Genomic DNA, 72089 nt, shown 5'->3' with positions numbered 1-72089 from the left:
TTGCATTTTAAGTAAAACTCTGTCACTGTCATTTCACATATTTATATCACGTATACGATTGTACTTTTCACAATAGATATCATAAACACATATCACCTGGCATAGCTTCTCATCACTATATACATTTTTATAATTACATAAGCTCATAAATCACAAGGTAAACATAGATATGAGAAAATTTATACTCGGAATTTAGAGTAGGGGTTTAGGCTACCACTAAATTCCTAAATAGCACAAGACTCATGTCTATGAGCAACAATTCCAAACACTCACCAATACGCTTTCGGAAACAAGTCAAAAGCTCAACTAGCCTTTTCTAACTCATAGATGGTCCTAGCAAATTTGAAGCTTTAACACAATAAATTCACACAATAATACAATAAAAAATCAGCAAAGGACTCACCACAAGCAATCAAAAATATAAGCCTAAACTAAGTTCTCATGTAATCGAAACCTTTAACATAAAAAGCTTTAAATTGAATATCTCGATCGATATGCGATCTTTTAGCTTAAAACCGATTCATTCATCTTATAATTAACATACTAGTTCCCAACCTTTAAACTATACTAAAATACTCAATTCATGGTATAGACTTTTTCGACATGTTCGATGGCTATTTTCTGAAAACTTATGAAAACTCAAGAAATTTTTATCGAAACTTCAAAAAATGTTTAGAAACCTCTTAATCATGTCAAAAATAATTGAAAAACACTTTGAAACTACATCAGATACATTGGGCACTATCACCACACATTAGATACATGAATCTCCAACCACACCAAATGACTCATAAAGTCGAACATATCCCATAAGTAAACCATATAACTAACACTCTTCTTATTTCCCTTCACATGTCCAGTTGAATGAAGCTTAACTCACATTTCCTTACCCATCCAACATGTCTCAGGGCCTGAACACCCACAATCACTTTACATATAGGTGAGTAACCACAATCCTATTGCATGCCAACTATATCCAATGGTTTCAAGATCACAAGGCCAAAATATTCGAAACCAAACACATATCTCTTACCGATTACCCATGCACTACCACTGCATATTTGAATTTTAAGCAAAACTCTGTCACTGTCATTTCACATATTTATATCACGTATACGATTGTACTTTTCACAATAGATATCGTAACCACATATCACCTGGCATAGCATCTCATCACTATATACATTTTTATAATTTCATAAGCTCATAAATCACAAGGTAAACATAGATATGAGAAAATTTATACTCGGAATTTAGAGTAGGGGTTTAGGCTACCACTAAATTCTCAAATAACACAAGACTCATGTCTATGAGCAACAATTCCAAACACTCACCAATACGCTTTCGTAAAGAAGTCAAAAGCTCAACTAGCCTTTTCTAACTCATAGATGGTCCTAGCGAATTCGAAGCTTTAACACAATAAATTCACACAATAATACAATAAAAAATCAGCCAAGGACTCACCACAAGCAATCAAAAATATAAGCCTAAACTAAGTTCTCATGTAATCGAAACCTTTAACATAAAAAGCTTTAAATTCAAATATCTCGGTCTATATGCAGACTTTTCGCCTAAAACCAATTATGTTCATCTTATAATTCACATACGTCTAGTTCCCAACCTTTAAACTGTACTAAAATACTCAATTCATGGTATAGACTTTTTCGAAATGTTTTATGGCTATTTTCTGAAAACTCATGAAAACTCAAGAAATTTTTATCGAAACTTAAAAAAATGTTTAGAAACCTCTTAATCATGTCAAAAATAATTGAAAAACACATTGAAACTACATCAGATACAGTAGGCACTATCACCACACATCAGATACATGAATCTCCAACCACACCAAATGACTCATAAAGTCGAACATATCCCATAAGTAAACCATATAACTAACACTATTTTTATTTCCCTTCACATGTCCCGTTGAATGAAGCTTAACTCACATTTCCTTACCCATCCAACATGTCTCAGGGCCTCAACAACCACAATCATTGTACTTATAGGTGAGTAACCACAATCCTATTGCATGCCAACTATATCCAACGGTTTCAAGATCACAAAGCCAAAATATTCGAAACCAAACACATATCGCTTTCCGATTACCCATGCACTATCACTGCATATTTGTATTTTAAGCAAAACTCTGTCATTATCATTTCACATATTTATATCAAGTATACGATTGTACTTTTCACAATAGATATCTTAACCACATATCACCTGGCATAGCATCTCATCACTATATACATTTTTATAATTACATAAGCTCATAAATCACAAGCTAAATATAGATATGAGAAAATTTATACTCGGAATTTAGAGTAGGGGTTTAGGCTACCACTAAATTCTCAAATAACACAAGACTCATGTCTATGAGCAACAATTCCAAACACTCACCAATACGGTTTCGTAAAGAAGTCAAAAGCTCAACTAGCCTTTCCTAACTCATAGATGGTCCTAGCGAATTTAAAGCTTTAACACAACAAATTCACACAATAATACAATAAAAAATCAGCCAAGGACTCACCACAAGCAATCAAAAATATAAGCCTAAACTAAGTTCTCATGTAATCGAAACCTTTAACATAAAAAGCTTTAAATTCGAATATCTCGTTCTATATGCAGACTTTTCGCCTAAAACCAATTCTGTTCATCTTATAATTCACATACGACTTGTTCCAAACCTTTAAACTGTACTAAAATACTCAATTCATGGTATAGACTTTTTCGAAATGTTTTATGGCTACTTTCTGAAAACTCATGAAAACTCAAGAAAATTTAATCAAAACTTCAAAAAATGTTTAGAAACCACTTAATCATGTCAAAAATAATTGAAAAACACTTTGAAACTACATCAGATACAGTAGGCACTATCACCACACATCAGATACATGAATCTCCAACCACACCAAATGACTCATAAAGTCGAACATATCCCATAAGTAAACCATATAACTAACACTCTTCTTATTTCCTTTCACATGTCCCGTTGAATGAAGCTTAACACACATTTCCTTACCCATCCAACATGTCTCATGGCCTCAACAACAACAATCACTTTGTACATATAGGTGGGTAACCACAATCCTATTGCATGCCAACTATATCCAATGGTTTCAAGATCACAAAGCCAAAATATTAGAGACCAAACACATATCTCTTTCCGATTACCCATGCACTATCACTTCATATTTGCATTTTAAGCAAAACTCTGTCACTGTCATTTCACATATTTTTTTCATGTATACGATTGTACTTTTCACAATAGATATCATAACTACATATCACCTGGCATAGCATCTCATCACTATATACATTTTTATAATTACATAAGCTCATAAATCACAAGGTAAACATAGATATGAGAAAATTTAAACTCGGAATTTAGAGTAGGGTTTTAGGCTACCACTAAATTCACAAATAACACAAGACTCATGTCTATGAGCAACAATTCCAAACACTCACCAATACGCTTTCGTAAAGAATTCAAAAGCTCAACTAGCCTTTTCTAACTCATAGATGGTCCTAGCGAATTTGAAGCTTTAACACAATAAATTCACACAATAATACAATCAAAAATCAGCCAAGGACTCACCACAAGCAATCAAAAATATAAGCCTAAACTAAGTTCTCATGTAATCGAAACCTTTAACATAAAAAGCTTTAAATTCGAATATCTCGGTCTATATGCAGTTTTTTCGCCTAAAACCGATTCTGTTCATCTTATAATTCACATACTAGTTCCCAACCTTTAAACTATATTAAAATACTCAATTCATGGTATAGACTTTTTCGACATGTTTGATGGCTATTTTCGAAAACTTATGAAAACTCAAGTAATTTTATCGAAACTTCAAAAATGTTTAGAAACCTCTTAATCATGTCAAAAATAATTGAAAAACACTTTGAAACTACATCGATCAATGGGCACTATCACCACACATCGATACATGAATCTCCAACCACACCAAATGACTCATAAAGTCGAACATATCCCATAAGTAAACCATATAACTAACACTCTTTTTATTTCCCTTCACATGTCCCGTTGAATGAAGCTTAACTCACATTTCCTTACCCATCCAACATGTCTCAGGGCCTCAACAACCACAATCACTGTACATATAGGTGAGTAACCACAATCCTATTCCATGCCAACTATATCCAACGGTTTCAAGATCACAAAGCCAAAATATTCGAAACCAAACACATACCGCTTTCCGATTACCCATCCACTATCACTGCATATTTGTATTTTAAGCAAAACTCTGTCACTGTCATTTCACATATTTATATCATGTATACGATTGTACTTTTCACAATAGATATCATAACCACATATCACCTGGCATAGCATCTCATCACTATATACATTTTTATAATTACATAAGCTCATAAATCACAAGGTAAATATAGATATGAGAAAATTTATACTCGGAATTTAGCGTAGGGGTTTAGGCTACCACTAAATTCTCAAATAACACAAGACTCATGTCTATGAGCAACAATTCCAAACACTCACCAATACGCTTTCGTAAAGAAGTCAAAAGCTCAACTAGCCTTTCTTAACTCATAGGTGGTCCTAGCGAATTTGAAGCTTTAACACAATAAATTCACACAATAATCTAATAAAAAATCAGCCAAGGACTCACCACAAGCAATCAAAAATATAAGCCTAAACTAAGTTCTCATGTAATCGAAACCTTTAACATAAAAAGCTTTAAATTCGAATATCTCGGTCTTTATGCAGTCTTTTCGCCTAAAACCGATTCTGTTCATCTTATAATTCACATACTAGTTCCCAACCTTTAAACTATATTAAAATACTTAATTCATGGTATAGACTTTTTCGACATGTTTTATGGCTATTTTCTGAAAACTTATGAAAACTCAAGAAATTTTTATCGAAACATCAAAAAATGTTTAGAAACCTCTTAATCATGTCAAAAATAATTGAAAAACACTTTGAAACTACATCAGATAAAGTGGGCACTATCACCACACATCAGATACATGAATCTCCAACCACACCAAATGACTCATAAAGTCGAACATATCCCATAAGTAAACCATATAACTAACACTCTTTTTATTTCCCTTCACATGTCCCGTTGAATGAAGCTTAACTCACATTTCCTTACCCATCCAACATGTCTCAGGCCTCAACAACCACAATCCTTTGTACATATAGGTGAGTAACCACAATCCTATTCCATGCCAACTATATCCAACGGTTTCAAGATCACAAAGCCAAAATATTCGAAACCAAACACATACCGCTTTCCGATTACCCATCCACTATCACTGCATATTTGTATTTTAAGCAAAACTCTGTCACTGTCATTTCACATATTTATATCATGTATACGATTGTACTTTTCACAATAGATATCATAACCACATATCACCTGGCATAGCATCTCATCACTATATACATTTTTATAATTACATAAGCTCATAAATCACAAGGTAAATATAGATATGAGAAAATTTATACTCGAATTTAGAGTAGGGTTTAGGCTACCACTAAATTCTCAAATAACACAAGACTCATGTCTATGAGCAACAATTCCAAACACTCACCAATACGGTTTCGTAAAGAAGTCAAAAGCTCAACTAGCCTTTCTTAACTCATAGATGGTCCTAGCGAATTTGAAGCTTTAACACAATAAATTCACACAATAATCTAATAAAAAATCAGCCAAGGACTCACCACAAGCAATCAAAAATATAAGCCTAAACTAAGTTCTCATGTAATCGAAACCTTTAACATAAAAAGCTTTAAATTCGAATATCTCGGTCTTTATGCAGTCTTTTCGCCTAAAACCGATTCTGTTCATCTTATAATTCACATACTAGTTCCCAACCTTTAAACTATATTAAAATACTTAATTCATGGTATAGACTTTTTCGACATGTTTTATGGCTATTTTCTAAAAACTTATGAAAACTCAAGAAATTTTTATCGAAACTTCAAAAAATGTTTAGAAACCTCTTAATCATGTCAAAAATAATTGAAAAACACTTTGAAACTACATCAGATAAAGTGGGCACTATCACCACACATCAGATACATGAATCTCCAACCACACCAAATGACTCATAAAGTCAAACATATCCCATAAGTAAACCATATAACTAACACTCTTCTTATTTCCCTTCACATGTCCCGTTGAATGAAGCTTAACTCACATTTCCTTACCCTTCCAACATTTCTCAGGGCCTCAACAACCACAATCACTGTACATATAGGTGAGTAACCATAATCCTCTTGCATACCAACTATATCCAATGGTTTCAAGATCACAAGGCCAAAATATTCAAACCAAACACATATTGCTTACCGATTACCCATGCACTATCACTACATATTTGCATTTTAAGCAAAACTACATCCTTGTCATTTCACATATTTATATCATGTATACGATTGTACTTTTCCCAATAGATATCATAACCACATATCACCTAGCATAGCATCTCATCACTATATATATTTTATAATTACATAAGCTCATAAATCACAAGGTAAACATAGATATGAGAAAATTTATACTCGAATTTAGAGTAGGGTTTAGGCTACCACTAAATTCTCAAATAACACAAGACTCATGTCTATGAGCAACAATTCAAACACTCACCAATACGCTTTAGAAAGAAGTCAAAAGCTCAACTAGCCTTTTCTAACTCATAGATGGTCCTAGCGAATTTGAAGCTTTAACACAATAAGTTCACACAATAATACATTCAAAAATCAGCCAAGGACTCACCACAAGCAATCAAAATATAAGTCTAAACTAAGTTCTCATGTAATCGAAACCTTTAACCTAAAAAGCTTTAAATTGAATATCTCGGTCTATATGCGGTCTTTTCACCTAAAACCAATTTTGTTCATCTAATAATTCACATACGACTTCTTCCCAACCTTTAAACTATACTAAAATACTCAATTCATGGTATAGACATTCTCGACATGTTTTATGGCTATTTTACGAAAACTCATGAAAACTCAAGAAACTTTTTCGAAACTTCAAAAATGTTTAGAAACCTCTTAATCATGTCAAAATAATTGAAAAACACTTTGAAACTACATCGGATACATTGGGCACTATCACCACACATCGGATACATTAATCTCCAACCACACCAAATGACTCATAAAGTCGAACATATCCCATAAGTAAAGCATAAAACTAACACTCTCCTTATTTCCCTCACATGTCCCGTTGAATGAAGCTTAACTCACATTTCCTTACCCATCCAACATGTCTCGGGCCTCAACACCACAATCTTTGTACATATAGGTGAGTAACCACAATCCTATTGCATGCCAACTACATCCAATGGTTTCAAGATCATAATGCCAAAATATTGAAACCAAACACATATCGCTTCCGATTACCCATTCACTATCACTAAATATTTGCATTTTAAGTAAAACTACATCTTTGTCATTTCACATATTTATATCACGTATACGATTGTACTTTTCACAATAGATATCATAACCACATATCACCGGCATAGCTTCTCATCACTATATACATTTTATAATTACATAAGCTCATAAATCACAAGGTAAACATAGATATGAGAAAATTTATACTCGGAATTTAGAGTAGGGGTTTAGGCTACCACTAAATTCCTAAATAGCACAAGACTCATGTCTATGAGCAACAATTCCAAACACTCACCAATACGCTTTCGGAAACAAGTCAAAAGCTCAACTAGCCTTTTCTAACTCATAGATGGTCCTAGCAAATTTGAAGCTTTAACACAATAAATTCACACAATAATACAATAAAAAATCAGCAAAGGACTCACCACAAGCAATCAAAAATATAAGCCTAAACTAAGTTCTCATGTAATCGAAACCTTTAACATAAAAAGCTTTAAATTCGAATATCTCGGTCGATATGCAGTCTTTTCGCCTAAAACCGATTCTGTTCATCTTATAATTAACATACTAGTTCCCAACCTTTAAACTATACTAAAATACTCAATTCATGGTATAGACTTTTTCGACATGTTCGATGGCTATTTTCTGAAAACTTATGAAAACTCAAGAAATTTTTATCGAAACTTCAAAAAATGTTTAGAAACCTCTTAATCATGTCAAAAATAATTGAAAAACACTTTGAAACTACATCAGATACATTGGGCACTATCACCACACATTAGATACATGAATCTCCAACCACACCAAATGACTCATAAAGTCGAACATATCCCATAAGTAAACCATATAACTAACACTCTTCTTATTTCCCTTCACATGTCCAGTTGAATGAAGCTTAACTCACATTTCCTTACCCATCCAACATGTCTCAGGGCCTGAACACCCACAATCACTTTACATATAGGTGAGTAACCACAATCCTATTGCATGCCAACTATATCCAATGGTTTCAAGATCACAAGGCCAAAATATTCGAAACCAAACACATATCTCTTACCGATTACCCATGCACTACCACTGCATATTTGAATTTTAAGCAAAACTCATCACTTGTCATTTCACATATTTATATCACGTATCGATTGTACTTTTCACAATAGATATCATAACCACATATCACCGGCATAGCATCTCATCACTATATACATTTTATAATTTCATAAGCTCATAAATCACAAGGTAAACATAGATATGAGAAAATTTATACTCGAATTTAGAGTAGGGTTTAGGCTACCACTAAATTCTCAAATAACACAAGACTCATGTCTATGAGCAACAATTCAAACACTCACCAATACGCTTTCGTAAAGAAGTCAAAAGCTCAACTAGCCTTTTCTAACTCATAGATGGTCCTAGCGAATTGAAGCTTTAACACAATAAATTCACACAATAATACAATCAAAAATCAGCCAAGGACTCACCACAAGCAATCAAAATATAAGCCTAAACTAAGTTCTCATGTAATCGAAACCTTTAACATAAAAGCTTTAAATTCAAATATCTCGGTCTATATGCGACTTTTTCGCTAAAACCAATTATGTTCATCTTATAATTCACATACTAGTTCCCAACCTTTAAACTATACTAAAATACTCAATTCATGGTATAGACTTTTTGAAATGTTTTATGGCTATTTTCGAAAACTCATGAAAACTCAAGAAATTTTTATCGAAACTTAAAAAATGTTTAGAAACCTCTTAATCATGTCAAAATAATTGAAAACACATTGAAACTACATCGATCTGATGGGCACTATCACCACACAGATACATGAATCTCCAACCACACCAAATGACTCATAAAGTCGAACATATCCCATAAGTAAACCATATAACTAACACTATTTTTATTTCCCTTCACATGTCCCGTTGAATGAAGCTTAACTCACATTTCCTTACCCATCCAACATGTCTCGTGGCCTCAACAACCACAATCATTGTACTTATAGGTGAGTAACCACAATCCTATTGCATGCCAACTATATCCAACGGTTTCAAGATCACAAAGCCAAAATATTGAAACCAAACACATATCGCTTCCGATTACCCATGCACTATCACTGCATATTTGTATTTTAAGCAAAACTCATCATTATCATTTCACATATTTATATCAAGTATACGATTGTACTTTTCACAATAGATATCTTAACCACATATCACCTAGCATAGCATCTCATCACTATATACATTTTATAATTACATAAGCTCATAAATCACAAGCTAAATATAGATATGAGAAAATTTATACTCGGAATTTAGAGTAGGGGTTTAGGCTACCACTAAATTCTCAAATAACACAAGACTCATGTCTATGAGCAACAATTCCAAACACTCACCAATACGGTTTCGTAAAGAAGTCAAAAGCTCAACTAGCCTTTCCTAACTCATAGATGGTCCTAGCGAATTTAAAGCTTTAACACAACAAATTCACACAATAATACAATAAAAAATCAGCCAAGGACTCACCACAAGCAATCAAAATATAAGCCTAAACTAAGTTCTCATGTAATCGAAACCTTTAACATAAAAAGCTTTAAATTGAATATCTCGTTCTATATGCGATCTTTTCACCTAAAACCAATTACATTCATCTTATAATTCACATACGACTTGTTCCAAACCTTTAAACTGTACTAAAATACTCAATTCATGGTATAGACTTTTTGAAATGTTTTATGGCTATTTTCGAAAACTCATGAAAACTCAAGAAAATTTAATCAAAACTTCAAAAATGTTTAGAAACCACTTAATCATGTCAAAAATAATTGAAAACACTTTGAAACTACATCGAGATCTGATGGGCACTATCACCACACATCGATACATGAATCTCCAACCACACCAAATGACTCATAAAGTCGAACATATCCCATAAGTAAACCATATAACTAACACTCTTCTTATTTCCTTTCACATGTCCCGTTGAATGAAGCTTAACACACATTTCCTTACCCATCCAACATGTCTCATGGCCTCAACAACAACAATCACAGAACCACAATCCTATTGCATGCCAACTATATCCAATGGTTTCAAGATCACAAAGCCAAAATATTAGAGACCAAACACATATCTCTTTCCGATTACCCATGCACTATCACTTCATATTTGCATTTTAAGCAAAACTCTGTCACTGTCATTTCACATATTTTTTTCATGTATACGATTGTACTTTTCACAATAGATATCATAACTACATATCACCTGGCATAGCATCTCATCACTATATACATTTTATAATTACATAAGCTCATAAATCACAAGGTAAACATAGATATGAGAAAATTTAAACTCGAATTTAGAGTAGGGTTTAGGCTACCACTAAATTCACAAATAACACAAGACTCATGTCTATGAGCAACAATTCCAAACACTCACCAATACGCTTTAGTAAAGAATTCAAAAGCTCAACTAGCCTTTTCTAACTCATAGATGGTCCTAGCGAATTTGAAGCTTTAACACAATAAATTCACACAATAATACAATCAAAAATCAGCCAAGGACTCACCACAAGCAATCAAAAATATAAGCCTAAACTAAGTTCTCATGTAATCGAAACCTTTAACATAAAAAGCTTTAAATTCGAATATCTCGGTCTATATGCAGTTTTTTCGCCTAAAACCGATTCTGTTCATCTTATAATTCACATACTAGTTCCCAACCTTTAAACTATATTAAAATACTCAATTCATGGTATAGACTTTTTCGACATGTTTGATGGCTATTTTCTGAAAACTTATGAAAACTCAAGTAATTTTTATCGAAACTTCAAAAAATGTTTAGAAACCTCTTAATCATGTCAAAAATAATTGAAAAACACTTTGAAACTACATCAGATACAGTGGGCACTATCACCACACATCAGATACATGAATCTCCAACCACACCAAATGACTCATAAAGTCGAACATATCCCATAAGTAAACCATATAACTAACACTCTTTTTATTTCCCTTCACATGTCCCGTTGAATGAAGCTTAACTCACATTTCCTTACCCATCCAACATGTCTCAGGGCCTCAACAACCACAATCACTGTACATATAGGTGAGTAACCACAATCCTATTCCATGCCAACTATATCCAACGGTTTCAAGATCACAAAGCCAAAATATTCGAAACCAAACACATACCGCTTTCCGATTACCCATCCACTATCACTTGCATATTTGTATTTTAAGCAAAACTCATCACTTGTCATTTCACATATTTATATCATGTATCGATTGTACTTTTCACAATAGATATCATAACCACATATCACCTAGCATAGCATCTCATCACTATATACATTTTATAATTACATAAGCTCATAAATCACAAGGTAAATATAGATATGAGAAAATTTATACTCGAATTTAGCGTAGGGGTTTAGGCTACCACTAAATTCTCAAATAACACAAGACTCATGTCTATGAGCAACAATTCCAAACACTCACCAATACGCTTTAGTAAAGAAGTCAAAAGCTCAACTAGCCTTTCTTAACTCATAGGTGGTCCTAGCGAATTTGAAGCTTTAACACAATAAATTCACACAATAATCTAATAAAAATCAGCCAAGGACTCACCACAAGCAATCAAAATATAAGCCTAAACTAAGTTCTCATGTAATCGAAACCTTTAACATAAAAAGCTTTAAATTGAATATCTCGGTCTTTATGCGTCTTTTCGCTTAAAACCGATTACATTCATCTTATAATTCACATACTAGTTCCCAACCTTTAAACTATATTAAAATACTTAATTCATGGTATAGACTTTTTCGACATGTTTTATGGCTATTTTCAAAACTTATGAAAACTCAAGAAAATTTTATCGAAACATCAAAAATGTTTAGAAACCTCTTAATCATGTCAAAATAATTGAAAAACACTTTGAAACTACATCGATAAAGTGGGCACTATCACCACACATCGATACATGAATCTCCAACCACACCAAATGACTCATAAAGTCGAACATATCCCATAAGTAAACCATATAACTAACACTCTTTTATTTCCTTCACATGTCCCGTTGAATGAAGCTTAACTCACATTTCCTTACCCATCCAACATGTCTCAGGCCTCAACAACCACAATCTTTGTACATATAGGTGAGTAACCACAATCCTATTCCATGCCAACTATATCCAACGGTTTCAAGATCACAAAGCCAAAATATTGAAACCAAACACATACCGCTTCCGATTACCCATCCACTATCCTTTGCATATTTGTATTTTAAGCAAAACTCATCCTTGTCATTTCACATATTTATATCATGTATCGATTGTACTTTTCACAATAGATATCATAACCACATATCACCCGCATAGCATCTCATCACTATATACATTTTATAATTACATAAGCTCATAAATCACAAGGTAAATATAGATATGAGAAAATTTATACTCGAATTTAGCGTAGGGTTTAGGCTACCACTAAATTCTCAAATAACACAAGACTCATGTCTATGAGCAACAATTCCAAACACTCACCAATACGGTTTCAGTAAAGAAGTCAAAAGCTCAACTAGCCTTTCTTAACTCATAGATGGTCCTAGCGAATTTGAAGCTTTAACACAATAAATTCACACAATAATCTAATAAAAATCAGCCAAGGACTCACCACAAGCAATCAAAATATAAGCCTAAACTAAGTTCTCATGTAATCGAAACCTTTAACATAAAAAGCTTTAAATTGAATATCTCGGTCTTTATGCGTCTTTTTCGCTTAAAACCGATTTACATTCATCTTATAATTCACATACTAGTTCCCAACCTTTAAACTATATTAAAATACTTAATTCATGGTATAGACTTTTTCGACATGTTTTATGGCTATTTTCTAAAAACTTATGAAAACTCAAGAAATTTTTATCGAAACTTCAAAAAATGTTTAGAAACCTCTTAATCATGTCAAAAATAATTGAAAAACACTTTGAAACTACATCAGATAAAGTGGGCACTATCACCACACATCAGATACATGAATCTCCAACCACACCAAATGACTCATAAAGTCAAACATATCCCATAAGTAAACCATATAACTAACACTCTTCTTACTTCCCATCACATGACCCGTTGAATGAAGCTTAACTCACATTTCCTTACCCATCCAACATGTCTCAGGGCCTCAACACCTACAATCACTGTACATATAGGTGAGTAACCAAAATCCTATTGCATGCCAACTATATCCAATGGTTTCAAGATCACAAGGCCAAAATATTCAAAACCAAACACATATCGCTTACCGATTACCCATGCACTATCACTTCATATTTGCATTTTAAGCAAAACTCTGTCACTGTCATTTCACATATTTATATCACGTATACGATTGTACTTTTCACAATAGATATCATAACCACATATCACCTAGCATAGCATCTCATCACTATATATATTTTTATAATTACATAAGCTCATAAATCACAAGGTAAACATAGATATGAGAAAATTTATACTCGAATTTAGAGTAGGGTTTAGGCTACCACTAAATTCTCAAATAACACAAGACTCATGTCTATGAGCAACAATTCAAACACTCACCAATACGCTTTCGTAAAGAAGTCAAAAGCTCAACTAGCCTTTTCTAACCCATAGATGGTCCTAGCGAATTTGAAGCTTTAACACAATAAATTCACAAAATAATACAATCAAAAATCAGCCAAGGACTCACCACAAGCAATCAAAAATATAAGCCTAAACTAAGTTCTCATGTAATCGAAACCTTTAACATAAAAAGCTTTAAATTCGAATATCTCGGTCTATATGCAGTCTTTTCACCTAAAACCAATTCTGTTCATCTTATAATTCACATACGACTAGTTCCCAACCTTTAAACTGTACTAAAATACTCAATTCATGGTATAGACTTTTTCGAAATGTTTTATGGCTATTTTTCAAAACTCATGAAAACTCAAGAAAATTTTTTGAAATTTCAAAAATGTTTAGAAACCTCTTAATCATGTCAAAATAATTGAAAACACTTTGAAACTACATCGATCAGTGGGCACTATCACCACACATCAGATACATAAATCTCCAACCACACCAAATGACTCATAAAGTCGAACATATCCCATAAGTAAACCATATAACTAACACTCTTTTTATTTCCCTTCACATGTCCCTTTGAATGAAGCTTAACTTACATTTCCTTACCCATCCAACATGTCTCAGGGCCTTAACAGCCACAATCACTGTACATATAGGTGAGTAACCACAATCCTATTGCATGCCAACTATATCCAATGGTTTCAAGATCACAAAGCAAAAATATTCGAAACCAAACACATATCGCTTTCCGATTACCCATGCACTATCACTGCATATTTGCATTTTAAGCAAAACTCTGTCACAGTCATTTCACATATTTATATCACGTATACGATTGTACTTTTCACAATAGATATCATAACCACATATCACCTGGCATAGCATCTCATCACTATATACATTTTTATAATTACATAAGCTCATAAATCACAAGGTAAACATAGATATGAGAAAATTTATACTCGGAATTTAGAGTAGGGGTTTAGGCTACCACTAAATTCTCAAATAACACAAGACTCATGTCTATGAGCAACAATTCCAAACACTCACCAATACGCTTTCGTAAAGAAGTCAAAAGCTCAACTAGCCTTTTCTAACCCATAGATGGTCCTAGCGAATTTGAAGCTTTAACACAATAAATTCACACAATAATACAATCAAAAATCAGCCAAGGACTCACCACAAGCAATCAAAAATATAAGCCTAAACTAAGTTCTCATGTAATCGAAACCTTTAACATAAAATGCTTTGAATTCAAATATCTCGGTCTATATGCAGTCTTTTCACCTAAAACCAATTCTGTTCATCTTATAATTCACATACGACTAGTTCACACCCTTTAAACTGTACTAAAATACTCAATTCATGGTATAGACTTTTTCGAAATGTTTTATGGCTATTTTCTGAAAACTCATGAAGACTCAAGAAAATTTTATCGAAATTTCAAAAAATGTTTAGAAACCTCTTAATCATGTTAAAAATAATTGAAAAACACTTTGAAACTACATCAGATACAGTGGGCACTATCACCACACATCAGATACATGAATCTCCAACCACACCAAATGACTCATAAAGTCGAACATATCCCATAAGTAAACCATATAACTAACACTCTTTTTATTTCCCTTCACATGTCCCTTTAAATGAAGCTTAACTTACATTTCCTTACCCATCCAACATGTCTCAAGGCCTTAAAAACCACAATCACTGTACATAGAGGTGAGGAACCACAATCCTATTGCATGCCAACTATATCCAATGGTTTCAAGATCACAAAGCCAAAATATTCGAAACCAAACACATATCGCTTTCCGATTACCCTTGCACTATCACTGCATATTTGCATTTTAAGCAAAACTCTGTCACTGTCATTCACATGTTTATATCATGTATACGATTGTACTTTTCACAATAGATATCATAACCACATATCACCTGGCATAGCATCTCATCACTATATACATTTTTATAATTACATAAGCTCATAAATCACAAGGTAAACATAGATATGAGAAAATTTATACTCAGAATTTAGAGTAGGGGTTTAGGCTACCACTAAATTCTCAAATAACACAAGACTCATGTCTATGAGCAACAATTCCAAACACTCACCAATACGCTTTCGTAAAGAAGTCAAAAGCTCAACTAGCCTTTTCTATCTCATAGATGGTCCTACCGAATTTGAAGCTTTAACACAATAAATTCACACAATAATACAATCAAAAATCAGCCAAGGACTCACCACAAGCAATCAAAATATAAGCCTAAACTAAGTTCTCATGTAATCGAAACCTTTAACATAAAAAGCTTTAAATTCAAATATCTCGGTCTATATGCAGTCTTTTCGCCTAAAACCGATTCTGTTCATCTTATAATTCACATACTAGTTCCCAACCTTTAAACTATACTAAAATACTCAATTCATGGTATAGACTTTTTCGACATGTTTTATGGCTATTTTCGAAAACTTATGAAAACTCAAGAAATTTTATCGAAACTTAAAAAATGTTTAGAAACCTCTTAATCATGTCAAAATAATTGAAAACACTTTGAAACTACATCGATACAATGGGCACTATCACGGACATTAGATACATGTATCTCCAACCACACCAAATGACTCATAAAGTCGAACATATCCCATAAGTAAACCATATAACTAACACTCTTCTTATTTCCCCTCACATGTCCCGTTGAATGAAGCTTAACCCACATTTCCTTACCCATCCAACATGTCTCAGGGCCTCAACACCTACAATCTTTGTACATATAGGTGAGTAACCTCAATCCTATTGCATGCCAACTATATCCAATGGTTTCAAGATCACAAGCCCAAAATATTGAAACCAAACACATATAAACTACAGATTACCCATGCACTATCACTTCATATTTGCATTTTAAGCAAAACTACATCCTTGTCATTTCACATATTTATATCACGTATCGATTGTACTTTTCACAATAGATATCATAACCACATATCACCTAGCATAGCATCTCATCACTATATACATTTTTATAATTACATAAGCTCATAAATCACAAGGTAAACATAGATATGAGAAAATTTATACTCGGAATTTAGAGTAGGGGTTTAGGCTACCACTAAATTCTCAAATAACACAAGACTCATGTCTATGAGCAACAATTCCAAACACTCACCAATACGCTTTCGTAAAGAAGTCAAAAGCTCAACTAGCCTTTTCTAACTCATAGATGGTCCTAGCGAATTTGAAGCTTTAACACAATAAATTCACACAATAATACAATCAAAAATCAGCCAAGGACTCACCACAAGCAATCAAAAATATAAGCCTAAACTAAGTTCTCATGTAATCGAAACCTTTAACATAAAAAGCTTTAAATTCGAATATCTCGGTCTATATGCAGTCTTTTCACCTAAAACCAATTCTGTTCATCTTATAATTCACATACGACTAGTTCCCAACCTTTAAACTGTACTAAAATACTCAATTCATGGTATAGAGTTTTTCGAAATGTTTTATGGCTATTTTCTGAAAACTCATGAAAACTCAAGAAAATTTTATCGAAATTTCAAAAAATGTTTACAAACCTCTTAATCATGTCAAAAGTAATTGAAAAACACTTTGAAACTACATCAGATACAGTGGGCACTATCACCACACATCAGATACATGAATCTCCAACCACACCAAATGACTCATAAAGTCGAACATACCCCATAAGTAAACCATATAACTAACACTCTTTTTATTTCCCTTCACATGTCCCTTTGAATGAATCTTAACTCACATTTCCTTACCCATCCAACATGTTTGAGGCCTCAACAACCACAATCCTTTGTACATATAGGTGAGTAACTACAATCCTATTGCATGCCAACTATATCCAATGGTTTCAATATCACAAAGCCAAAATATTCGAAACCAAACACATATCGCTTTCCGATTACCCATGCACTATCACTGCATATTTGCATTTTAAGCAAAACTCTATCACTGTCATTTCACATATTTATATCATGTATACGATTGTCCTTTTCACAATAGATATCATAACCACATATCACCTGGCATAGCATCTCATCACTATATACATTTTTATAATTACATAAGCTCATAAATCACAAGGCAAACATAGATATGAGAAAATTTATACTCGGAATTTAGAGTAGGGGTTTAGGCTACCACTAAATTCTCAAATAACACAAAACTCATGTCTGTGAGCAACAATTCCAAACACTCACCAATACGCTTTCGTAAAGAAGTCAAAAGCTCAACTACCCTTTCCTAACTCATAGATGGTCCTAGCGAATTTGAAACTTTAACACAATAAATTCACACAATAACACATTCAAAAATCAGGCAAGGACTCACCACAAGCAATCAAAAATATAAGCCTAAACTAAGTTCTCATGTAATCAAAACCTTTAACATAAAAAGCTTTAAATTCGAATATCTCGGTCTATATGCAGTATTTTCGCCTAAACCCGATTCTGTTCATCTTATAATTCACATACTAGTTCCCAACCTTTAAACTATACTAAAATACTCAATTCATGGTATAGACTTTTTCGAAATGTTTTATGGCTATTTTCTGAAAACTCAAGAAAACTCAAGAAATTTTTATCGAAACTTCAAAACAATGTTTAGAAACCTCTTAATCATGTCAAAAATAATTGAAAACACTTTGAAACTACATCAGATACAGTGGGCACTATCACCACACATCAGATACATGATTCTCCAAGCACACCAAATAACTCATAGAGTCGAACATATCCCACAAGTAAAGCATATAACTAACACTCTTCTTATTTCCCTTCACATGTCCCGTTGAATGAATCTTAACTCACATTTCCTTACCCATCCAACATGTTTCAGGGCCTCAACAACCACAATCACTGTACATATAGGTGAGTAACCACAATCCTATTGCATGCCAACTATATCCAATGGTTTCAAGATCACAAAGCCAAAATATTCGAAACCAAACACATATCGCTTTCCGATTACCCATGCACTATCACTTCATATTTGCATTTTAAGCAAAACTCTGTCACTGTCATTTCACATATTTATATCACGTATACGATTGTACTTTTCACAATAGATATCATAACCACATATCACCTAGCATAGCATCTCATCACTATATACATTTTTATAATTACATAAGCTCATAAATCACAAGGTAAACATAGATATGAGAAAATTTATACTCGAATTTAGAGTAGGGTTTAGGCTACCACTAAATTCTCAAATAACACAAGACTCATGTCTATGAGCAACAATTCCAAACACTCACCAATACGCTTTCGTAAAGAAGTCAAAAGCTCAACTAGCCTTTTCTAACTCATAGATGGTCCTAGCGAATTTGAAGCTTTAACACAATAAATTCACACAATAATACAATCAAAAATCAGCCAAGGACTCACCACAAGCAATCAAAAATATAAGCCTAAACTAAGTTCTCATGTAATCGAAACCTTTAACATAAAAAGCTTTAAATTCGAATATCTCGGTCTATATGCAGTCTTTTCACCTAAAACCAATTCTGTTCGTCTTATAATTCACATACGACTAGTTCCCAACCTTTAAACTGTACTAAAATACTCAATTTATGGTATAGAGTTTTTCGAAATGTTTTATGGCTATTTTCTGAAAACTCATGAAAACTCAAGAAAATTTTATCGAAATTTCAAAAAATGTTTACAAACCTCTTAATCATGTCAAAAGTAATTGAAAAACACTTTGAAACTACATCAGATACAGTGGGCACTATCACCACACATCAGATACATGAATCTCCAACCACACCAAATGACTCATAAAGTCGAACATACCCCATAAGTAAACCATATAACTAACACTCTTTTTATTTCCCTTCACATGTCCCTTTGAATGAATCTTAACTCACATTTCCTTACCCATCCAACATGTTTCAGGGCCTCAACAACCACAATCACTGTACATATAGGTGAGTAACTACAATCCTATTGCATGCCAACTATATCCAATGGTTTCAAGATCACAAAGCCAAAATATTGAAACCAAACACATATCGCTTCCGATTACCCATGCACTATCATGCATATTTGCATTTTAAGCAAAACTCTATCATTGTCATTTCACATATTTATATCATGTATACGATTGTCCTTTTCACAATAGATATCATAACCACATATCACCGGCATAGCATCTCATCACTATATACATTTTATAATTACATAAGCTCATAAATCACAAGGCAAACATAGATATGAGAAAATTTATACTCGAATTTAGAGTAGGGTTTAGGCTACCACTAAATTCTCAAATAACACAAAACTCATGTCTGTGAGCAACAATTCCAAACACTCACCAATACGCTTTCAGTAAAGAAGTCAAAAGCTCAACTACCCTTTCCTAACTCATAGATGGTCCTAGCGAATTTGAAACTTTAACACAATAAATTCACACAATAACACATTCAAAAATCAGGCAAGGACTCACCACAAGCAATCAAAATATAAGCCTAAACTAAGTTCTCATGTAATCAAAACCTTTAACATAAAAGCTTTAAATTCAATATCTCGGTCTATATGCGATTTTCGCTTAAACCCGATTCTGTTCATCTTATAATTCACATACTAGTTCCCAACCTTTAAACTATACTAAAATACTCAATTCATGGTATAGACTTTTTCGAAATGTTTTATGGCTATTTTCTGAAAACTCATGAAAACTCAAGAAAATTTTATCGAAATTTCAAAAAATGTTTAGAAACCTCTTAATCATGTCAAAAATATTTGAAAAACACTTTGAAACTACATCAGATACAATGGGCACTATCACCACACATTAGATACATGAATCTCCAACCACACCAAATGACTCATAGAGTCGAACATATCCCATAAGTAAACCATATAACTAACACTCTTCTTATTTCCCCTCACATGTCCCGTTGAATGAAGCTTAACTCACATTTCCTTACCCATCCAACATGTCTCAGGGCCTCAACACCTACAATCACTGTACATATAGGTGAGTAACCCCAATCCTATTGCATGCCAACTATATCCAATGGTTTCAAGATCACAAGGCCAAAATATTCGAAACCAAACACATATCGCTTACCGATTACCCATGCACTATCACTTCATATTTGCATTTTAAGCAAAACTCTGTCACTGTCATTTCACATATTTATATCACGTATACGATTGTACTTTTCACAATAGATATCATAACCACATATCACCTAGCATAGCATCTCATCACTATATACATTTTTATAATTACATAAGCTCATAAATCACAAGGTAAACATAGATATGAGAAAATTTATACTCGGAATTTAGAGTAGGGGTTTAGGCTACCACTAAATTCTCAAATAACACAAGACTCATGTCTATGAGCAACAATTCCAAACACTCACCAATACGCTTTCGTAAAGAAGTCAAAAGCTCAACTAGCCTTTTCTAACTCATAGATGGTCCTAGCGAATTTGAAGCTTTAACACAATAAATTCACACAATAATACAATCAAAAATCAGCCAAGGACTCACCACAAGCAATCAAAAATATAAGCCTAAACTAAGTTCTCATGTAATCGAAACCTTTAACATAAAAAGCTTTAAATTCGAATATCTCGGTCTATATGCAGTCTTTTCACCTAAAACCAATTCTGTTCATCTTATAATTCACATACGACTAGTTCCCAACCTTTAAACTGTACTAAAATACTCAATTCATGGTATAGACTTTTTCGAAATGTTTTATGGCTATTTTCTGAAAACTAATGAAAACTCAAGAAAATTTTATCGAAATTTCAAAAAATGTTTAGAAACCTCTTAATCATGTCAAAAATAATTGAAAAACACTTTGAAACTACATCAGATACAGTGGGCACTATCACCACACATCAGATACATAAATCTCCAACCACACCAAATGACTCATAAAGCCGAACATATCCCATAAGTAAACCATATAACTAACACTCTTTTTATTTCCCTTCACATGTCCCTTTGAATGAAGCTTAACTTACATTTCCTTACCCATCCAACATGTCTCAGGGCCTTAACAGCCACAATCACTGTACATATAGGTGAGTAACCACAATCCTATTGCATGCCAACTATATCCAATGGTTTCAAGATCACAAAGCAAAAATATTCGAAACCAAACACATATCGCTTTCCGATTACCCATGCACTATCACTGCATATTTGCATTTTAAGCAAAACTCTATCACAGTCATTTCACATATTTATATCACGTATACGATTGTACTTTTCACAATAGATATCATAACCACATATCACCCGCATAGCATCTCATCACTATATACATTTTATAATTACATAAGCTCATAAATCACAAGGTAAACATAGATATGAGAAAATTTATACTCGAATTTAGAGTAGGGGTTAGGCTACCACTAAATTCTCAAATAACACAAGACTCATGTCTATGAGCAACAATTCCAAACACTCACCAATACGCTTTCGTAAAGAAGTCAAAAGCTCAACTAGCCTTTTCTAACCCATAGATGGTCCTAGCGAATTTGAAGCTTTAACACAATAAATTCACACAATAATACAATCAAAAATCAGCCAAGGACTCACCACAAGCAATCAAAAATATAAGCCTAAACTAAGTTCTCATGTAATCGAAACCTTTAACATAAAATGCTTTGAATTCAAATATCTCGGTCTATATGCAGTCTTTTCACCTAAAACCAATTCTGTTCATCTTATAATTCACATACGACTAGTTCCCACCCTTTAAACTGTACTAAAATACTCAATTCATGGTATAGACTTTTTTGAAATGTTTTATGGCTATTTTCTGAAAACTCATGAAGACTCAAGAAAATTTTATCGAAATTTCAAAAAATGTTTAGAAACCTCTTAATCATGTTAAAAATAATTGAAAAACACTTTGAAACTACATCAGATACAGTGGGCACTATCACCACACATCAGATACATGAATCTCCAACCACACCAAATGACTCATAAAGTCGAACATATCCCATAAGTAAACCATATAACTAACACTCTTTTTATTTCCCTTCACATGTCCCTTTAAATGAAGCTTAACTTACATTTCCTTACCCATCCAACATGTCTCAAGGCCTTAACAACCACAATCACTGTACATAGAGGTGAGGAACCACAATCCTATTGCATGCCAACTATATCCAATGGTTTCAAGATCACAAAGCCAAAATATTCGAAACCAAACACATATCGCTTTCCGATTACCCTTGCACTATCACTGCATATTTGCATTTTAAGCAAAACTCTGTCACTGTCATTCACATGTTTATATCATGTATACGATTGTACTTTTCACAATAGATATCATAACCACATATCACCTGGCATAGCATCTCATCACTATATACATTTTTATAATTACATAAGCTCATAAATCACAAGGTAAACATAGATATGAGAAAATTTATACTCAGAATTTAGAGTAGGGGTTTAGGCTACCACTAAATTCTCAAATAACACAAGACTCATGTCTATGAGCAACAATTCCAAACACTCACCAATACGCTTTAAGTAAAGAAGTCAAAAGCTCAACTAGCCTTTTCTATCTCATAGATGGTCCTACCGAATTTGAAGCTTTAACACAATAAATTCACACAATAATACAATCAAAAATCAGCCAAGGACTCACCACAAGCAATCAAAATATAAGCCTAAACTAAGTTCTCATGTAATCGAAACCTTTAACATAAAAAGCTTTAAATTCAAATATCTCGGTCTATATGCAGTCTTTTCGCCTAAAACCGATTCTGTTCATCTTATAATTCACATACTAGTTCCCAACCTTTAAACTATACTAAAATACTCAATTCATGGTATAGACTTTTTCGACATGTTTTATGGCTATTTTCTGAAAACTTATGAAAACTCAAGAAATTTTTATCGAAACTTAAAAAAATGTTTAGAAACCTCTTAATCATGTCAAAAATAATTGAAAAACACTTTGAAACTACATCAGATACAGTGGGCACTATCACCAGACATTAGATACATGTATCTCCAACCACACCAAATGACTTATAAAGTCGAACATATCCCATAAGTAAACCATATAACTAACACTCTTCTTATTTCCCCTCACATGTCCCGTTGAATGAAGCTTAACCCACATTTCCTTACCCATCCAACATGTCTCAGGGCCTCAACACCTACAATCACTGTACATATAGGTGAGTGACCTCAATCCTATTGCATGCCAACTATATCCAATGGTTTCAAGATCACAAGGCCAAAATATTCGAAACCAAACACATATCGCTTACCGATTACCCATACACTATCACTTCATATTTGCATTTTAAGCAAAACTACATCCTTTGTCATTTCACATATTTATATCACGTATACGATTGTACTTTTCACAATAGATATCATAACCACATATCACCTAGCATAGCATCTCATCACTATATACATTTTTATAATTACATAAGCTCATAAATCACAAGGTAAACATAGATATGAGAAAATTTATACTCGAATTTAGAGTAGGGTTTAGGCTACCACTAAATTCTCAAATAACACAAGACTCATGTCTATGAGCAACAATTCCAAACACTCACCAATACGCTTTCGTAAAGAAGTCAAAAGCTCAACTAGCATTTTCTAACTCATAGATGGTCCTAGCGAATTTGAAGCTTTAACACAATAAATTCACACAATAATACAATCAAAAATCAGCCAAGGACTCACCACAAGCAATCAAAATATAAGCCTAAACTAAGTTCTCATGTAATCGAAACCTTTAACATAAAAAGCTTTAAATTCAATATCTCGGTCTATATGCGTCTTTTCACCTAAAACCAATTTCATTCATCTTATAATTCACATACGACTAGTTCCCAACCTTTAAACTGCGTACTAAAATACTCAATTCATGGTATAGAGTTTTTTGAAATGTTTTATGGCTATTTTCCAAAACTCATGAAAACTCAAGAAAATTTTATCGAAATTTCAAAAATGTTTACAAACCTCTTAATCATGTCAAAAGTAATTGAAAAACACTTTGAAACTACATCAGATACAGTGGGCACTATCACCACACATCAGATACATGAATCTCCAACCACACCAAATGACTCATAAAGTCGAACATACCCCATAAGTAAACCATATAACTAACACTCTTTTTATTTCCCTTCACATGTCCCTTTGAATGAATCTTAACTCACATTTCCTTACCCATCCAACATGTTTCAGGGCCTCAACAACCACAATCACTGTACATATAGGTGAGTAACTACAATCCTATTGCATGCCAACTATATCCAATGGTTTCAAGATCACAAAGCCAAAATATTCGAAACCAAACACATATCACTTTCCGATTACCCATGCACTATCACTGCATATTTGCATTTTAAGCAAAACTCTATCACTGTCATTTCACATATTTATATCATGTATACGATTGTCCTTTTCACAATAGATATCATAACCACATATCACCTGGCATAGCATCTCATCACTATATACATTTTTATAATTACATAAGCTCATAAATCACAAGGTAAACATAGATATGAGAAAATTTATACTCGGAATTTAGAGTAGGGGTTTAGGCTACCACTAAATTCTCAAATAACACAAAACTCATGTCTGTGAGCAACAATTCCAAACACTCACCAATACGCTTTTGTAAAGAAGTCAAAAGCTCAACTACCCTTTCCTAACTCATAGATGGTCCTAGCGAATTTGAAACTTTAACACAATAAATTCACACAATAACACATTCAAAAATCAGGCAAGGACTCACCACAAGCAATCAAAAATATAAGCCTAAACTAAGTTCTCATGTAATCAAAACCTTTCACATAAAAAGCTTTAAATTCGAATATCTCGGTCTATATGCAGTATTTTTGCCTAAACCCGATTCTGTTCATCTTATAATTCACATACTAGTTCCCAACCTTTAAACTATACTAAAATACTCAATTCATGGTATAGACTTTTTCGAAATGTTTTATGGCTATTTTCTGAAAACTCAAGAAAACTCAAGAAATTTTTATCGAAACTTCAAAAAAATGTTTAGAAACCTCTTAATCATGTCAAAAATAATTGAAAACACTTTGAAACTACATCAGATACAGTGGGCACTATCACCACACATCAGATACATGATTCTCCAACCACACCAAATAACTCATGGAGTCGAACATATCCCACAAGTAAAGCATATAACTAACACTCTTCTTATTTCCCTTCACATGTCCCGTTGAATGAATCTTAACTCACATTTCCTTACCCATCCAACATGTTTCAGGGCCTCAACAACCACAATCACTGTACATATAGGTGAGTAACCACAATCCTATTGCATGCCAACTATATCCAATGGTTTCAAGATCACAAAGCCAAAATATTCGAAACCAAACACATATCGCTTTCCGATTACCCATGCACTATCACTGCATATTTGCATTTTAAGCAAAACTCTGTCACTGTCATTTCACATATTTATATCATGTATACGATTGTCCTTTTCACAATAGATATCATAACCACATGTCACCTGGCATAGCATATCATCACTATATATATTTTTATAATTACATAAGCTCATAAATCACAAGGTAAACATAGATATGAGAAAATTTATACTCGGAATTTAGAGTAGCGGTTTAGGCTACCACTAAATTCTCAAATAACACAAGACTCATGCCTATGAGCAACAATTCCAAACACTCACCAATACGCTTTCGTAAAGAAGTCAAAAGCTCAACTAGCCTTTCCTAACTCATAGATGGTCCTAGCGAATTTGAAGCTTTAACACAATAAATTCACACAAGAATACAATCAAAAGTCAGCCAAGGACTCACCACAAGCAATCAAAAATATAAGCCTAAACGAAGTTCTCATGTAATCGAAACCTTTAACATAAAAAGCTTTAAATTCGAATATCTCGGTCTATATGCAGTCCTTTCGCCTAAAACCAATTCTGTTCATTTTATAATTCACATACGACTAGTTGCCAACCTTTAAACTATACTAAAATACTCAATTCATGGTATAGACTTATTCGACATGTTTTATGGCTATTTTCTGAAAACTCGTGAAAACTCAAGAAATTTTTATCGAAACTTCAAAAAATGTTTAGAAACCTCTTAATCATGTCAAAAGTAATTGAAAAACACTTTGAAACAACATTTTTTCTTAAAATCCCAAAATTTACCATTAACGACTCTATTTTCGGCTTTTAATCAAAACATACGATTTAATGGCTAATAATTCTGTTTTAAAGACTAATTAACATTAAGAACTAATGGGTAGATGAATGGTTACCTTTGATGGAAGAAAAACAAAGATTTTATCGAAAACCCTGAAAACTCACATGCGAAGAAGATGATGGATTCTATGGAGTTTTGGGATGTTTTCTTGAAGATTTATGAAGGCTTAATATTTAGAGAATGATGGAAATCAAAAGAGTGAGATTTAACAAAGAAAATCAAGGATGAGAGGTTGGGAGAGCAAGGGGTGACACTAATAAGCAAAAGAGAAGAAGTAACGTGAAAACTGTAGGTAGGGTTGATTTTTAGGTTTAATTTTAAAATTGGTAGGGCTCACAATTTTGTCTCTGTTACAAATCAATCTTTTTTCTAAAATTAAAATTTGCTAAAATATTTTTTCAAAAATTGACTTGATTTTCCAAAAACCATAATCGAAAATATTACCGATATATCATGTCGCAAAATTTCGAACACTCTAAGGCTAAAATTCCTAAGATACCCCTAAAACTCTTAGGCTCTATTTCAGGGTGTTATAGAATCTAAGATCTATTTGGAAGTAAGTTTGGAGCTTTCGGTCGTCGACACCAACTAGAAATCATCATCTCTTTCTTCGGTTACACTAGCATTAGCAAGTTCTGCTTTCTGCTTACCTTTCTCATTGTTTTCGACCACCCTTTTATTCTTATTCTAAAGTTTGTAACATTCTTCTTTAATGTGGCCCATCTTCTTGCAATATCCACATTGTTTGTCTCAATTTTTGGATTTTGATCTTGCCCTAGACCTGCTTCGATCTAACTTTCTAGATTGTTGTTCGCCCCTTGCAACAAGGACTGAAGCTTTCCCATCTGACTTCTTATTTAGGCCTAACTTGTTATCAAGTTTATGTTTTCTCAGTAGATTTCCCTTTACATCCTCGAACGAGAGATTATCTCTCCCATAAGTCAAAGTTTCCTTGAATTTTTTGTAAATAGAAGGCAAAGAACATAAAGACAACATAGCCTGATCCTCGTCGTTGATATCTGCTTCGAGATTCTTTAGGTCATTTAGAAGGGTAACAAATTCACTAATGTGAGTTCTAATAGACTTACTTTCAACCATTCTGAACGTTGGCTGGAGATTTTGTCATATATAAGACTTCTAGTTTCCTCCATAACGCAGACACTGTTTTCTCCATCAGAACCTCCTGGAACACATTATTCGTGAGGCATAACTGAATAGCAGATAAATCATTTTCATCAAGCTCTTCCCATTCTGAATGATTCATATCCGGAGACTTCTTCCCCGTAACGACCTTGTTTAGACCATTTTGAATCAGTGTTGTTGTCATCCGAACTTGCCACAAACTGAAATTTGCAATTTTTTCAAACTTTTCAATATTAAACATTGTCACTGCCATCTCTGAATGGGTTAAATGTAAAAATTGAATCAAGCTCGGATACCAGTTTTGTGACTCTTTTGACCGGACCCGATTCACCGAGTCTAAATCTCGAGTGTTACAAAATAATACAAAACATTTATGAAAAACAATTTACAAAGAGTCACAATATGAACAATATATGTGTATGAGCCAGTACAAAACTCACCTGATTCTCACCTATTGCAATTCAAAGCTCTAGATCCAAACATCCAACACGAGAACAGCAGCAATCGCTGCTTACAAGGCATAAGAACACCATTAAAACTCATTTTCATACTGCTTATCATCATCTCAAACACAGATAAACCTCATACAAAACCTTATTTCTTCATTTTACTGTTCATGCAACTCTAATAGGCTTAGGCTTCCTTTGGATTCATTTGCAATACAGTGTGTTGGAATTTTTTGCCTTGATTTTCACTCTCACTGCACCACAGTGAATTCAATAGTTGTTTTGATGTCTTGGTTTCCAACACAGTGAGACAAACCTGCTGCACTAGATAGCCTTATCTTCACTGGTGCTAAAGCTTCAGTCAGCTCTAACTAGGGCAGTAGGTATTTTTAGCAGACAAAAATACCCATACTTTAATTTATTATTTTACCATTTTATCCTTAGATGTTAAACTAATTTCTTTCCCAATCTTATTTGTTTTCAGATTTGGGAACAAAACAACCATTTCTCCCTTCGTTTTTGCTGGTTTCTCCCTCATTCTTGCTGGTTTCTCCGTCATTTTTGCTGGTTTCTCCCTCGTTCTTGCTTGTTTCTCCCTCATTTTTACTAGTTTCTCCCCTCTTTTTTGCTTTGTTCTTGGTTGTGGGAGCTTAGGATATTCTGTTTCTTCAATCAAATAACAAGTTAAGGATATCTTGTGTTTTTTCCCTCTATTTTCTCATGCTCAACATTTACCCTTTTTCTCCATTAACAGGGGAAGTCTACATTAATTAGTGCACTCTCAGATAGTAATCTGTATAGTGATGCAAGGTATATTTATTCTTTAAAATAGTTTTTCCTTGAAGTTAAAATTTTTGTTAAAAACAAAAGGAGAGATATTTTTGCCTAATTGGAGGCAATGGCTTTGTGCAGATTGTTTGCAACATTGGATGGTAGATTAAAAAGTGTTGTTCTTCCTTCAGGGTGAGATGGTTTGCTATCACTCACTGTTATTATTGTTGTTATTGTTATTGCTTTTCTTTTGAGTAGTCTGGTTCTAAATGGTATACTTACCTTATCCTATAGGCACCAACATTTTATCTTTTGATCTTTGGACCTATCATTCAGCATGCTTTACACACTATTTAGTAATATTATTACTAACTATAATTTTAAGTCATACACAATGAAATTACCTAAACATCTAAACTCAAAAATATTATAACTTAAAGCTTGTAGGGCACAAACCAAATTTCCAAGGCTTTTAACACTTGCTTAAGCAAAAAATAAAAACACAAAAAAATGCATGTAATTATTCCTGGTAACGATCAAATTATACAGTAGATTCAAAGTTAGAACAGAAAAAAATGAAACGAACTCAAAAATAGTACCTTAAAGGAACTAAGATAGGAGTCAAATGGAGTCTACCCTACTTCAATAGCATCAGTCCCCATTCAATATATATATTCCTGACTATATATAAACAAAGAACACAAGTCAAGTAATTAAACAGATCAAAAACTGCAAACAAGCTATAAATGATGAAAATTGAAAACCCTTTTTTTCTATATGATTCTAACGGTGACATTTCTAAGTGTAGCTCAAATATTTGCATTAACTATGCATCTTTAGCTCATAGACTTTGTGCTAAACTTCAATCAATGAAGAAAGATACGATATATGTATATATATATATCAACTAGGCCTTTGTACAACACCATATAAATGATGAAAGCCCTTTTACTATATTGATTTATATGGTGACATTTCTAAGTCCAACTCTATGATTTTTGCATTAATTATACATCTTTAGCTCATAGAATCTGTACTAAACTTTCAGTAAATGAAGATAGATATAAAAGAAATGATAAACATAACAAATTTGAGGCATGAAGATGCAATATTTTTCTTGAAAGATACTAATTTTGAACTTAAATCATGATAATAAAAAATTATGGGATTTGTGAAACAAATTACGGAATTACCTTTCTTGTGAAGATATAGAACAACCCCAAATGTGCAGAGAACTTGAACCAGTTGAATCAAAGACTATTTTTAAGCAAAAAGTAAAATAAACACAACCAAATTTAAACGAAAAAAATTACAAAGAAGAGAATTTCAAGCCAAAAAAAGCAAAATTCTTGCAGCTCTACCATAGATGACTAAAGTGAAAAGAAAACAATAGTTCAAGTAAAGCTTTAAAGATGAACAAATCGATTGCATAATCTTCTTGCTTACACAAAAAAACAGCTTTTAATTTTTTTCAATAACCCAACAAAAAAAAACCAAAATGCCTTTATTCATTTTGAAAAGATAGTCATAATCAATTATCCTTTCTATATCCTCGTTATTGTTTACCATGGATCTTTGAGAATTTTTTCTTTAGTGTTCATCTTATGGCTTTCATCCATTCGTGATGTATTATTCTTATTTTTTATGAAACTATATTATTATATCTAATTATATATTTATGGTTTTATGTCAGTTGACATTTAAAATCAAAATAATAATAGATGGTAAAGACACAAAATTTTGTGGAGGGAGATAGTACCTTAGCAACAAAAGCTATTTGGGATGATGAGCTGACGTTGATATTTTGTGAACTTTGCGTGATTGAAGTCAATGCTGGTAATAAATCGACAACTCATCTAAACTTAAAAGGATGGGAAAATGTCATTGCTCTTTTTCAAGCAAAAACACAAAAAAAATTATGGAAAACCTCAATTGAAAAATAAGTGGGATACATTAAAAAAAAGAATGGAGGTTATGGAGGGAGTTGCTTAAGGAATCTACATGTATTGGATGGTGTCCATCTAAAAAGATGGTCGATGCTACTGAAGAATGGCGGGCTACAAAAATACAGGTTAGTGTTAACTTTATCATTATTTTAATGCATAAAGTTTATTGAAATTAATAATTTACAATTATAAAAATCTTAGTATAACATTTAACATTTAACATGTTATGTAGGAAAATCATGATTTTAAAGGATTTAAGAAGAAAGGAATTGAACCACGATTGAATGAGTTAGTGTGGCCAATGTTTGGTGGCATTGTAGCTACTGGAGAGAATGCATGGGCACCTTCATTTGGTGTTCTTCCAAGTGGGGTTCCTATGGGAGATGATGCATTTAATGAGGGATTTGGTGATTCAGATGAACATAGTAACGAGAATGAATGTATTCCTCCTAATGAAGTACCATCAAACCCTTCTCATGAAATTCTTAATCGAAGAAAGCAAACAGTTGGGGTTGTACACAGTAAAGGAAAAAAATCAAGTTCAAGTAGAAAATCATCAAGAAATATATTAACTACTCAGCTTGAGAAATTGTGTGAGAGTATGGCTAGTCCAAGGAAGTCAGTGAATGAAATTATTTTTCCTCACTCTCAATATACTATTTCAAATGCAATGGATGCTTTGCGTACTTTGGGAGATGAAATTTCAAAAAAAAGATGAACTGTACTATTTTGCCATCAAAATGTTCCAAATACTGGTGAAACAAGAAGTGTTTTTGAACTTAGATCCAGATGTTAGGGTTTGGTGGCTTCGACGTAAGTATACTGAACAAAATCCAATTGCATCATTTTCATCCTTGGTAGCAACATCCTCATTTCTCTTCCAACCATACCATCAACCACCTCCACCATAAGAATTATTATTGTGATATAACTATACTACGTTTTTATATGTAAAACTAATGTATGATATTTTTTATGTTTGGTATTTTTATGCTATGCTTTTGTTCAAGTTTCTGTGTTGTATAGAATGTCACAAAATATTAATTTATTTTCATTTGATTACCTTTTCAGGTTATGGATGAATTTAACAATATGTATAATAGTTTTGATATGAATTATGATACCCCTGAATTAAGTGAAAAAGCTCAACGAAGAATAGCCACACTTGTTACCCAAGTTGAGCACAACAATTATCATGAAAAGGAAGAATATGTGTTAAGCAGTGTATTGGTACACCATGAAACTTATTTCATTATGCAACCGCGTATGGATTCAAAATATACAGGTCAAATGTGGGTGGACAAAGTATTAAATGGGCATGATGATTGTTGCATGAATAGTTTTAGGGTGCCAAAAAATATATTTCACAGCTTGTTGCATAATTTGCAAACAAATTATGGCTTAAAGCATGGGAAAGTATTGACGATGGAGAAGTTAGCATTATCATTGTACATTCTTAGAAATAGAGAACCAAATTCAAATGCAACAGAGCGATTTCAATGATCTGGGGAAACTGTTAGTCGAATTTTTACTGATATGTTGCATATATTTGCTCGAATGGGAATAGACACGATTAAACCCACTGAAGGTCAATTCGAGGAAGTACCGAACCATATTCGACATGATACAAGATATTGGTCTCACTTTAAGGTAAAATTTACACAATCTTTATATTTTTAAAATATAAATTATTTCTAACTTTTATCTCATTACTTGTATTTATTTTAAAGGATTGTATTTGGGTCATAGATGGAACACACATAAAAGCATGCATTTCGCCTTCTTGTCAAATACCTTATATCAGACGGAAAGGTGAACCAACTCAAAATATTATGGCAGTTTGTGACTTCAACATGTGTTTTATTTTTTCATTTCCTGGTTGGGAAGGAACAACACATGATAGTAGAATTTTTTTGCAAGCACTTAGAAAACAAGAGTTAAAGTTTCCACACCCTCCACCAGGTTGAACTTTAATTTTTTAATTAATCTTTACATAAAAAATATTAAAATTTTTAATTTATTTTTAAACTTGATATTATGTTTTACTTTTTTGTAGGAAAATATTATCTTGTGGATTCAGAATATCCACAAATGGCAGGTTTTCTAGGTCCATATAGGGGGAACGATATCATTTACCTGACTTTCATCGAGGTAATCATAAAGTATCTGGAAAAAAAGAAACCTTTAATCATGCCTATTCTTCGTTACGCTCTGTGATTGAACGAACATTTGGAGTGTGGAAAAAAAATGGCCAATATTAAGAGATATTCCAAGTTATTCATTCAACAAGCAAGTTTTAATAGTTATTGCAATAATGGTTTTGCATAATAACATTCGAAGACATGCTTGGTCAAATGATGAGGATTTTCGACAATTTAAGAATATACCCGACATGCCAGTCTCTTCAGGCTATTTTGATAGAGGTGAATCGAGTTCTTCTAACAGTGAAACTGACCTTGAAATCGCGATGCTAAGGGAAACCATTGCAACTAGTTTAATGAATCCATATTTGTAAAAACATTTTGTATCATAACCTAATTTCCAGTAATGGAACTTGTTATGTCTTATGTTACTATTTTTTTTATTAAAAATCATCCGTTTAGATACTTCAAAATTTGATCCAAGTATAATGTTACTATTTGTGAAAATAATATTTATCATTGTTATAAAAGAATACTTAACTATAAAAATTTAAAATAATTATCATTTTATCTAATAAATATTTTAAATTGATTATATAATTCATTAAAATATTTATGATAAAATATTGGAAGGTACATTTTAATATTTTATTAAATGAATTTATAAATTTACATATTTTAATAATTTTAAAAAGTAAAATATTTTTAAAACTTCTATTATATATCAATTCATGATGTCCTTAATAGTCATTTTTATTCTCACCTCACCGCTACAAGCTGCGTTTGAATCCGCACACACACTCCACCATTGTTTCTAATCTCACCGCTACAATATCCAATCTCATCACATAAAGAATTAATCTCATCGCCATCATTGTTTTTAACCTCATCGGAGATAAACACACCGCTCATCCAAACTAAGGGTGAGTTTGGATGGGCGATGCTTACCTACTAAGTTAGTGTAAAATAGCGGTGGTGTGAGATTAGATATCTTAGTAACATCAGTAGCGTGAGACAAAAAGTAAACTAAACGCACCGCACCGCACCCAATCGCCCATCCAAACCCACCCTAAGCCTTACTCTTTCATAACTTTAACATAAAGAGTCGTAATACTTACCTTAACATAAAGTAACCACTGACAAAGATCCAAATCTACAACTCCAACTTAAATAGAAAGAAATATTGTTGGTTCTTTAAGATTCAAATAGCGACACTTTTCAAGAAAGAATAAGAAAAACTTTCCCTTTCTTTAGTCTAAATATCTATAAATATAACTTAAGTCCCCATTGGAACTTGACACGTGTCACAAACTTTCAAAACTACCTTTATAAATAGTTTACGACTGTAGAGAGAACCTAAAAGAAAATCCAATAAATTTATACACTTGGTTCATCTATTCTATTAATTTCTAACCAAATCGTTTATAACGTAACTAACACAGTAACTTAATGAACTTGGTGTATAATACTTTCGGCAATAACCTAATTTACCAAAAATCCTCAATACTCTTACCAATCTATTTTTCTTACAACTCAACACATTCTAAATTCAATCCTTACATAAGATTCTAACGTCTACTATGCGCTCTATATGCCAAGAACAACAATTGGGCTAATAGAGTCGCATCTCACAGATTACTCCTAGTCTGCTTACTAGAACTTAGGACCCACCAAAATTGGGTGTTACAAGTTTGTTGGGGATAAACCTATGTAAGCAATGAACAAGTAAAATAAACAAAGAAACTGAAAAGGTTGAACACAAATTTTACGTGGAAAAAATCCTCAAAAGAGGATAAAAAACCATGTGCAAAAGGAGATTTCACTAATATATAAAACGAGTACAAAGATGGAGAGAATCAAAAGAAAAAAACCCGAAACCCTGAAAAAACCCTTCAAACTCAAAACATATAATTATCCTAATCTGTATATTTTCTATATTGTTTAAACTTATAGTAACTAAGACCTATTTATAGGTTGAAATTTATAATATTTATGACTAGAATATCTCTAGGTTAATCAGAGTTTAAGTAGAAAACTAAAAGAAAGTTTAACTAAGAGAAGAAAATTGAGAAACTTAAGGAACACGTCGTCACGTCGTGATGTGCCTTTTACATCGCCAGGACGAAGAACGATCGTGTCGTTGGGATGAAAGTCTTCTTCTCGTCGTGACGTTGGCTACTCGTCGGGACGAGGAGTCTTCCCTCGTTGCGATGTCACACACTGTTTTGATAGAAATGCGAGGCATATTTCCACAGAAGCAATAAAAGTACAATTGGCTTTTGGAGTCAAAATTGCGGTGGAAAAGTTAAACACAAAAGCTGGGATTTAGGTGATTTTGGCTTTTGCGTTTGGAAGAAAAAAGTATATAAAAAATTAAATTAAATTATAATTTATATATCATTATATTAAATTATTTAAATATTTCATTTATCGTTATATTAAATTATTTAAATAGTTTAATATTATGGTTAAGTTTTTAAAATATTTTATACATCATTAATTTTACAAATAGTTTATATTATTTACTTAAAAAGTAATTAAAATTTATACTTTATGTATCTTTATATTAAATTATTTAAATATCATATTACTTAACTAATTTTAAATTCTCTACTATAATGTCAAAAAAATATTTTAACCTTCAACCAAAATTTTTGACAGCAATAAACAACACTAAAATTTAATAAACAATACTTTTTCACAAAACTTTTGTATCACACTATTGAAGAGCTCTTCTGAAAACTATTTTTCAACCGACAAAAGAACTACCTCTTAATTGAATTTCCGAATATGATAGTGTCAGGTCGAAATGGCTTGGGTTTAGGCTCTATGGGCCTAAAACCCGATCCAAACCCCTAAAAGCTCTTTTTTGAAAAAAAAAAATTTCTTGTTCGCGAAGCCAAAAATATATCTGCGGAATAAAAGTTCTCTCCAATTGTGCAGTCTTTATTTTCTCTTCGGTCGACCTTTACTCTTTCACCATGCCTAAGGAGCAAGCTAACTGGTCACCTTACGACAACAATGGAGGGTACTTTCTTTTTCCCTCTCAACCTAAAAATCATGCTTCTTCTTCTTCTTCTTCTTTTCATTTCGGTTTCGTTGTTTATTGATGTTAGTGTTATGCTTTTCTTTTTTTGATGTAATTTGCAGATCTTGCGTTGCAGTTGCCGGCGCCGATTATTGTGTAATCGCTGCTGATACTCGGATGTCGACGGGTTACAATATTCTCACCCGTGACTACTCAAAAATCTGTAAATTGTAAGTTGTTGAATGCAATCTATTGTTTTTTACATGGAAAAATTAACTAGAAAATTTTCTGAAAGTAATAGAACATTGATGTGGAAGGTATCTAATAATTTATTCTGAAGGTGATAGCCTATGATTTATTTTTTTTAAAGAGACATTTATTTTGCTTGCATAAGAATTTTTAAACTCCTAATTAACAGGAATGTCAAGTTTTAATTTTTAATCACTGGTTAGCTGCGTTGAATACAAGGCCGATTCTTGGTTAGAAACTAAGAAATTTTTGAAATTTGCTAAAAATGTTTGTTGTCCAAGGGATGTTTAAAGGTAGTTTTGCCTCCAACGGTTGAAAAGAAAGGACGCTATAATTGATTTTACAGTTAAAGGAAGGGTATAGAACTCGCTTGTTTTCCGGCTAGCGATGGTCATATGTTTGATGATGGCTATTTGAGTGATATTTTTATTGCTATGGAACTGTAGAGGGAAGGAAGATACTTGTTTTCATGACAAAATAGTTTAGTAAAGAAAACGATAAGAATGGACTACGATCTGCTGAATTCATATTTGGAAGAGGATGGTAGATATTTAAACAATGGCACTTTAGTTGGTGAATTTTAAGTGTTAATAGAAATAACTTGACTTGAAATTTTTTTCTGCTTTTTTCTTTCTTTCTTCTTTTCAATTTCTAATCAGTGCCTTTTACTTTTACATTGCAGAGCAGATAAATGTGTTATGGCATCCTCAGGATTTCAAGCTGATGTGAAGGCTTTACAAAAGCATCTGGCAGCTAGGCACTTGGTAAGCTTTCAATTTTCGGGGAATATGATGGAACATTTGTTTTGAGTTTGAATGTTAGCTTCACTTTCTTTTTTGCCTAAGCAAGTGTACTACAATAATTTCAAAAGACACGTGTTCTTTTTAGATTTTGATGTAGATTAGAAATTTAAGGACAAGATCATGATCAATAGTACTGGTAAACATCTACTGCAGCTGATATAATAAATATATAATTTTGATGGTGCTTCTCAAAATTCAGATTTATCAGCATCAGCACAACAAGCAAATGAGCTGCCCGGCAATGGCCCAACTGCTGTCCAACACCCTTTATTACAAGCGCTTCTTTCCTTATTATTCTTTTAATGTTTTGGGTGGTCTCGATAATGAAGGTAATCTGCCTTGAGCCTTAGTTGCTAGTTTTAAGCCTTTCATTCTAATATGAATATGAATTGAACAGTCTCATGTTAAACCAATTAGGAAAGGGTTGTGTCTTCACATATGATGCTGTTGGTTCCTATGAGAAAGTTGGATACAGCTCTCAAGGATCTGGTTCAACACTTATCATGCCTTTCTTGGATAACCAACTGAAATCTCCAAGCCCGCTTCTGTTGCCTGCCCAGGTTGCTCTTACTTTTGATTATTTTATGTCTGATTCATTTAGCTTATGCCATATATATATATATATATATATATATATATATATATATATAATCTCAAAACTGTTGTTTGTTTCAGGATGCTGTTACACCACTTGCGGAAGCTGAAGCTATTGATTTAGTAAAAACTGTTTTTGCTTCGGCATCCGAAAGAGATATATACACCGTGAGTTATATTTTATTTAGTTCATATAAAGATGGATGTCTTTTATTTCTGGGAACAGCAGATATTGATTAGTGTCTATCAAACCAAGTTTGCTTCTAATTTATTATATCTCCTTATGTCTTCTTGCATTGCTATCTTTCTTATAATTGCTAGATTTCAGTTAGATCCTTGATGAGAATAGTGTTTTTGATTTGCAATTAGGTGGCATCATGTATGAGTTATTTAGTGTGAGGCATATTTAATTTATAGAAAATTTGAAAGCATTCTGTTGTCTGCACGAAATGCTGATTGTTACTCGGAGTTGAGAGTATCTGATATGGGTAATCTCATATTTGCTACCAGCTGATGATAAATGACACTAGGGCTTGTCCTAGTTTTCCTATTGCTCTTGTTTGAATTGTTGCTAATAATGTGAATCAATTTCATAACTTTTTTTTTTTCTTTGGTGATGAGCAAACAGGGAGACAAACTTGAAATCGTTGTCATAAATGCTGATGGGATCCGCCGGGAATACATGGATCTTCGCAAAGATTGATTGATTTTCTTCTCTGTGCCTGTTGTCTGAATTGAAACTATTTTCTTGATTTCAGATTGCGCTTAACCTTATCTGGATTTATCTGATGTTAGGGAATAATATAGACTTGATGATTTTTTTTTTTTTTTTAATGTGGAAGAGTAACCTTGGGCTGCTGCTTGGTCTCATTAGTAGTTTTGTTGGTTTTTCTTATCCCCACATATATAGAATAAACTAGGAGCAGAGCACCACAAGTACATAAGATTAAGAATGAACATATCCATCTTTTGTTCAATCCCCTTTCAATTAGATAGACCACAATCCACCAAGATGTGTTCGATTATGATTTATGACAATGACCTAAGTTCAGATATGTTAGAAAGGTGTCTATCGAAAAAGAAGAGGTAAAAATATACATTGTTTGGATATCGTCATAAAAAATTTCTTTAACCTTGTGATAAGGATCTGTTAAATCAAGAACCCAAGTTAGGGAATCATTATTACTATTTGAGAATTAATTTTTGTTTTCAATTAAGGGACTAAATCCAAATTTTTGAAAACTATCTGATTAAGTTTGGTTTAAATTAACTTTAATTTCCTTTTGTTTTTTTGCCAGAGAATGATCTCAGTTTAACAACCGGGACAGTGGATATGTAGACAGTGTAAGTGTCGAGTGCAATGATAAGATGTATTATACCTATACTCAGTTGAAAATTAAAATTATATATTAAAATGAAAATCATATTTTTTTTCTTTAAATTGGAATTGATTGTATTGAAGGAGAGTAAAACAAACCAAGTCCAAATATGAAAATCCAATCCAAGTTTGAATCAGAAAAGTCTAAACGCTTCAAAAGGTCCAAAATTGAAAGGTCTCAAATGTGAAGGACCATTTTAGAATCAAGTTGGGCCCAAGTTAAAGGCCTTGAAATACCAAATGATGCCACGTTCAAGGGATTAAACTGTCGCTCACGTGTTTTTTTAACTTGGAGGTCTGGTATTACATGGATTGAATTAAGTTAGTTCATTTATTATTAAATATGTCAATTTTTTCTTTATACTATTTAAAATATAAAATAAGTCTAAATTATAACATAGGTAATATTTATTGTATAAAAAGTGACTTGAAAATTATTTGTTTCAATACAATTCAATTCTAAACAAAAGATTTTATTTACAAAATCATAAAAATTTTAAAAATATTAACTCTATTAAACAGTAAATGATGATTTTAAACAGTAAATATTAATTCTATTCTGATTTAGTCTTACTTGATTTTTTTTAAATACAAAGATTAAATTACTTCATTTAATAGTAAATAGACTAATTTAATCAGTCCTCATAATAAAGAGATGTTTAAGTACAGTGACTGCTTTTTAGTCTATAGGTTTTGTTTACCATATTTGAAGTTAGAAAACCGTTTTCAACTCAAACCTAATATAAAATTTAAAGAAATAATTTTTAAATCAAATCTTGATTTTGAATTAATATTTTAACCTCAATTAAAAGTCAAAACTTAACTTTTGAATTTTGGAAAAATATTTTTATTGAAATTATTTTTCTATCCCCATTAAATTTTATACTTTATAACATCATACTTAAAATTAATATTTTACTTTTTCAAAAACAAAATAAAACAACACTATCAAATTTTTAAAAATATTTTCACTTTCCAATTTGAATTTGAATGCTCAGTTATGTTGAACTCTACAAACTTTTCTTCTTCTTCTTTTCTTCTAAGTTTTGCTTGATTGCTTCTTAGTTTTATTCAAACAAATTGGTATAAAATTAGAGCATCCAAACACCACATCAATATTCATCTTGAGCCATTGTTTTAGAACATTTGGCTGTCCACACTTCACAATAACAAAGTTGGAAACATTAAAAAGGAATTTGAGGCTTTATTTAGATTTAAATAATGAATCTTGGAGTTTTGATTATGTTGGGATCAATCCGTATAAGTAACGAAAAAATAAAATAGAAAATATCAAATGCACAAATATTTATGTGGAAAATTCTTTTTGAGAGGATAAAGACCACAAGCAAAGGAGACTTCAGTTTTTCACTAAATGAGTAAACAAATAAGAGTACAGTATGGAGAAAATAAACATAAATGTACTAAACACACAAACCCAAACCCTGAAAACAAATTTCTCTCCATAGTTACCACGAAACTATATCTTGTCGCTCCCAAGAAATTAAAGCCCTTGTTGATTGACATATCAAAATATAATGACCCCTTTAAATAAGCTTAGATTAGAGTTTTAATCATACTAAAATATCTCTGGAATAATTAGAGTTCGACTAAGAGAATCAGTCTTGCTTGAAGTCTAAAACATGGCTACATAACTTGGAGAAATCATCATGACGTCCCATGCATGCTCGTCATGACATCGCTGCCATGTTCGTTTAGGGTTTCATTGCGTCGTCACGACATCACTTGTCTTCATGTTGCGATGTCCCTTTTATGGAGAAAATCGTCATCCATCTTTTTAAGTGCCTGCAAAGCGTCTAATAAATGTGAGGCACATCCCACATGTTATTTGAACATATATTAGAATAATGGTAGGTATATTTTGTCTAAACTTAAAGGTGGTATTTTTACATATTCAGGTTTTAATGTTGCATCAACATTTATGATACTGCATCTAAAGGCCTGAAGGCATAGAATTCGTCGGCTTACATTTCATGTGGCTAAGGAAAAGAAGAGATGTACTTAAATAACTTGACCTTTATTTTATCTTACTGGTAATTTTGTGATAATTTTTAGAATTAATTAATGATAATTTCATCAATCAAAGAATGGTAATTATAATTAATTATCAACATTTTAACCCCGTGATAAAGATTTGTTACTGTTGATAAATGTTAAAATAAGTTTATAAATATATTTTTGTTCAATAAAATCTAATAGTTAGTGTGTGTTTTACACATTTCCACAAATTAATTTAAGTGAGTTTAAATGACCAACTCAATGATTAATTAAATCAAATTATCATTAATTAAAATTTTAAAATGTTTAACCTTTTATAAAAAAATTAACCCAATCATAATTAATTTGGTGGGGTTTTAAATAAACCGAAATTTTCTAATTTTTTTAGACAAATTTAAAACCTGAAATATATATGGATGGCAGCACTAAAATATGACAAGGAAAGAAAGACAGTCGTGAAGTTTTTTAACCTCAAAGATGGGAAGTGATTTGTGATGATGAATTGGAAGAAAAGGTAAAGAAAATTAACTCCTTAATTTGTTTTTAGATTTGATCATGGTTGGGTCATTCATCCAGATTCAAAGGTTTACTCAGAAAATTGAGAGGGTTTAGATAAAAATATAAGTTTGAAAAATATGGTTGGACAAAAATAAAGCCTGTTCTAAATGGGTTAAGCCTCGGGTAAGAATTTTTTGACCCGGGCTTAGCCCGAATTTGTCTAAATTTTTCTCACTGTTGCTTTCTATTGTTTTATTATTGTTTGCTGCCATTTTGATATTGTTTTGCTACCATTTTGCAATTATATTACTATGATTTTGTTATTATTTGGATATTGTATAACTCTTGTTTTATTATTAATTTTACTATTATTTTAGAGGCATTTGGTTGCTAAGTTGCAACTATCTTAATGTTATTTAAGTATAAAATCTTTTTTCAATGTATTTTTAATTTGTTGAGAAACATTTATTTAATGTTTTTAATGTATTTGATGTGTTATATTTTTTAAATTTATTTTTGTATAAAAAATTAATACGGGCGAGCCGAGCTAGGTTCATGTTTAGCATTTTTTTATATAAGTTGTACTTGGGAAAAATTTTAAATCTATTTTTTGAGCCCGGTTAAATCTGGACTCAGAAAACGAATCTAAAATTTTGCATCCGGCCCAGTTGTAGGAATATTTTTTATAAACCACAGAAGCTGAAGTTTGCGAAAAGAAGAAATCAAATTTATAAGCTTGTCATCCGTTGATTGTTTTTGTTTTTACAGAAGAAATATTTAAAATCCTTTGGGTTTCACTTCTGCAGCTGCATGGAAGCTTATTTCTGTTGTAGTTGGTAACAGTAATCCCAGCAGTTTATATATTCTAATTATTGTGCCTTTCATTGTCATATATATATGTTTTAAATTATTGTACCATCGTCTCTGTATCTTATACCATGTTCGTGTTTCATAACAACTTAACTATCTAGAGAGTTATTTAAAACAACATACATTGATTTTGATAACATTGCTTCATCGAGACGAGGCAACTAATTATTCGACTGATTCCTGCATTTTTTGCAGGCTAACTAGAGCAGCACTGAATGGCTCCATCAAACATTTCCTCCACCCCATTCTTGAATTCGAAACCTGTTTCCAACAGTTTCTTTGATGACAAACCAGGACATTTCATACCTTTGATTTCTCCCAAGGATCTGCAACACACATAACAATTGTTGGACCTGTTTTATAATGCAAGTTTGAGAAAGATGCAGAGGCACTCACTCTGGTGATGGAATTGGGAACTCTGGGTATTTGCCACCAAGAAATTCAGACAATTTCTCAAGGCTTATGGTGTCGGAAGAACAATTGTACCTTCCTTTTGCATCTGGATATTCAAGCAGGAATATATGTGCCCTTGCCACGTCATCAACATGCACCATTGAAAAATTCAGAAGGAAACTATATTCAGATTGGTTCCCTGTACTATTCAGCTTCCCCGTCTTAGTGCACTGCATTTTCTCAGTATAAAACTGTGTATTTTCAAACATTACCATCAAAGTAATGATTTTAGAAATGAGGTTATTAAGATGTCTATTTAGGTTGAAACAGAAATATTACTGAATCAAAAACAACCCAACCAATTGAAGAAATTCTTCATGAGACAACTAGCAAGCTTGTACCTAAGACCAGAGCCAATGATGTGCGCACTGAACCAGGGAACTTGGGGCATATGAAAGGGCCTACAACAAAACTAGGAATCACTGTCACCACATCCAATCCATGTTGTGCACCAAAATCAAGAACCGCCCTTTCTGTCAATGTCTTAGAAATAATGTAAGAATGTGCGTTTGGGCTTAATTTTTGTCTAACGAAATCCACATCAGTCCAGAAACTCTCATCCATCATGTCCATTTCTTGGTCATTGAAAACAACAGTGGATGCACTTGAAGTATACACAACTCTCTTCACTGTTTTTTATCATAAGCATGCCTTCAAGATGCCTACTGCTCCATTTATTAACCTCTCAGTTATTGCTTCTTCAGATTCTTTGTTTTGGAAATCGACAGGAGTAGCAACATAGAGCATTGCCTTGCTTCCTTCAATGGCTGCATCGAAACTGTTGGGGTCACTAAGATCTGCACTCAGGATTTTCAGCTTTTCGGCTGCTCCTGGTAGACTTGTGAGGAAACTAAGGTCCCTTTTGTTTTCTGCTCACATCACATGTCAAACCACTCTTTAGGAAAATAAAATAAAACACAACTAAAGTCTAAACATGCACTTCTTAGAAACCATCAAAAGAAAAGAAAATTGGGGTGTGAGGATTTTTTTTTCCCTGCAGGAAAGTGGGGGTAAATCATGTCCAGTTGCTCAAAATATTAATTTTCTCAGCCTGAAACTGATATATTTAAATGGATCTGCTTATAAATTGTGATGGTTCAAAAGAAAAAGTGTTCGTTGTTATTTTGAGTAAATTAAGTAGTGTTACCTGGATCAGCCCTAACAGTTGTACAAACAGAGTAACCTCCTGAAGAAGGCTCTTGATGAGCCAAGAAGCTATGAACCCAGTAACTCCAGTCACACGCACTGTTCCTTTATCTCCTTCCATATCTCTCTACTGTTTGTTTTATCCTTTTCACAATACTCAAATTACAATTAAGAAACGGCTCTAAATTAATATATATATATATATATATATATATATATATATATATATATATAATCTTGAGCTTTTCCTCGTTATTTATAAAAATTATTGGATGACTTTCGGCTATTTTACCCAAATGACCCAAAAAAAAAAATCAATTACAAAAATATTCAGGTTCAAAGACAATCATCCAAATGACTTAAAATAAACAATATACTTGGGTTGGGGGACTTAAGTGGTTGGCACCACTTAAATTTCTAACACAATCATTTAGGGGCTAAAAAAATATTTTTTGGGGTACTGGACATTAAATGACCGGCACCTATGTATTTTTTGTTCATACCTTAGCATATTGGTATACATTTACACCAGTATTTAAAAAAAATTGGGTGTTGGACAATAAATGGTTGGCACCACTTTTTCACGTAAAAAAAATAATATTTTTAGGTGCTGACACATTGATGGTCGGCACCCACTTTATCAGATTAAAAAAACATTTAGGGTTAGGGGAAAGAGATGGCCGAGACCTACTTTTTTGAGAACCCGAAAAAAATATTTTTGGGTTGTTGGGACACTAATGGCTAGCACCCTTGTACTAGATTAAAAAAAATTGGTGTTGGGACACTAATGGTCGTTACCCTTATACCAAATTTTAAAAAAAAATTTGGTGCTAAGACACTAATGGTTGACACCCTTTTACTCTATATATATAAGCTCTTTGGGTTGTGGTATTGTAATTGGATGGAGAAAAAATTGTTAAGATTACCATCAAATGGGAGTGTTTGGGTGTGTACCATCAACTTGTTGAGATTAGCTAGGTTTCGTCCACCTACGCCAACAACTTATAGTAAGGGAATGCCCTAACTCACAGCTAGAGCATCCAAAACAATCAGTGAAAAACTTGTTTCATTGATTCTATCTCGCCGTTTGGAACTCTATGCAGTAGTGTTTGAAAATCAGTCACCGTTCCCGACACATACTCTCGCATTGCGGATATCCACCCTTGAAGTTTGTTGTATGACGCATCCCAATCACCATACAACTGCTTCATTGCCAATTGCTTCGCTCTCCATGCCTTCCTAAAGGAAACCTATTATTTGAATCGAGCTTGCATGTCCGCAATAAGTGTCGATACAGGAATGGTGGGATTGTCTTTTACCAATGGGATGATGCAATTACATATGGTTTTTGCATCCAATTTTCGATGGTTTTGCGACATACGAGCGACCGTGCATGTGTGAGGACCTTCTATTTTCCTGATTGTCCATATCTGAGTCCCCTGCATTAATGCAGCTCAAACACGCCACTTATAACCATTTGAGGCTTTCCAACATTCTCTAACATATAACGATTGCGTTGACTTCATGACTTTGTAGTCGATAGAAATCTTCAAGTTGTACTGCTTTATTGCATGTAAGCAGTCTTTCTCATTATCGAACTGTTGTCCTACGAATAACTCTTCAGCTTCCGATTCTTCATCCAGTAGGTGAGCCGACACTATATTTGGATATTCAGAGAACTTGCACGCAAGCGCCGCATCAGGATCTACATTAGTCATGAAGGCCCTTGGATTATTACGGATAGCTATACTGGATCCCGTGTTCCCAGCAGAATGGGGGTGTACATCTTCACCCTCCACCGGGATTTCATCGTCTATGTCTTCAAGGATGTCATCCAAATCGAGGTCACTCAAATCTTCACTATCATGGTGGGACTGTTCTTCATTATCGGACCCTTCATCACCATCTTCTATGGTGGCTAACACCTCCAGATGAATCTCTAGATGAGGACACAAGATTAGGATGTTATACAAACATCTATCATATTTTGGATTTTCAGGAGTCTACAGTGACCCTCCACAACCCGACTGATCTTCCCAGTAGACATTAAGATCAAAATCAATTCCAGAACGCTGACTTATTAAAATTATAACTTGAATAGGTTCCAGTTCAGCTATCTCTACAAATAACTCAACCGAGCTAGAATTATCCATCTTAGGGAGGTAATAAATTGTTATCATTGTCCCTAAATCATCATCTTCAAGCTCCATTTTCGAGAACTTGAGCGGAACTGTTGAAATTGAAAATTTGTAAAACAGTCTCAACATTTGCTTCTAGCAATGGGTAGCTCTCTCTGTACTGATCTTTTGTTTCAAATCTTCCAGTAAAACATGTTTGTTGAATCTCATTCCAATTTTTTTTCCAATTTTGAAAAACACAACCTTCTTCAACTGCATTTATTATTTCTCCATCGAAATTATCATAAACAAACAAAATTTGGGAACTTATCTTCAACGATTTCTGCTTCCTTCTCAACAAACAAAAACACTGGTATTCTTAATATCGATTTTCAACTGATAAAGCAAACAAAAAGCTCAAATGAAAGACAAAACAACTATATATATTGAAGGGGTGCCGACCATCAGTGTCTTAGCACCAATTTTTTTTTAAAATTTGGTACTGAGGTGCCAGCCATCAGTGTCCCAACACCCCAAATTTTTTTTAAGTCTGGTACAAGGGTGCCAGCCATCAATGTCCCAGCACTCAAAATTTTTTTAATTTGGTACAATGGTGCCGACCATCAGTGTCCCAGCACCTAAATAACTATGGTCGTAGAAGTAAAATTTGAAACTAATCCGAAGCTTTCGCCTTCCCTTGATTTAAGTCCGATTGTGGTTTATCTTGATCTAAATAGATAATTTCATTCAATTAAGTACTTTAAGTATTCAATTCAATCCATAACTCACATTTATGTAAAATTATGAAATTACCCCTAATACTTTAACTTTTCACAATTTAGTCATTAAGCTCATAATGAACTTTAACTATTTTAATCCTCCATACAACCTAGCCAAATTTCTTAAGGACTCTTATAAACCCACTTAAATCATCATTTCATAATATTACCATGAAATTTTACTATTTTCACAAATAACTCCCTAAAGTACAATTTCTCCAAAATTCACTTAACAAAACATGTTTGTTTAACAGCTAAAGTTAATAATCTATCAACTAACATCAAAACCTATTCAAAAACAACTATGGAAAGTCCCTCAACCTTTAAAATTTTTACAAATTAATCCCCGGGCTAGCTAGATTGAGCTAATATGATCACGAAAACATAAAAATCATTAAAAACGGGATCAAAATCACATACCATGCAAGATAAAAGCTTGGCCGAACTTTAAAGCCCTGAAAATGGTGTTTTTTATCTTCAATTTTTGGTGGAGAAGACAACTAGAGAAGATGGTATCAATTTTGTTTTATTTTAGTTTAATATTATTTATTAAATTACCATTTTACCCTTAGTTATTAACTTATAAATTAACAAAATCCTACCCATAATTGTCCACTAACTTTAAGAATGGTATAATTACTATCTAGATCCTTTAGATTTCCTTTCTATAGCCATTTATCCCTTTTAAACTAATAGATACTCACTTTTGCAACCTTTACGAATTAGTCCTTTTTACCTAATTAATCATTTAAATTTCAAAATTTCATTAAATTAATAATAAAATAACAACTCACTCGTGGAATTGTTGGTCCCGAAATCACTTTTTTCGACACCACTGAAAACGAGCTGTTACAATAGGACATGAATCAATTGGTGGCCATAATTAGCGCATATACCACTTCTCGTAACATGTTGAAAATTTTGAATTCTCGCTCGTCTCCTGTTGAAATTGTTGTGTGTTAGCAGCAAGTGATTCAACAATTTCTTTAAGAGACATACTTGAACTAGAGGACGATGGTTGCATCAAAGCATGCGCCCTCGACCCAACGTCAAAAAACCAATCTCTCATTACCTGTTCCATAATTAAGAGACAACTCATTTGAAATTACTTCCCTAATCAATAAATAACCCTATAACTCAGTTCCCAAGATTTTACTTATCAACATAATTAAGAATGAATCATTAAGAATGAAAGAGATCAAATTCTAACCAACAAACTCACCTCAACGAGGTTCATTTAAGCTAGATCGCACATCCACACAAAATAAACATAAACCATGACAAAAAAATTATGCAATTCGTCACTAGTATTAGAATAAATTAAACCATTACGGATTTAACTATTCTAATTGACAAGGCAACCATTCTAAGTTATCAAACACTAGTCATATATTCAATAAGCCCGAGCAGTTGTAATTAAAATAGAAGATGCATGAATAGAAAAGAACAAAGAAGAATTAAAGCGCAAATAAGTCTCACGAATTTATTAAATCAAGCTTCAATTAAACCTTTGACTAGAAAAGAGGGTTTAGAATCCTATAAAATAAAGAAAACAAAAAGAAATTAAAAGTGGCTATGACTCTACCCTCAGTTTTAATCTAATAGTGTCTATTTATAGGATAAAATTAATATAATGGATAAAATACAAAGTGCCCTTAATTAAGTAAAGCAGAATTTTTTTAGATTTTTCGGCAAGTTTCATGTCAAACTTCCAAGCAGTTTTTGAATGTCCTCCTGACATTTTTGGGTTTCATCTGTGAAATAACTTTAGCTAAATATTTCAATTTCTTTTGAATCGATATATTATGGACCCAAAACGTATGTCTGTAGCTCAAGTTATGATCAAAATACTAAAATTATGTTTTGTTGAAAATTCAAATCACAAAAACTTGCCAAAAATAAACTTTACGCACATTTTTCTCCAGTTATTCCCTAAATCAATAATAAATAAAATATAAGTATAAATAATATAATTAAGAACATAAATAACATAATTCAATAGGAGAAATATCAAATTATAATGGAAAGAAAAGATTTAGATGCATGTCATGTAAGTATAAAAGTTGAGATATCAATTTATATAAATAAATTAAAGTATAAAGATTAAATTTTGATATTAGTATAAGGATTAAAACTAAAATTTAATCATTACTATAAAATCTCAAAGAAAAAGTAAAAGGATCATAGTTGAAATTTAACCATTGTTTTAAATAATATATATACCCTTTTACATATAGTATTGTGGGCTGAAAAAAATGTATAGATTATATAGACTTAGGGGTGTTTGGTAAACATAATTTTGGGCCGTTTTAGTTGATTTGGACACAAATGAAGGATTGGATAATTAAACTCTTTAATTGTAGTGTTTGGTGAATCTAATTGTAGTGTTTGGTGAATAGAGGTTTGCAAGAACTTGCTGAGTTAAAATCTCCAAAACAAAAAATTTTGGGATGGTCAACTTTTTTCAACAGCTGATTGAGAATACCTCATTTTTCCACATGCGCTCAAACCTAATAGGGATGCCAAGATATCAGTAACTTCAATTCTCTCATTTTTACTTCCAAAGTCCAAAGTAAATCTCAAAAAAAAAAACACCGTGAATATACAAAAATCAACATTGCCGCAGGAAATTTTCAATTGAGCTCATTCATCTTTGAATATTTATGTACTCTTAATTGATTTTCAATTTACTTGTGTAAAATAATTTCTTATACAACTTTATATTAATTGAAATATGTTACTTGACAAATTTATTTAGAGTGTGACATAATAATCACTAATTTACATACTAAGAACATGACATAATTATCACTAAAAATATAGTTTACAATTATATTGACACTAGTAATATTTATCAATTTCCACCATATTAATATTTGCAAATAAGTAAGAAAATTTTAAAAATTTTCACTAATTAATTTCCATAATGGATGTTTTAATTCTTTGGAAATAATGTTTTATTTCAATAATTTCACCCAATAAAGACTAACAATAAAATAAATCATGCCCTTATTTATCATTTTACACATATCAACTATCAGCCAATTGCCAAATAGTGACTTAATATGTTCTAATTTTGTAAAGAGGTGTTTTTCTTCCTTTCGTTGCATACTTAATGGCTCCACCAGAATTTGCTCAGCCGAAAGAGTAAATTTGACAATACGCATAAGTAAAAAAAATCGAATAAAATTTGAAATTCCAGGGAAACAAACAGGAACAAAAGAAGCAACAATAGAAAGTAGTGAGGATAAGGGATCAAAGTTGCGCACTGCGACGGAAACATCAATTTGTATACAGAGGAAACCATACACAGTGCAGTTCCTGTCCTCACAAAAACTAGTTTGGAGACATTAAAAACAACAACATACATTGATTTGTTTTTTTTTTTTAAATTAGAATTACATTATTATAACATTGCATCATCGAGACAAGGGAACTAATTTATTCCTCTTTCTACTGATTCGATCCAATCATTTTCCAGGCCCTTGCTCCCTGCATTATTTGCATAGTAGAGATGGTAAATTTGGGTAACTAGAGATATCCTCTTTCCTTGCAGCACTGAATGGCTCCATCAAACATTTCCTCCACGCCACAATTAAATTCGAAACCTGTGTCCAACAGTTTCTTTGATGACACACCAGGCCATTTCATACCTTTGATTTCTCCCAAGGATCTGCAATCACAACAAGAAGTTGGAGGATGACTTCGCTGTCACTCCATGGTTTTTATTGTTTTATAATGTAAGTTGGGAGAAAGATGCAGAGGCACTCACTCTGGTGATGGAATTGGGAACTCTGGGTACTTGCCACCAAGAAATTCAGACAACTTCTCAAGGCTTATGGTGTCGGAAGAACAATTGTATCTTCCTTTTGCTTCTGGATATTCAAGCAGGAATATATGTGCCCTTGCCAAGTCATCAACATGCACCATCGATGCATTCAGAAGGAGACTATATTCAGATTGGTTCCCTGTACACATTATTCAGCTTCCTCGTCTTAGTGCACTGCACTTTCTCAGTATAAAACCGTGTATCTTCAATCATTATCATCAAAGTAATGACTTCAGAATGATAGTTAAACAAGAAATGAGGTTATTGCTGCAGTTGAAATCTTTGAAGCAAATTAAAAAGTCTATATAGGGATGGAAGAACTAGCAAGCTTGTACCTAGGACCAGAGCCAATGACGAGCGCACTGAGCCAGGGAACTTGGGGCATATGAAAGGACCAACAACCAAACTAGGAATCACTGTCACCACATCCAATCCATGTTGTGTACCAAATTCAAGGGCCGCCCTTTCTGTCAATGTCTTGGAAATCATGTAAGAACGCATGAATGGGCTTAAATTTTCCCTAACGAAGTCCACATCAGTCCAAAAACTCTCATCCACCACCTCCACATCCTGCCCGTTGAACATAACAGTGGACGCACTTGAAGTATACACAACTCTCTTCACTGTTTTCGACTTCAAGCATGCCTTCAAGATGCCTAGTGCTCCACTTATTGACCTCTCAGTTACTGCCTCAGATTCTTTGTTTTCAAAATCGACAGGAGTTGCGACATGAAATACTCCCTTGCATCCCTCGATGGCTGCATTGTAACTCGCCGGATCACTAAGATCTGCACTCATGATTTTCAGCTTTTCGGCTGCTCCTGGTAAACTGGTGAGGAAACTAAGGTCTCTTTTGTTTTCTGGCCACATGTCAGACCACTCTTTAGAAAGACAACTAAACATTCAGTTGTTAGAAACCATCAAAAGAAGAGAAAAGAGGGGTGTGGGGATTCATTTTTTTCTGCAAAGCTCCAACAGGAAAGTGGGGGTAAATCATGTACATTTGCTCAAAGTATTAATGTTTTGAAATTTGTATATTTAAATGGATTTGCTTATAAATTGTGATGGTTCAAAAGAAAAAGTGTTCCTTGTTATTTTGAGTAAATTAAGTAGTGTTACCTGGATCAGCCCTAACAGTGGTGCGAACAGCATAACCCTCCTGAAGAAGGCTCTTGATGAGCCATGAAGCTACGAACCCAGTACCTCCAGTCACACACACTGTTCCTTTATCTCCTTCCATTTCTCTCTACTCTATTAGAGTATTTTGCATAAAAAATATAATTAAGAAATTGCTCTACATTAACATATATATAATCTTGAACTTTTCCTCGATATTTACAAAAATTCTTGGATGACTCTGTTGTCTGTCATTTTCGATGTGCAACCACCCGTGTGGTGTCAGTTTAAAGCAAGGATGAGTATTCATTGAAATATCTCCATCAACATCTTATTCTTACTGACAAATTGCATTTCCCACAATGGTTTTGCTTTTTTCCTGAAAGTTCACTGCCAATGTTGGAGAAACGTATATTTTGACCCTGAATTGGTTAATGCGTGTGGAAGAACTTCAGTATTTTGCATGCTTACGGTACTGAAAATCATTACTCTTTATGGTTGGTGAAATTTATTGTTTTCTGTTGGTATTGCAAAATATGAACCTAAATTTGAACAGGGTTGTTCACATTTTAGCAATCAGATGCAATTAAAACTAAAATCTGGGAAATTTTAGATGGTTACCGAGGATAGGATTCCTTGGCAAACGTTTTTTAGTATGGTAACTTGGCATATGCGGAAGAATAGATTTTTTTTTTTTTTTTTATATTTCAAGGAGTATCTTGGAACACGGTGGAAATTATTAAGGTGTAGGTAAGCTAGGCAAAATAGTACATAGTAGCGTTAATTGGGACCTATCTAGTGATAGTAGATTAGATTTACAGCACGTTTGGTTCGTTGTATTGGAATAGAGGCATAATGGAATAGAGCTGTATTGGAATAGAGACGTAATGGAATAGAGGCGTAATAGCAAATCAATTGTTTGGTTGAATGTAATGAAATAGAGGCGTAATAGTATTCTTGTGTTTAGTTGAATGGAATAGAGGTGTAATAGCATAATGGAAAAAACTAAAATGACTAGAATACCCTTAGCATAAATTTGTTTGGGTAAATGATTATTGTTATTTGTTATTTAAATTTTAATAAGATTATTAATATCAATAATAAATAATTTAATTATATTTAAACATAATTATTATTAAATATATTATAATTAAAATATATAATTTAATAAAATACTTAATAATCAATATTCTTATATGAATTTACTCAAACCATAATATATGATACTATAAAATATAATTTAACATAATTATTATTAAATATATTATAATTAAACTATATAATTTAAAAAAATTCTTAATAATTAATATTCTTATATGAATTTACTCAAATCATAATATATGATACTATAAAAGATAATTTAACATAATTATTATTAAATATATTTTAATTAAAATATATAATTTAATAAAATTCTTAATAATCAATATTCTTATATGAATTTACTAAAATCATAATATATGATACTATAAAATATAATTTGAAATAATTAATATTAAATATATTTTAATTAAAATATATGATTTAATAAAATTTAAAATAATTATAACTAATAAATTTTCTTATATGAATTTGTATAATTTAAAATAATTATTATTTCATATAATTTAATAATAATATATAATTTCATAAAATTCTTGATAATAAATTTTTTATATGAATTTATATAATTTTAAATAATTAATATTAAATATAATTTAATAATGATATATAATTTCATAAAATTCTTGATAATAAATTTTCTTATATGAATTTATATAATTTAAAATAATTAATATTAAATATAATTTAATAATGATATATAATTTCATAAAATTCTTGATAATAAATTTTCTTATATGAATTTATATAATTTAAAATAATTAATATTAAATATAATTTAATAATGATATATAATTTCATAAAATTCTTAATAATAAAATGTTCTTATATGAATTTACTAAACTCATAATATAACTTGAGAATTATATTCTGCATAAACATAATTAACTTATATTAAGAAAATGTTAGATGAAAATGAAATTATACATCATAATCCATATGTTATATCGTTTTACAACATCAAAAAGTTTGAACATTGATTTTTAATGGTCAGAAAGAAATCTTCTGACCCATTCCAATCGCGCAGCAGAAGGTAAACTAAAGAAAACGAGCATTTGAGTTGGATGATCTGGAATTTTACTCAAAGCTCGATACCTCTCATCGTCGGTTAAACCTTCAATTTCCCATAAGGTTGAATATAAATTTGTAGCTTTCTCTTGGATGATCTGGAATTCTTCTGACTTCTGCTGAACTACCACATCGGAGGCAATACTCCTACTAATTTGATCGCCAATGGCCCGCATGTTTTCGGCCAATAAAGTGGCAGCCTCATCAAATGAAGAAGACATATTATCACGAGCATCAGATTTCTTCTTTCTCTTGTTTGAAGATGAAGAAGCCCCTTGGTCTCTATCTCGTCGCGGTTCCGCAGTAGAAACATCCATATCATCCAAAGAAACATCAGTTTCGCAGTCATAGAATGAGTTTCTTTCTTCATCCATATATGTAGTAGGTACACCCTCAGCATTTATTTCTTCAAGAACATCAGCAGCTGTTTGAGCATCTTTCCCAATCGCTCGATCTCTTGCGTTTATGGCAGTAAGCTGGTCGTAGTAAGGGAAAGAACGATGTCTGAATTGAGCGGCTTCTTTGTAACTCTAAAAAAATAAGGAAATCATATTAGTTATAAGTTTGGTAAAAATAAGATAATAAAGACTTGAAATAATCTTACCTTTAACTAGGAGTCCCAAACCGCATCTTCAGCAACAATGAGCTGCCTATGCTCGTCCCAACCAAAACTGCTATTGTTTTGGCCATTAAGCATGTCATAGATGATTGACCACTCTATTTTTAGTAACCTAATCCTCGATTCAATATTAGGTTTCGCCTTCAACATTGCATTTGGTAAAGCCTTTTGTAGCATTCTTTCCAACTCGTTTAAATAACCGGCTTTGAACCCGGTATCAGCATTAAATGTTCCAACATTGTGCAAGTCCACCATGCAGGAAACCAATGCCACATCTTCTTCTGGAACCCATTTTCTTTTGGTTCCTCGAGAAGCTTGAGAAGAAGCATTTGATTCTGGAACACCTAACATAATTATCTTAAGAAAAAAAACAAATTATATTAATTACTATTTTAATATCATGAATCAAAAGGTGAACACTTTATAAAATTATAATTAAGTTCAATATCATGAATCAAAAGCTCCATACCATAAAAATTTAAAATTATAACACATGCTGAATGAAAAGAAATTAAATTATAATTCAACAAGTTTAGTACAATACAAAAATCAATTCAAACACCGCAAAAGTTTCACAAACTAATTTCTAGATGCTTGCCATTCATTGAACATTTGGTTGGCTAGTTCCATCCTCCAAGTAGCCCAAGCATTCGATGGATGAATATTTACGATATTCGGTTCATCGTCATCCACCACATTACTAGGTAATCCTTCTCCCACCCCCGCTTCAATAGGATCAATACTCATATGGGTTCGGATAAAATTATGGAGCAAACAATATGCAATAATAATTCTATTGTGCACCCTTACAGGATAGAATGATGGATTCCTAAGTATTCCCCATCTAAGTTTTAATAACCCAAAGCATCTTTCAATAACATTACGTGCTGAGGCATGTTTCATATTAAAAAACTCTTATGGAGAACTTGGTCGATAACCCCGACGCCACTCGTTCAAATGATATCGTTGTCCTCTAAAAGGTGCAAGAAATCCTCACAATTTGTGTATCCAAGATCAACTAGATAATAACAACCTATAAAATAATTTTTTAAATGATTAATTCAAGACAAAAAGTTTGATCTTAATGAATAATTCAAAGTCCTCTAACTATCCACTTTACCATGAGGAACTTTTAGTCCATGTCTTCTACTAATGGCATCTCGAAGAACCCGTCCATCAGCAACTGAACCTTCCCAACCAGGAAGAACATAAACAAATTGCATATCAGGTGTACAAACACCTAGCATATTTGTTGCTATGTCACCTTTTCACGTTCGATATCTAGGTTTATCAACTGTTAGAACCCTAATCTTGATGTGAGTTCTATCAAGAGCACCTAAGCAATTCTATATCACATGATATAAAACCTTGAATTAGAATACTAATTTAAATCTAAATCAACTAAATGTTGTACAAGCTATATATAAAACTCAGTCCAATACCTTAAACCATTTCCACCTTGTGTCAGAAGAATCAGCTGAAATTGGCTCCGCCTTTTTAAATAACACATCTTGTAAGCGTATGACAGCATTTAAAACACTATGAAATGCTCTGCTAACAGTTTCCTCGAACCTTCTAAAGTGATGCTTGATAACTCGATTTTTCAGGTGATGGGAGATGATATGTAAAAACATTGCCACTTGTTCATCAACAAGCATGTTTCTTGATGACTTCAATCCCCCTAAGAATTCTAACATCTCACATAGTTTAAAAAAGGCAATTCTATTCATCCTAATTTATTCAATACAGGTCTCGTCACTAGCATATAGAAGCCTTTTCACATAATCCCTTTTTGTATAAAAATCTAAGGTATAGGACCTAATCCTTGGTCTATAAGTATGTAGGCTAAGGCTGGCACCCATTCTAAATAAGAACCAAATCGCAATTCTACAGATTTCCAACCATATTGTCAATGCAATACCAATTCTTTTACGCCTCACACTTTGTGCAATTAAAGGCAGACGAGCCATTACTGCAATATATTAATGTGTTCCATATTGTCAAATCACAGTAAAAGGGTCACATTTCTCCAATCATAATTTCAATAACAGTAAAATAAAATTAAATAATTTAATTGCCAAAGAACTTACAGTGATTGTGTGAAAAGAAGACGATCAACTGTGGGTGGAGGAAGCAATCAAACAAGCCGCTTCAATAGGAAGCAATATCACACTATCAAAGAAAAATGAACAATACAAATTTAGAATCTTAACGAAGCAAAAAATAGAACTTTAACATTAACATTAACAATGAATATTTGTTTTTAATCAACAATGTTACCAAATACTTGTTTTTAATCAAGTTGTTTTTAATCAAGTTGTTTTTAATCAATCATAATAATAATGAATATTTGTTTTTAATCAAGTTGTTTACTTGATTATATCTAATGATCCAATTTTAATATATTGAATTTTTTTAAATCAAGTTGTTTACTTGATTATATCTAATGATCAAATTTTATTTTATTTACTCATGATTGGATTGGGTTTAATTTATAATGGTTCAAAAGTCGATATATATGTAATATTATTAAAATAATATTTTTAATTTTAATTATTTAAAATATTTTTAATTAATGCGTTGTATATGAATATACACATTTATTTAGTTTTATTTTTAATAAAATGTTTCTAATTTATTCCTTCAATTTTAATCACCTTACAATTTATTCATTGTATTATATCTAACGCCCCATCTAAGTAATCACTAGTGCAAGAAATCCTATAATTTCGTATGAATGTCAAGTTTACAATCTTATCTTCTTTAGTGATACATTGTGCTTTTGATTTTACAATATGTGACCCATATAAGCTTGTTGTTTTAGGAGGCTCTCATCTAGTTAAATAGATGATTTTCAAGCTCTTTTATCAATAGACTTGATGAATGTTCACATCTCAATCTTCCAATAGGCATAGTTTATTCTGTCCAAAAGAAGTAGTTTTGAAGTTGAGCTACCTTCCTTCATAAAATTCATTTTAACTCACCAAATAGAAAATCACACCAAAAGCTTTTGTTATTAGGCTTTAATACCAATTAAAAATGTGTTTGGAAGGACTTGTTAAATTGACTGTTGTATATACTTGTTGGCATAAATTGTGAGACAAAAATATTTGTTTAAACAAATCCAAGAACAATAACAGCAATTGCTTATGCAATTCAATATCAAATCTTTCTAGAATTAACAATAATAGCAATTGTTTTAACACTTACCCAAATTATAATGATTCAAGTAGCTAAAATTAAAAAAATACTTGTAAGCACAAATTCTTATTTACTTTACCAAATAGAAAGTAAATAGCTAAAAGACCGAAAAAATAAAATAATTTCCAAAAAAAATTAAAACTCAATGCAAAAAATCAGCATGTATGCTAACAGTTTTACTGTGTTTCTCTGTATTTGATTTTGAAGTCTTACAAGTTTAGAAGATTGGATAAGTTACCAAACCTCTTGAATTGCAACTAGAGCTTCAGTTTGCCAACGATTTATGTCTGGAGCAAATCGATAGCTAACAGTCCAATACCTACAAAATTTCACATAGAACATCAATATGCTGGAACAACAGTGGTCAGATACACCAGGCGCAATAAAATTTCATTATGTATCATATGAAAAGTGTTTCATTGATTTATATTGGACACCATCTTGTAAAGGTGACTGTATGAACCAGCAAAGCTAAACTCCGGCTTCAACTTGTATCAAAGACAATGATTCGAATCTACTTACATGCAAAAAAAACAAAAGATACTAACAAGGCAGCCAATGAAACTCATTACACTATTGCACTTCAAACCAATGAGACTTAAATTAACAGCAAGTCAAGCAAAATGTTGAGCTTAAGCTTCATCAATGGAAGAAAGGAATACAACTACAAAAACATGGCTGCTTCCATTGACAAATTCCAACTACAAGAAGTTTTAGACCAAAATAATGAACTGAAACAAGACAACGAGACATGAATGTGCAAAAAGTAATTCCTTTGGTCTTCAAGGGCAACATGGCACATCCTACAAAATACTAATGCTGCAGCCTATGCTAACTCACTTCTAATTAATTCCCATTCCTTTGACTTCCTCCACAATCTCCTTAAGCTGAACCGGATTATACAAAAATATTCGAGGATGACGGTTAAGCAGCATAAGGATATTCGATTCAGGGACTCTAATTCCTCTTAAAACATATATTCAGTAAAATAAAAACAAATGCAACAACAGTAGGAACCATAACCATAGACATGAAAAAGGAACCAAACAAAATATAACTAGCAGTGGAAATTGCTGCCCTGCTATTAAATCAAACTCTAAAAGAGAAGTAACTGGGACTCACTGAAAGAAGCATGAACAATTCTATTAAGCAACTTAGGTAGAATATGAGTTATACTAATAAAAGGATAAAGATCTAGGCAACCAAAATGGTGACAAAATTTTCGCAGGGAAGTTATAATCAGCTAGGTGTAGAGATGCATGTAGAAAGAAATTAGCACATCAAAATCTCATAAATATGCATGCACAAAAGGTTCAGTCATGATAACTACCTCAACCTGTTCTTTTTTTTTTTTGAAACATGTTAAATCTAGTGACTCACTTTCACAATGACTGATCATTAAACTAATAAATAGACATAGCACAGCCAGAAAAGAACCTTTTTATTCAATATATGCCAGCTCAAAAAGCTATGAAAATTCCATCCAGAAAAAAACCATGTATATTACGGTTTCATGTATTCTTTCACTATCCAAATAATTGGGCTTTTTATTATCTTATAGAACCTTAAACTGAAGTTGTTCTCACTACAATTATGTTTAAACCAGTAGAAAATACCAGTACCCCGACTGAAAATTCTCACCGAAATAAAAAAATTAGGCAGTATTGAAAACTCAAAGGTTCAAACTCAAAATAAAAAATTAGGCACAAATCATGAAGTGAACTTTACTAAACGACAACCTAATCTACATATCGAATATTGAAAAGAGAAATTATATGTTAGATAAAAAATGATTGCTAAACCAAGAAAGAAGTTTGAAAGCAAACAATTTGAGAGCAAAAGAGAATTAGAAACCTTGGTTTACCTTTCAGTTGCAGTAAACTTGGAAACCCACCAAATGAGAGCAAGCGAAAGGGTGACAAAGAGAAAAAGAAAAGAAAAGGTTGAGAAGGCCAAGCGTAAATTGTGTTGTAAAAAACAGAAGAAGGAAAGGGGAAGCGTCGATCGGGAGGGAACAAATCTGCAGAAACCCCAAGCTAGAAGGAAGAAACAGAAGAAGGAAAGGGGAAGCATCGATCGATTGGGAGGGAGGGTAAAACACGGTATAAAACTAAAGCAGCACCTAAACTGAGCAAAAGGGAGGGATTAGAAATCGGTGGATTTTGGGGATTAGGTCTGTAATGTATTAGACCCATATTAGCCAATACACTGAACCAAACAAAGGATTAAAGTGGGATTAAGTGGGGCCCACGGAATAGGGGTGTAATGGCTATGCCAATATACCCAACCAAACATGCTGTTAGAGTAGCTCTTATGAAATTGTTGGAATGATAGGGTAGGAGAATGTTAGCTTTTGTTGCTTAATTTAGTTAGGATTTTATCACACACACAAAAAAAAACCTAAAATTTATGTCAATATTGTAATCTTAATTATAACTTTAGAATCTTCTCAAGAGTGCTCTCTTGAGTATGACCGAAAACAGTATTTCCGTGACAGGAATAGAGTGAAACAGTGAAAATTTAAAATAATTTTTGGGTATATTTAGAAACTATAGAGTAACTCGATGAAAATGTAAATATTATTATAGTAATTACATCCTCTTGTAAGTTACATGGTAGTTCTCCATGTTGTGTTTGATAGTAAAATTACAATTACAAGTTACATAATTTAACTTTTTAAAGTATTAATTATTAAAAAAAGTTAACAATAATGTTTGAAGAAAAAAATCTTAATTAGTAACAAAAATTAAAATTATATCATTGTATTCAATATGTTAATTCAAAACAATTTTGCTCTCTAAAAATTCAAGTGTTGAAAAACTTTGAGGGCGTGTTAGGAGTTTAAAAAATCTTAGCTTTAGTTTTATAGTCTGCCGTTTGGCACGTTTCTCTATCTGCCGATTGGCACGGGTTCTTTCAGTCTGGTTTTGTTTTGACATTTTCTGTGTTTTCGATGGAAGATGCACTGGCAAATTTGAGGTTATTAGATGAGGAGGAGGAAGCGATCCAAGAGGACGAAGGAGCGGTGAATGGTGCTTATCAATTCTGTCTGGTAGGTCGCTGTCTAACAGATAGCGTTGTTCATTTTCCTTCCTTGTGTAATACAATGGCGGATCTCTGGCATCCTATCGGGGGGATTTGTATTACGGAGTTAGGGGAGAAACGGTCTCTTTTTCAATTTTTTAATGAGGTTGACATTGAAATGGTAGTCTTAGGAAAACCGTGGTTTTTCAATAACCATTTACTTATACTCCAAAAAATTCCTGGTGGGGAAAATTCGGCAGCGTTGGAGTTAAACTTTACCGAGTTTTGGATACAAGTCCATGAATTACCTCCAGGGCTGATGACAGAATCGATGGCAAAACAATTTGGTGATTTCTGCGGTAAATTTATTGAGTATGATACTTCCATACCGTCATTGGGTATTCAGAAATTTTTACGTATTCGTGTTTGTCTGGACATTACTGCCCCATTGAAATGTAAGAAGAAAGTCTTGATCAGGAAGTCTATGATTGTTTATGCTAGGTTTAAATATGAAAAGCTTAGTCTGTTCTGCTTTATCTGTGGAAAATTGGGGCATGGGGAGAGTTATTGTCCTTTTCGGCTATAATTTGAACCATCTAAAATAGTATTTGGCTGGGATTTATCAATGCGTGCGGTGGTAAGGCGTCAGAATTCGGCAATGAGCAGGTGGTTACGAGCAGCAGATGGGTCACCGTGTGTTACAGAAAACTTGGTAAGTTTCAATCATGATATTTTGATAAATGAGGGGAAAGATTTAGGGCGTAATTTCAGGGGAATTGTTGGGAATCAAAATTCAAATCCCAATCTAATCCCTTTGGGATCTGTCCAGTATCACAGTAATAATAAACAAATTAAGGGGCGTGATGGGGGTAACAATGCGTTGGTAGCTGATGGATTAGTGTATGGGCCTATGGACTTGGTCTTGCATAAGGAGGATGACCCAATTGCTTTGTTGAAAGGTAAAAAAGAGACAGAGATTTGTGGAGGGCCCACGTGTTCTTTTGGATGCTGTTGCTGGATTAGGCTCAATGGATGTATTAGCTAGCTCTGGTGATCAGAGCAACTAGGCTCAATGAAAATACTAAGTTGGAATGTTCGTAGTTTGGGGAGATCACGAACAGTTAAAAGGCTCAAGAATAAGTTAAGAGCCATTAATCCTTGTATTTTGTTTCTTATGGAGACAAAATTAAGCTAAAAAAATAGAGTTGGTAAGGTTGAAGCGTGGGTTTGAGAATGGAATCGACGTTAGGGCAATAGGCACAAGAGGTGGTTTATAGTTGGGCTGGAGAGGGAATACATTAGTTCAGCTTAAAAGTTTTTCCTCGTTTCATATTGATGTTGAAGTTCATGATAATGAATGTGGCGAGATCTGGAGGTTAACGGGGTCCTATGGGAATCTGGATGAAAGGAGTAGAAGCGCTTCGTGAGACCTGCTTCGACAGATAAATCATGATCAATCTACCCCTTGGGTTGTCTTGGGTGACTTTAATGAGGTTGCGAATTCTTTTGAGAAGAAAGGTGGTCGCCTCTGATCAGATCGCCAGATGAGGGAATTTCGTGAGGCATTAGATGATTGCAGTCTTACGGATTTAGGCTTTGTTGACTGGTGGTTCATATGGGAGCGAGGACGATTTGTATCTACGAATATAAGGGAACGGTTGGATCGTGGAGTCGCTACCTTGAGTTGGGTGAATCTCTTTCCTGGATATCGACTTGAACATTTGAGTCATTCTTTTTTTGACCATTGCCCCCTTCTCCTAGATACTATGGTGGTGGTATGGAACAATCAAGACAGTCTTGTGAAGCCTTTTAGGTTTGAGGCCAAATGGTGTTTAGATAGTTCCTTTGAGGGGATGGTGAAAAGGTGGTGGGATGATAATTTTGGAAGTGTATTGGGCAAGTTAGAGGAACTGGGACATCATTTGCTCAAGTGGAGCAAGTCTACTGGTAGAGAGGAAGAGAAATAGGATTGAATTAGAAGACAGATTGACTAATCTTTATAATCAAGATCTTTCTGATGAGATTTTAGCTGAGATTACGAAAGTCCAATTAGGACTTAATTTGGAAGCTAATAAGGAAGAGTTATTTTGGGAACAACGTGCACATGTAAATTGGATGAAGAATGGTGATCAGAATACCAGCTTTTTTCATAAGGTTGCTGTGCAACGCCATTTCTATGGTAGAATTACGGAGCTGCAAGATGAAAATGGGGGACGAGCCAATTCGTCTGAGGAATTTGTTCAGATTGCTTCTAATTATTTTGGTAACCTTTTTTCTGCTTCGGATATGGGTTCGAATGAGCATTTATTTGGTTTAGTTGAGAAAAAGGTTACTGATAGCATGAATGATGGGTTGTTAAAGAAGTTCATTGAGGAGGAGATTGCCTATGCTGTTAAACTGATGGCACCTTTGAAAGCCCCTGGTGTTGATAGGTTTCCTGTTATCTTTTTTCAAAGGCACTAGCATATTATTGGGTCGGAAGTCTCTCAATTTTGTTTATCTATTCTGAATGGACAATCTGAACTAGGAGATCTCAATAAAACACGCATTATTTTGATTCCTAAAATTGATAAGCCAAAAAATATGTCTCATTTCAGACTCATAAGCCTTTGTAATGTTATTTACAAAATTATTGCAAAAGTCTTGGTAATTCGTATGAGTCATATGTTGGGGAATTGCATTAATGAAGCTCAAAGGGCTTTTATCCCAGGAAGACTTATTTCGGACAATGTGCTGATTGCTTATGAGGTCCTTCATTCTTTAAAAATGAAGAATAGCGGCAAGAAATGTAATTTTGCGCTTAAACTCGATATGAGTAAAGCGTATGATCGTGTCGAATGAGACTTTTTGGCAGGGATGATGAAACATCTGGGTTTTCGTATGGATTGGATTATTCTTATCATGCGATGCGTTTGCTCTGTTTCATACTCGATTAGCCTTAATGGATATCATAGCGAAAGGTTCTCTCCTTCAAGAGGGCTACGACAAGGAGACCCTCTTAGTCCCTATCTGTTTTTGATTTGTGCTGAGGGTTTTTCTACGCTTATTCAAGAGGCTAAAAATAAAGGACGGATGGTGGGAGCACCTGTTGGTTGGGAGAAAATTTCTGTTAATCATTTATTTTTTGTAGATGGTTGTATCTTATTTGGAGATGCCTCGTGTGAGGGAGCTGGGGTGGTTCGTAATGTAATCCGTGAGTATGAGATGGTTTCGGGACAACGTGTGAATTTTGATAAGTCTCTTATCTATTTCAGAGTGAATGTAGATTTTAGCGTTAAGGAGGATATCGTCAATCTGTTAGGGGTTCGGTTGGCATCTAACCCCGAAAAGTTCCTAGGCTTACCTATGATGGTGGGTAGGAATAAAAAGTGGGCTTTTGCTAATTTTTTGGATCGGTTCAGGAAACGAGTTGAGGGGTGGAGTTTGTGCTATCTGTCAATGGGGGGTAAGGAAGTCTTTATTAAATCAGTTTTGCAGGCGACCTCAATATATGCTATGCAATGCTTCTTTCTGCCAAAGACGTTATGTCGAAAGCTTGAAGGCATCATGAACAGGTTCTGGTGGACGAATAATAAATCCTCAACTTGGGAAATGTTATGCAAGCCAAAATGCCTTGGAGGTATGGGCTTTAAAAACTTGTTTTTGTTTAATAAGGCTTTATTAGCCAAACAGGTTTGGCGTATTTTATCCCGACCTCATTGTCTTTTTGCCAAGGTTTTAAAAGCCCGTTATTTCCATTATTCAGATATTCTATCAGCAAAAGTCCCCTCTAACCCTTCGTTTACCTGGAGAAGCATTTGCAGTGTTCAGGAGTTGATCGGAGAAGGGATTGTGTGGCAGGTTGGGAATGGTGCTTGCATCAATATATGGAATGATCCCTGGTTACCTGGAAGGGAGAACAATTGAATTCCAGTTCAGGACATTCGGTCTAATTGGACAACAGTTAATCAGTTAATTATGAATGAGGGTTGTACCTGGAACAGAGAACTAGTTCATAATTTAGTTGATGATAATACAGCAGCTAGAATCTTCTCCATCCTATTTCTGAAAGTAGGCCAGAGGACATGTTGGTTTGGAAGTATGAAGGTTCAGGGGATTACACTGTTAAGAGTGGGTATCGAGTCTTTATTACAGAATATTTACAGAGCAAATCTAATATGTCCTCTAATGTTGAGGATTACCAAAGTTTCTACACAGATTTGTGGTCATTAAATATTCCTGCAAAAATTAAAATACACGTTTAGAGGATGGTTAATAATTTGGTGCCACATTATGGAAATCTGGCGCGTAGAACTTTGTGTGAGAAAGCGGCGTGCCCACTGTGTAAGGCAGAACTGGAGAATTCTGAGCATCTGTTATGGTCTTGTGGTGTTCTGCAGGATGTGTGGGCTTCGTTGCAAGTTCGAACTCCTCTTTTTGAAGATTCGCTGGTTCACAAAATTAGTTTTGTTAGAACATTTATTAAAGCAAATGACCGACATAAACGACTCATTGCTATTTCTTTATAGGGTCTTTGGTTTCATAAAAATAAATTGGTGCATGAAGGGGTAAAATTTTTGAGGCAAAAATTATTGGGGTTTATTCAAGGATATGAACAAGATCTTTTTTTATTTCATGAGAACCTCTGTCCTTTTACTGGATCTTTGGTTAAGGAGCTTTGGAGGCCTCCTGACTTTGGAATCATTAAGATTAATTTTGATGCGTCTTTCATTCATGAAAGGAAACTTGCTACAACAGCAGTTTTAGCTAGAAATTACAAAGGAGAAGTTGTTGGGGCAGAAACTTATCTCTTTGAATTTGTGGCAGAGGCACGAGCTTGTGAACGGGCTTTAATCTTCGCGAGTAAGATGTGCTTTCAGTGGCTGGCTGTGAAAGTTGATTCTCTTTCTGTCATCCAAAATATCAGAAAAAAGAAGGCAGATAAATCCATTCTGAGACCGATTACTTATCATATTCATCAGTTGGATATGCTTTTTGATGAGGTAACTTACAGTTTTGTGTCTCGTGCGGTTAATGAGGCGGCTCATGTTCTGGCGTTGGAAGGTCAGAGAAGAGGGGTATGTGGGAGCTGGGTTAATGGTGTACTTGATTCGGTGTAGATGGTGGTGATGAAGGACTGTTTGGCTTGGGATCAGAGGGTCTAAGGTTTATGCAGTTTTGCTTTGAATTTGGAGAAGGTTCATTGATTTTCCAATTGTTTTCAAAGTCTTGCTTTCTCCTTTTGCTTGTCTTTGTTGCAGATTTTGAGGAGAGCTTTCTGGCTGATTATGGGTTATGAAGAGATGCTGGTTGCTGGCTCATGCGTTTTATTATTTATTTTTTTCTATTTCTTTGGTCGATACTCCCTAGGTTTTTAATTGATTTATGCTGGACAACTGTTTTGTTGCTTTGGTTTTGTCGTTTTCTTGTTGGGTGTTGTGTTTGGAGGCATCTCAGCTTCTTTTCCTTGAGCCGTGGGTAACAAAAATCAGCCTGTTTTTATAAAAAAAATGTTAATTCAAGAAAATAATCGACAATATGATTACTAATAAAAATAACAATAAAAATCAACATCATGTGCAATTTTATCTAATTGCTCTAACATTTCATATTTGTTGAGTTATTCTCTCTCTAACATTTAACATGTACTCCTTATCATTACTCATTGGTCCTCAATTTCTTCCTCATGGGAATTGGAATTTGTGTCATTAACATTTCTTCTTCTATGTACCCTTTAAAGTATAAATCATCCCAATTTCATCTACAAATAAAGTTATGAAGTATGCAACATGCTAGCATGATCCAACCTTACTTTTTTTTATACTATATTGAGGTGGTGGTGTTACTATGAGAAATCTTAACATTTCTCATCCACACTTCGAAGTTTTGAATATCTCAAATTAAAAAGTTTGTAAGTTGTATTTGGTGCTAGTGTCTAGTTCTATTCTTTCAAATTATAACGTACCTCACAATATGGTGCAAGAAAATATTTTGCATTTTCATAATCATATCTACTATATAATATTTTTCAACAAATAATAACATATAACATTTTGAATAATTGATAAAAAATAAAATAAAAACTTTGTGATCATCAATTGGGGACAACAAGTTGCTTGTACCTAATACTAGACCCAATGGTGAGGGGATGAAAGGACCAACCACAAAAGTAGGAATCACTGGTCCATGAAGCTATGAACCCTGTACCTCCCCATCACACAAATGGTTCCTTTTCCCCTTTCCATTTCTTCACTATATTTCTCCTTAACAAGTTTTATTTATAAGAGTATTTGCATAAGATATTAATACCCAAATTTGAAATATTCCCTTCATTTGGTACCATCAATTGAATATATTCCTCTATAATATAAAGAAGGGTAAAATACACCAACAATGTAATACCCCTTACCCGTATTCGTCGCCGAAATAGGGTATGAGGCATTACCAAATTTTACCGAATAAATTTTTCGTTATTACGAGTTAAATACTATTCATTTATCGAAACATGTCATGATGTCCCTTGGATGAGCCTCCGAAGCCCAAAACATACATCGGGACCAAACCAGGATTAAATCGAAACCATAAGAATTTTTTTCGCAAAATCCCAAGGTTTTTTTTATATGAACTCAATATAACCCCTTTATAAATATCTAATCTTCTCTACATTTTTAAACTAAGACCAATCCAACACAACCAATCCATTTCAACATATTTACAAGATAGATTTAACATATTCATAAGATAACCTCATCACATACCAAAACCAAAATTTGTTAGCCATACCAATGGCTAACCATGCATTCATTTCACATTAACATTTACTTTACTAGCTTATACATGCCATTGATTTCCAAAATAAAGTTTCTTTATATATCGAGATCTTGAGGTTGATAGTGTGATGCGTCTCCGACCAAATCTGACCTCCGAGCTCTTAACACTACAACACAGGGGAAAAGGAAACAGGGTAAGCACTTTGTGCTTAGTAAGCTCATGTAACAAGAATTGTACTTACCTAATATTTTCAATACAATGCAATAAACATTCATACATCCATTCAATGCATTATTCCCTTAACATGCACAAACTCAACATTCAAGTTAGTTCAATAATTTCCATGTATCAATAATATATATATCATGATTGATGAGCTCATCAATTCCATGATTTTCATTCCCTTGTTATTTTTCCATTTTTATCCCGTTGAACTAATTGGAATTTCGATGGATTTTCAGGGGTACACCTAAGTGTACAAATCTGGGTCCGTCAATTCATATTCATGTGCGCACATTTCCATTTCAGAGAGCACACTCATGAATCTCATCCTTACAATGGATTACGGTCGAGATAAATCCTCGCAATGACAATTACTCTAATGAGCTTGGATCGAATTACAGTCCGAGGCTAAATTCAGAACCTAATTCGGATTACCTGTCCGGGCTAAATCCATTTTCCACATATTCTTCGAGAGGACTATATCAGGATAGGATCACCCGTCCAGGCTAGATCCTTTTTACCGTCAATTCCTTTTCAAAGATCCATCGAATTTTCCTTCCATTCAACCGAGATTTCTTCCCCTTTTTATCAAATATATCAATGTTTCATCAATTTTCATACAATGAACATTCAAATCATATTCACATCAATAACAAACATTTCAAGCATTTAAGAATATAATTTAAGTTACACGAACTTACCTCGATACTTGTTCGTAAACAAAAATCTACTAATCTCGAACTTTTTCTTTTCCTCGATCTAGCTTCATATTTGAATTTTCTGGATCTAAATAAATAAATTTAAGCATTAATCTAATACATTTCATGTTCATATGTAACATTCTCTATAATTCCATTATTATTTATAGTTCATTCAGAGCTATCTCGTTGAGTCACAGTCACTAAATTATTTATATCTTGAGTTACGGAACTCCCAATTAAGATCTGATAATTTTCACTGAAACTAGACTCACATATATTCTTACCATAAAATTTTTAGAATTTTTAGTTTAGCCAATAAGTACAATTTATTCTTTAAAGTCATCCCTGTTCTGCTGCCTAACAGTTTTGACCCTTCTTCACTAAAAATTAATTATCTCCTTGTACAGGATTCAGATGATGTTCTCGTTTATTCCTTTTGAAAATAGGCTTATTAAGGATTTTAAACATATAAATTTAAGCCCCTAATTACTTTTCTCCAATTTTTTATGATTTTCCAAAATCAGAACAGGGGGAACCCGTAATCATTCTAACCTTGTCTCACAAAACCTATTATATCTCATGATTTAGAATCTATTACTTACACCATTTCTTTTATAAGAAACTAGACTCAATAAGATTTATTTCTATATTTTTTTCATCCTCTAATTCAATTTACACAATTTATGGTGATTTTTCAAAGTTAACCTACTGCTGCTGTCCAAACTGTTTTAGTGCATGATATTAATTACCATTTTCCCCTAAGCTTTCAATAAATGATAATTTCATTCCTGCTCAATTAACCTTTCAATTGAGCTGATTTTTCTCAATTAACACTTTATTCCATCACTTTAAACTACTTTATAACCTTTGGAAATCAGAATTTTAGCACTAGACTTTAATTCCAAACTTTTTCACAATTAGGTCCTACAAATCAATTTCTATTGAAATTACCTAATAAAATCATCTCATAAACAAATTAAAGCTTCAATTTCATGCTATTTCATCATAAACGTCCAGCATATATTCATAGAAACTTTCAATTTCATTCATAAAATCAAAAACTAATGAATTTAGTAATATGACCTAGTTATAAAAGTCTTAGAAACACAAAAATTACAAGAAAAAGACAAGGATTAACACTTGGTGCAAAAATTATGAAATACCAGCTTGAATAAACCCTTAGGATGTTTTTGGCTGATGAAAATGAATAAAATATGAAGAGAATTGTAGATATTACAAGTTGGTCCTATTTTTATTTTAGTAAATTTTGTTATTTTCCCATTTTGCCCTTATTTCACCAATTCTCCTGATTTTTCTCAGCTTATGCCGCCCAAAATATCTCCTTTTAGGCTTATTTGCAATTTATTCCCTCCTCATTTAACAATTGAGCTATTTAATCATTCTAGTAACTTTTACACCATTTTTAATTTAGTCATTTTCACTTAATTAACTACCCAAACATAGAAATTTTCTAACGAAATTTTAATACCATATTCCTAACACTTCATAAATGTTGTTAAAAATATTTTCAACTCGGTTTTGCGAGATCGAGGTCTCGATACCTTGTTTCTACCCAATTTCTTCAATAATTTCTTTTTCTAACTAACCACTAAATCGGTAAAATTTTTCTATCGATATTTTCATACGATTTTCCTATCATATCAATATTCATGCAAAAATATTAAAATAAATTTCTCTTTAAATCGGATTTGTGGTTACGAAACCACTGTTCCGATAACCTTGAATTTAGGCCATTACAAACAATCACTTAACTTTGACATCAATGACAAAAAAATCATTCAATTTTCAATTCAGTCACTCAACTTTCAAAAACTAACAAATCAGTCATACTAACCATTTACAGACATCATGGAAAGCTGACCTGTTATCCCACTATGTAAATGAACCCAATTTAAAACCCTGGCTGGGCTGGGCAGTAAAAGAAAAAAGAAGCAGAGAAGAAGAAAAAAACGAAGAAAAGGATGAGAAGAAGAAGAGAAACATTTTAGAGTGGTTCAGCAGTAGCATGAGGTTATGGATATTGGCGATGGCAATGGGGTAAGCTTCACAAAGAATAGTTTCGATGACGAGAACGATTGAGAGCTTTTCTTCGTCGTATTTGGCCAATTGCACCATCTCAATCTTTCGGGAACAAAACAATCTAGTCCGATTTTGAATTTGGGATCTTGCTAATAACAAACCTGACCCAGAATTCCACTTGTCGGCATTTGGTTGTCCCTTTGGAGGAACCGCTTCCTTTGTTCCCCAAAATCATGGGTTCAATGGATTGTTTGGATTGTCTGGATGTTCCCCTTGTTTTGCTTTTAATTTTGTTTTATGCAACTTGATAATGTTGGCAGTGGAGTTAGTGTTGTTTAGCTTAATCGACGACCGTTTTGTTTATATCATCATATCCCATGAAGATCTCGACAAATCTAATTCATTTTGGTTCTTGAATCGCTTGAATGTTGCTTTGAAGGATTTTCTCCTTACCGGTTTGGTTGTGGGTACTGATAGTTTACCTAAAATTGTCTCTAATCTCATTTCGATCTAGTTTTTTGAAAGTTAATGGCTTTAGGCAGCAGAAAAAGATAGTCGGATCTCAATCATGGTTGATCATCTATTGGGGGAAGGGGTTGAAAAAAAGAATAGTTTGGTGTGTAACTCCCTATATCCCGCTCGGTCACCGAGGCTGAATATCAGGATGTCACACCCCCGTCACACATCATAAGCATTACAAACTGTCTCGTTATTAAGCATACATCTTCCAATTTAGCTTTTGAATAATTACAAGTCACAC

At 32.9% G+C, this 72089-nt stretch overlaps 2 protein-coding genes, 1 long non-coding RNA gene and 1 pseudogene across 7 annotated transcripts; 1 reads left to right on the top strand and 3 right to left on the bottom strand.

The window, feature by feature from the left end:
- Positions 1–36619: 36619 nt before the first annotated feature.
- Positions 36620–39259, top strand: LOC105797544 (proteasome subunit beta type-1). Its single transcript, XM_012627503.2, has 7 exons — positions 36620–36755; positions 36878–36985; positions 37687–37768; positions 38007–38136; positions 38225–38367; positions 38483–38569; positions 39030–39259. The coding sequence occupies exons 1-7, from the start codon at positions 36709–36711 to the stop codon at positions 39102–39104; spliced, it is 672 nt and encodes a 223-aa protein (XP_012482957.1). The 5' UTR covers positions 36620–36708; the 3' UTR covers positions 39105–39259.
- A 3915-nt stretch (positions 39260–43174) lies between these two features.
- LOC128042343 (vestitone reductase-like) lies at positions 43175–44915 on the bottom strand (annotated as a pseudogene).
- Positions 44916–50824: 5909 nt separating this feature from the next.
- LOC105762840 (vestitone reductase-like) lies at positions 50825–52778 on the bottom strand. 2 transcript variants are annotated; one of them, XM_052633181.1, is made up of 4 exons: positions 52607–52778; positions 51823–52368; positions 51431–51626; positions 50825–51331 (listed from the first exon to the last, which is right to left on the bottom strand). In XM_052633181.1, exons 1-4 carry the CDS (start codon positions 52725–52727, stop codon positions 51190–51192), a joined length of 1005 nt encoding a protein of 334 aa, XP_052489141.1. In that variant the 5' UTR covers positions 52728–52778; the 3' UTR covers positions 50825–51189. The 2 variants fall into 2 exon arrangements, with proteins under 2 accessions (XP_052489141.1, XP_052489142.1); XM_052633182.1 differs by having other exon boundaries at positions 51823–52347; positions 52607–52774.
- Positions 52779–55057: 2279 nt separating this feature from the next.
- Positions 55058–66956, bottom strand: LOC105797567 (uncharacterized). 4 transcript variants are annotated; one of them, XR_008197778.1, is made up of 7 exons: positions 66608–66955; positions 65591–66503; positions 65402–65502; positions 58836–58911; positions 57482–57563; positions 55377–55748; positions 55058–55302 (listed from the first exon to the last, which is right to left on the bottom strand). It is a non-coding gene; the product is annotated as an uncharacterized LOC105797567 (long non-coding RNA). The 4 variants fall into 4 exon arrangements; XR_008197777.1 differs by lacking the exons at positions 55058–55302; positions 55377–55748; positions 57482–57563 and having other exon boundaries at positions 58756–58911; positions 66608–66950; XR_008197779.1 differs by lacking the exons at positions 55058–55302; positions 55377–55748; positions 57482–57563; positions 58836–58911 and adding an exon at positions 58918–59713 and having other exon boundaries at positions 59923–65502; positions 66608–66956.
- Positions 66957–72089: the final 5133 nt, after the last annotated feature.

The sequence above is a fragment of the Gossypium raimondii genome, chromosome 7 (assembly GCF_025698545.1).
Source record: "Gossypium raimondii isolate GPD5lz chromosome 7, ASM2569854v1, whole genome shotgun sequence".
Taxonomy (NCBI): domain Eukaryota; kingdom Viridiplantae; phylum Streptophyta; class Magnoliopsida; order Malvales; family Malvaceae; genus Gossypium; species Gossypium raimondii.
The sequence above is the reverse complement of the archived record's forward strand: the minus strand, read 5'-3'. Positions and strand labels throughout refer to the sequence as shown.

Coding starts and splice junctions, on each gene's coding strand:
- LOC105797544 (XM_012627503.2), top strand. CDS start 36,709: ATGCCTAAGGAGCAAGCTAACTGGTCACCTTACGACAACAATGGAGG. Junction 37,769..38,006: donor ATCTGGCAGCTAGGCACTTG/GTAAGCTTTCAA, acceptor CTCAAAATTCAG/ATTTATCAGCATCAGCACAA. Junction 38,368..38,482: donor CGCTTCTGTTGCCTGCCCAG/GTTGCTCTTACT, acceptor TGTTTGTTTCAG/GATGCTGTTACACCACTTGC.
- LOC105762840 (XM_052633181.1), bottom strand. CDS start 52,727: ATGGAAGGAGATAAAGGAACAGTGTGTGTGACTGGAGGTACTGGGTTC. Junction 52,369..52,606: donor CACTGTTAGGGCTGATCCAG/GTAACACTACTT, acceptor GTCTTTCTAAAG/AGTGGTCTGACATGTGGCCA. Junction 51,627..51,822: donor GTCATTGGCTCTGGTCCTAG/GTACAAGCTTGC, acceptor TAATGTGTACAG/GGAACCAATCTGAATATAGT.